The following is a 59,050-nucleotide window of genomic DNA, read 5'->3' as shown; positions in this document are numbered from 1 at the left end:
TTTCTCCAAAATATACGCGGACGAACATTTTGTTCTTGAATCGCGTAGAAATTAGTAGTTTGAACCTGATAAAATAACGATGTTTTTATAGTGCTATTCTTGCAATGTTTTTGGTTGCATTTACATATGTTGCTATTAGTGTCTTTCAAATTATCCGACGCATGATCTTCACACATCGGTAGTAAATCTACTCTGTGTGCCACATATTTGTACTTTTACTAAAGTAAATGCCTATGCGATAGTCCACTGTCACAGTGGTGGTTATGTAGACCTATGTTATGTAGCTCTCAGTGACAGGTGGTCGTCAAACGCAACAGACAAAACACAGATTCTTTGACAGTGTTTTGTTAATTTACATTGGTAATATTATCGGGCCAAATTTAGCTGAAAATGAAACAAATCACATAGGTGGATTTTTGCGAAAGAAAGATCAAACCTGTGCAAAATCTCCGCTCAGCCTATGGTGTAATGGTTTATTATTCTATAGCTGGCTAAATAAGCAGCAGGCATTTCGATCAGTTTGTTCTGACAAAACAACTCTCGACATTTCTGTCGTTATCCAAGTAATTAGGATCACCCAAGATTCGACGGAATCCTGCACGTGAAGGAAGTATAAGAAACGATGGCCTGCTGTTCGAACGAATGAACAGCAAACGATCAACTCTTGAACTGTTGAAATGTCGGATTGATTTGTTCAGTCCTTGCTTCAAATAACACCACGACACGTGCTAAGGAAGTGTCTATTATAGATGAGCGCAGCACCGTGCATAATATTACAGCGGCAACGGCTCTCAAATACAAGCGTGCAATTGGCGAGAGCAAAACAGAATTAGAGGCAGAACCGACCAACGAGAAAGCACCATTTGCGATAAAGGAGAGCACGCGGTTTGCTACATTTCAAGTGGCGACAGACTCGTCACAACCGGTTGAAACCGGTTTCGCTGCTAAGGAATCGAAGTTTTTGGAAGGAAATACCACGTATTGTACAGTTTTAGTGTGTTTCGTTTAGATATTGAGGGATTTGAAGGAACAGACTTACAAAAACCAACAAACAGACAGACAGACAGACAGGTTCACAAGCATTCGAAGCGCAAGCGTTACCTAGCAACGACCGGACAACGCAAAAGAAAAAACGGAAACAATGTTGAACTTAATAAATAGGGAGGGACGAGCGGTAAAGTAAACGCGTAAACTTTTGCGATGTATACACTTAACATTCGTTGGTATATGAAGGTGACAAAACGAAGAAAAAACGAATGTGAAAAGGGAAAAGAATGGCCCAGAACACACTGGTGATCCGAATGCTGGAATGCGATACTAGATGCCGATAGGCCAGAAAATTGCTTCGGGTTTTTTGTTTAATACTGAACGCCACATGTAAAGTCCCACATATGCTGCTTGGTGCGTTGTCTTTAGCGACCTCAATTAACATTAGGATGTAAAGTAATGTCCCATACACTGCTTTCGTTGAGGGTGTTGGCAACTCGATCCGATAGCTTATCTCAAGCGATTTCTATTGTCACAGCAGAGTTGGTTATATATCAGTGATTTTAGCGACCATTAACATTAGGATATAGAGCATGGTTTAACGACAGTTGAATGCTTTAGGTTCGTGCACGGTCGGACACGTTGGATTAAAAATGTAAACGTACAATTAAGGCGCGCTCAATTGTTTGTGTTTTGATAGTTTTTGTGAGTGTTATGTGAGCATCGTATTTCTGACAAGTTTGTAAAATTTTTGAAACAAAAAATAAACACTTTTGATATATTACGTTGAATTATTGAGCACATTTAGGCAAAACCGATCAACGAGGCGCAGCGGTTGATTCCAGCAAGGCAAGCAAACGTCAGCCGCATCAGGTGAGTGCTGTGTGTGGACGCCCATGGACGATTTCATGCAAGCCTATTACAAGTACGAGCTTAGAGAAAAAACGACAGAGAAATGAAAAAGTAGAAAATTGAAAACAAAATAACGTCAAAAAAGTTACAAGGGCCGTCAAATGCCAAATGTCTTGCGGATCGTCCTCAGTGGAACCCCATAATTCATTCTTGGTCTTGGCAAACCACAAAACGTGGGTTAGATTTTGCCATCATCGGCCGTTTCTGTTTAAACCACGTTGTTTCTGGAATGACCAACCAGATATCTCCACTCAGTCACGTGGATGGGAGGGCGAGATATCATTGGACGGATGTGGAAGAGAGTTTCCGAAAGGTTGAGGTGTTTCATATTTCGATTTTCGGATATCGCTTGCGTTTAATCGAGACGTTGTCTTTATAAAGCGTTGGATCCATTCGCGTTGAAGAGGATAGCAAAGGCATGTAACCAAAAAATTCCACAAAACTGTAAGTAAATGGGACGTTTTTTAGAGCACAAGGCTAGTTTACCACAAAGTTTTGTAGATATTTTTGAACGTTGAAAATTCGGATATGTTTTCCATTCCTTATCTCATAAAATTTACTAATTTTTTTGCTGCACTGGGGCCGAAAATCATGGGGGCAACAAGTATTCAGAATTCTTTTCGTGCCACAAGTATGTCGTCACGATACATTTATACAAAACCCAGACAATCAATCGGATTTTATCTACATAGTATTTCGCTTACTCTTCCATGCAGGTTTGTCTGTCGGCGAAGTGTTGGGGGTCAGACCACATCGATACGACCCCCCCGGCTGCTGGTTTTGCCTGACCCTGGTGACTCGTGTCCTTGTAGTGTTTCTTCTGGGTCACTGAAAAACACGGATAGAATTTATGTGGTTTTCAATCATATCCTCATGGGACAAAGCAAGGCCACCTCCAAGTAAGGCCTCTACTTGCCAAAAGATACACCGATCTGTTGATCTTTGTTTAAAGTTGAGAAACATATGGCAATCGAGGCTTGCAAGTCAGGAATTCGAAGAAACAAATTCATACATTGAAGTCAAAGCGTCCTCAACAATCTGTTCGCACCAAAGCGGTCGTTTCGCCACAAAAAATACGGTTTTCACTCCTTACACTTTCAAGGAAGCCAGATCGCACGAAATTGGGTGCAGCAAGCGGTTGGCGTCAACCTACCAAGTCATAACTCGTTTCGTTTCACATATCAACGCACGCAAGCATGTGAAATGGGGCGTTGGGCCGATGAAAATCATTGCGGGCAAAGCTTCGTGACAAGCCACCAAAATAAGGTAGACGAGTGACATGATCAATAACAGTCGGTTATTCGACCAACTGACAAAAACAGGCAAAGCATTTTACCTGATATGAAATTTCAACATACCAAGTTTTGGCTGAATTTTAATTGCAACTGGTGTTAAATTAGGTTTGTGCACTGCAAATTTTATATTCATATCAGTGATTGCTTTAAACACAGCTGTGCTGAGCAGCATATGCCTGAAATTAACATTCTTTCACCCAAACGTTTTCAAGTTACATTTACAAAAGCTTTGGCAAGTGTGCAGCAAAACTTTACAGTGAGCAGTTTAGCGGGATTGCCGAAGGTGGCAAACAACTTATGTACATAGGAGCATAGAAGTGTGTGCGTACATAGGAAATAGTAACGGTAACACGTTCGCTTATCAGGGGACATCTTGTCACAGCAAAAAATGACATCGATCGACTTAAAATGTTTGACGCCACTGTGTAAAATCCTCCGCAATAAACGCACGTAAACCATTTGTTGAACCGAGAACCCAACGACCAGCAAGATATCTCGGCACATAGTATTTACGTTCGTACTGTAGAGGAAATGCAGAAATGTTTTTAGAGTAAAAAATTATTTGCTTTTGGAGTTATAATTAGGAATTTACTAAATGGTCGATATAATAGAAATGTTTATATATAGAGCATAAATCTCTTACTGACAACTTCGATTGATCTTGGTCTTTGGATCATGGCATTAAAAGTTAACTGTCTGGGAATTGTACGTTTGCTTTTAGTCCTATTGTTTGCTCATGTTTGTTGATGCCGCATATAGGAATTATACAAATTTATAGCCGAAATATAAATGTTTAGGTCAGTCTTAGTGATCATTTTTTTGTTTCAGTTTAAACACTCCCACTATCTTGGCACATTTTTATAATTAATGCGTTATTCGACCAAAATCTATCGACCCAACGCGCGTACCTTCATGTTGTCAGACAACTAATACTTTCCGATACTCGTCATTGGCAAAGCAACGCCAACCAACGCGAAGGCCCGGTTTCAGGCAATCTTCGCTACCCTCCAGTTACCATCAAAAGCGATACAAATCAGTCGAAATCGCTTTAAAATAGCTTCGTTCGGACACATTTAAAACAGGAAGCCGTCTCAGGCAAACTCTTGATCAAAAATAAAATACCACCAAGGCGGCCCAAATAGTTCACCTGTCTCGCTGCAGACAGCATGGGCGAGGCCACCGCCGACCCTTTCACGCTGTGGGGGTTAAGTACATAAATACATCGATCGGCTGCATGTCAACATTATTCATGTATATGGGGTAAGCCTGGAGCAGGGAATGATAAATCACAACCACTTTGGTTGTTGTGCGTGCAGGCGCTGAAAGGTTTTTGGACGAGGTAATGCATTCCAATGACTTCGCCTCATGACTTTCCCGGAATTGGGATGTTTTACTACACTCATATATATCAATGTGTGACAAAAATCACACGTAATTCGAAAAACTATAGTTGGTGCAACCTCTGCGTTAACATGCGTTACTTCGCGCAATAAATTCCAAACATTACGATACAGCAAAAAATGAGTGTCCAATCACCGCATGGTAATACGTAGTTAGCGAAAACACAAGCTTTTTTTATGTTTTTCGTGTTATCCTTTCATGCGTGTTTCTCAACATGTTAGTTGTATGTGGCAGGTTTTCAGTTGTGTGAAGTGCGTGTTTAAGCTGGTACCTATTTTTAATCCCCTTTTGTAATGGTTTTATATAGACACTGAAAAGAACGCTGGCAGATTTTAACCAACTGGGAATAAACGTTTCCATGTTTGTGGAAACCGATGTTATTACTTAAATCCCAAACCGACGACCTATACAGTGTGAAGTGACTCAGTCTTCTGCGTACATGCGCTCTCTCGAGAGAATTTTTTTTACGTGAGCAAGACGACCACACACAGAACATAATTACGTTTCGCCAAAAGCGAAACCGCAGATTTTGTTTTGCGGACGAGAGTCTAAAATTGGAAACATTATTACCGGGCGAATATTTTTAGGCATTGGTGGTTTAGAAACGCTAAGGCTAGAGGCGGATTGTTTTTGAGAATTTAACGATAAAATCATATACTGTGCCTACAGCTTGCTTCGGTCGGACTTTTAAACTTGAACCTAGCTTGATTTTATAGCAGCCCAAAGGTTTTATTAAAAATGCTTGAGAAACCTTGCCTGGTACTAATTCACCAACCGCCAATATTGCGTTGGTGAAGAAATGCAGCAGCGTTATTTAATGAAGACGTGGACATAAATATTGAAACCCCGCACCTTTAACTGGAGGACGCCTGGTCACGTGGGACACGAGCATGTTCATGAGAATATCTTCACAATTGCTCAGTTTGTTGACCATCGCACGTGTGGATTGGGGAAGCCACTCCGTGTAGAGATTGAAATAGTATCTGTGGTGAAAGATGAACAGGATTTGAACACGTGGTTATTAACAACGGCCCCATTAGGTTATTTTATTGGCATGCTGGACAGTCTTCTGTTTCTTCTTCTGGCGCAAAGATGATGCTTTTAGCAAATTGAACAATATCCAATCTTAATGCTTTATTTGCAATAAAAAACAACTTCACATTTCGTAATTTGTTTAAAGGAGTTTGGTATCATTTATACAACAAAAGCACCAATCACCGATACCTCACACACGCAACAATACTAAAACTCAAAACCTTAAAATTTTCATGGACAAGCCGTGGCACATAGAACAAAAAGACAACACCAATATGGGTATAAATATATACCTGTGTATGAAGGCGGCGCCGGTAAGAACCATGCTGTACGAGTTGGACCACTTGGACGTGTAAACCCACTTTTTCTTCGCCTCATCCCAGAAATGACTTCGAGCCGGGAAACCGACGATTCGATCTGGAAATGTTCTCCACACTTCGAATGCGAAGTCGATCTGGAATGGAAAGCTCGGGGTCAAATTCACGATCAAAATGTGTGACATAAACTGCGATGCATTTTGACAAGGCATGTCACATAAAATGCCAAATCGTTGCACTTTTTATCAAGGAAAATTCCGCTTTTCACCTTATTTTAAGGTTTGTGGACTGCTTGTCATGACATGTCAAATGATGCAACGCGACGCCACTTATCGGTAACCTTTTATTTGTCAGTCGAAAACATCATGCAAAACCACTGCACCAGGCTGTACATCCTATATTTATTCATGCAAGATCTGGATTCGGCCCCCATACATGCATTTCCCCATGAGCGTAAATACATTTTTCAAGGGGTACGTAGATAACAGGTCACGATGACATATAGACATTGCTGAATACCCCGAGTTCTATAGAGCGAAAAAGGTCGCCGGATATGCAGTGAATGGTGATTGCAGATATGTCTCGCTGTTCTAGTTCCCCTCGTCGAACCGCGTCACACTTGTCGCGTCCCCGTTACTAAGAACCGCCAACGCCGAGACAACTGACTGTGGGTTGCACGTTTGCGTACAAGGATCAGTAAAACATTCAACACCACTACATAATGCACAATCTGGGCCAAGGCGCATTTTTAAACCCATTACAGATCGATTTATTTTTATCAAATTACCTGTGTGTTATATTATGAAAAGACGTGTTTTTCGAGTGCCTGTGTTTATTATCGAGGTCGGCTCCTCACTTTCAGTGCAATATGGCGACACAAACACAATTTGAAAGAATTAAAACGGGTGAGCAAGCCAAACACGGTACGGACAATCCCTGCAGTACAGGCAGTTTGGATAAAAACGAAAAATAGACAGGACATGACTGCAATAGACAACAGGTAAGTTTTGTCTAGACGAGAGGCCGCAACTTCATCAACAAAACGAAGCCTCTTTCCCTGAATAATTCATGTGCAGGGTTGCGTGATCACGCGGTCGAAGAAGTTCCAACCGTTTGGGAAAACTTGTGAGGATCTTGCATTATACAATAGCGAAAATATCATGAGTCACTTTTTTTCCGGGATATGCCTGATATCAAGCGTTGTTCAACAACGACAAACCTGTCTGGCGGTTTTCAATGACTGTGTGTTTGTACTTCAGCCCACGCGCTCTTCTCATTGGCCAATTGCCCTTGAGCATTATTTATAAAAAAAATACTTTCTGATACCGTCGTTTAGTGCCGATCGAACGGGACGACACAGTGGATACTATCCAGTTGCATGTCACATGTCACATGTGCTACGTGATATAAGCTGGTACACGATATTCTGCATTACTTTCGACATGTGTTTGTCTCAAACGATTTTTTATTCATATCGCAGCATTACACGCAGTTTCATAATAACGTCACGGGTTTCTAACGGATATTCGTGGCACGAGGTTGTGGAATAAAAAATCAGGTACAAGAGATATATCACCAAACCCGAAGGAAATCCCCGTGTGTCGCGTGCTGAAAACCACAGAATACAGACAGATGTTCGTGGAATCCAATTTGCATTTTATCTCATCTTCAATTTGTCACCGTATGATTGACGAAGGTCACGGCCAAGCGTCTCGTTGCTTCTGTTGCCAAATAAGCTCGCCGTATCTACTCTCGCATCGCGCACAGACAGAAAACGTCGTCTTCGTGGTCTTATCGGAGGGGCACGGGTAGTCAATCATATTGACAGGCACCGATAGATTATATTTTGAATAGCTTGACACTCTGCTTAAGGATTAGCTTCACAAGCCCGCTGTTTAAAAGTCGGGGACGGACTCTGCTCACTGTCAGTGTATTAAAGTGATTGTTATCCGATGGCGACGCAGTATTACCGCACGAAATAACTGATGGATAGTAAGGGAAACTTTGAAAGGAAGTCGAATTGGTTAATTTATTTTAAACCCTTTGGGAGGTATGCCCACAACTCAATCTCGACAGGAGTCCGGCCAAATGCAGTTCAAAATCAAACGATGTTAGTTTGGAGGAAAGCTGGGTGTCAAGTTTTCCATAATATCTGCACTATGACTTTGCAGTCACTATGATCGGAATTGCACAAATTTCGGAATATTGATGTAGTTTTTACACCAACAAACACCATAAAGCTAATTGCCTAAAAGTGTAGTTCGTGACTCGAAACAAGAACGATGTATTTCCGAAACAGACGACACCTTTTCAATACACTTGATACGTTTTAAGACATACGGTACTTTAAGTGTTTCAACACAGTGATTTTAGTGAATCAGCAAAACAGTTAACAGAGGCATTTATACAACCGACAACACTACACACCTCAAGCCCTAAATAAACCTTATATTAACATAACACACAAAAAAGCAAGAACTCACCTCTTGTACGTTGAGGGTCGTGTCGTCGTCAAGACTCAGCACTGCGTCGTAACGAATCTTGTCGAATGGATAGAATCTCCTTCCAATCACCTTCGGCGTGTCTTCGATCACGTCTATCGATATTTCCTCGCGTTGCATGGAAAGGACCTGCCATCGCGAGGCGGGAGGGGGAGGGCTGCCGCTGTGCCAAAGAATGACGATCTGGAGGAAATACATCACGATTATATGTTGTATTTCAGATGTGTCCTGTTGTTTCAATTGTGTGTACTTCAAATTAGCAGTCAAGTTTGTAAGCCTACTATTGAAGCAAACGGCGTCTATGAGCCAAAAAGAATGATTATAAAGCCCGATGCACACATACACCCTTGCGGGTGCCGTACGGTGTCTACGGCGCGGCTTGCGGCCGAACTTACGGCGGTTGATGCACACTGCGACGGTCGCGCGTCTGTGCGACGATGTGCGGCTGCGAGGACTTGGTCTTACGGCGTCTGCGGCAAAGTAGAAATTTTTCTACTTTGCCGCACAGCCGCACATCGCCGCGAACGGCTCGAAGTTGAAAAATTTGATATAAAATGACATTTTGGGTCACAGTTTCGTTTGATGTGACAGTTTTGACAAATTACTGGGTTTTGTGCGTGAGAAAATGGTGCCTTGAAAGCAACAAAGCTCCCATGTGGACGTTACAGCAGCGGGATACTGCTATGCTGACCAAATCAAAATGACCTTTTTTCTGCCTGGGCTAGCTATATATTACAGCTCATTTTCCATGCACCCAGTAGCAGGTATTAAATTATTGTAGCCCTATACTTAAAAAGATTGAAGTTTGTAACAAGTGTGCTGCAATGGATGACGTTTGCTTTGAAACCTTGCTTAATCTACATTCCACAATTGAAGCATATGTTCTGTATGAAAGTTTATTTGGGAGTGAAAGGTAGTGATTAAGTGAGAGTAACCTATATATATCTTATTTAAGTATTTATAAAGCTATCATTTTAATGTTCAGAAATATTTGGGTGCATGGAATGCTAAAAGAAAGTATTTACTTCTTTCCTTAATTCAAGCTGGCAGTTTTTGCTAAATTGCAGTGCCTTAACCATCAATTTATGATTTGACAGTTTCTATTTCTTTTCACATCAAGTTATTCTACGAAGTAGTGCAGTACAATGGATATTGAACAAAGTTTTAATATGAAGCTTATTGACCTTGTGTCTCAAGCTAACCTAATTTTCAACCCATGTCACCCAGACCACAAAATTAGAGGCAAAACAGATTCTGCATGGAGAAACATTGCCCAGGAATTAAACTCTACTGGTAAGTTTGCATCTTATTACAAAAATAATTACTAAATTGATTTTTACTTTCAGTTGACCAGTGTCAAAAGCGTTGGCGTACGCTGCGAACAGCATATGGTAAAAAACACACAAAAAAACACTGGAGCTCCAAGTGGGTCTGGTACCCTCCCGCCAGAGAGATGGCCATATTACAACCAACTATCATTTTTGGATAGTTATATCAAGCATAGAGGGTATGTGGATGGTATGTAGTAATAAAAAGGATTTATTGTTCTTCCTGTTTATGTAGATCTGTAGACAACTTTGCTGATGACAGTAGTTCTCCCCAGTCTTTTTTCGACAACCCTGGTCAGTATGTTAAATGTTTATGCTTATAATGTTCAAGTGTGTCTTTCATTATTGCAGCACTTTTGCTCATTACCATGAAAGAAGTTATATTTTTGGTTTATAATATTTAAAGAGGATTCCAGCATTGAAAGTACCAGAGAAGATAATTCATTTTCTTCTGATGCTGCTACTGCAGACATGCCTGCAAATGCAACTCAACCAGAAGAACCAAGTTGCAAAAGAAAAAAAACAGACAAACAGAAAGTACAGGTATGCTCAAGCCTATGCTTTAGTTCATGATATTATGAATAAAAACTAAAATCAGTAATGTTTCTGTTTTGCAGACAGAGATGCTAAATTATTTAAGGCAAAGCTCAAGTCATCTTGCAGAACTCCAGGAAAGGAAGTTAGATCGACTAGACCACTTCGGTAAATTTGTGGTGGCACAATTAAGAGAAAAACCTGCAGAACTTGTGGAGGTGTACATGAAGGAAATAAACAGTGTATTATTTGCGAATTGTGCCATGGAGTTTAATGTTGCACAACAGTCCAGTTAGACTAATTTCGTTACTTTCTTTCAATGTTCAGTATTTCTTTCAATGTTCTTTTCTGTTCTTTTTAATAAAATTTAAAAATGATAAAACAAAACTACATGAAGTTGGTTTTTTGTGAGGAATTGTTCGAGGTGATACAAAACAAAGAGTTAAGCCTTTATGTGCCTTGCAGGTGTGCGGCCCAGACGCTGTGTGCGCATACGCCCGTACAGCCGCACAAGAGCGCCGCAGACTGTCTGGGGATTCCCCGGCCGCAGCCGCAATTGTTTTACAGTGTGCATCCCGCTTAAGAGTGAATCAAAATAAGATAAAAGTGGATGTGAACGTTGAAATTATATTTCCACGTGTTTTAACCCAACCATTCTGCACTCAGACCAAAACTTTAGGAGAAACTTTGATTATATTGCGCGATGTCGATCACTCTGACCCTTCCATAAACGTCTCACAGGCTTGAACACTTTACAGACATTTTAGAATATTGAGACAATATCACCGGCCAAGTACAAGTAACGCGGTTCCTAGCACAGGTTTGTGTGCGAGCTCCAAGCTTGCTTTGCTAGGCTGGAAGATTTATAAGGGCGTCTTGTATGCGTGGTGATATTTACACATCTGGCACAGGTGGTGGGTATTAGCTCTTGCTAAAGGGCGCGATATTTTTGATGAATTATACAGGAGCCGGAAATAAAATGTCTACGGGACAGAGGGCAGTTTGGAACTGTGGTGCGTTTAGAATCATGTAAACCCACATCCGATATATTACTTGTTTTTACACCACATGTATTTTTCTGCTGTCGTAACTGCACCCTAACCCTATGTAACAGACCCAGCAGAAATTATTAGCACCCAACCAGCCTAGTTATATGTTTGTCTAGTCAGGTGTTCGTCATGACAAACGACGGTTTATGGCCATCAGAGCAATAAATATTCGACCGAACACTGAGAGGGGAACCAAATATTTGCCCAACTGCTGACGCGTGTTGGAGGGCGACCAACACATTGGCTGGCTTTTGTACCAGGGGCAACTTTAAGCAAAGTTCAAGTCGCCTCGTCCAAACCAAGTGGTTTGTGTACTTTGGCGAATTCCAACCAAACAGCCACTCGGCCTAGGTGCGGAAAAAGCTGCGTTATGCTCGCTATAACCGTATGTTGATACATGCATTGTGTTAAGCCAAACTGCGGACTTTTATTAGGAGTGTAATGGTTTAAAAGTGATTTTGGTTTAGTATTTATAATTAAACCTTTAATAAATTTTATTTGTTACACTTGTTAAGATATTTTATACACTAAAACCAAGGGTTTAAAACCTTGTCACAAAACTCTCACCTGCCCGCAAGCTACCGACTGCAGAAGGGACTTCACCAGTTTAACAATGGGAGCTGCAGAGCTGGTGACTGGGGAGGTAGCTTGGATGACGGCCGAAAATTTGCGAGGTGGCTCCGTGCCTGGAGAAATACAACAAGGCATTAGGGGAGGTAGAAAATGAGACGAAACAGTTTCGGTGGTTATTGTAAACCTGACATTTATATCTACTAAGTAGTATACAGGCCAACTACATTTTGCTCCTATTCTTTGCTAAACAGGATTAAAATTGAATATTCCAACACACGCACAAATCACAAAGGAATGAGATCACTTTCTTAATTTACAAATTCGGTCAATTTACAAAAGTTAGGCCCAAAATGAAGCCAGAAACCCAGCTTGAATTTTTGTTACATTTTACTGCCTCTTTCGAAGAAAATGGGGCTTCCAGGACACAACAAACCCACAGCGTGACGTCAGGGAACAATGCAGGCAACGCGAAAATGTTCTTTGATCAACTCCACTAAAGCGCAAATAAAACAAGAAAGCAACGGCGACCCCTTGCCCCGCCAACGGGCAACAGATTGCGAGGTGAAGAGTGATAAATGAGGTCCAAGCGGCATTAAGTCGAGCCGGAGACAGGGCGGCATAAGGGGAGAAAGCTAATAGGATTACTTCATGAGAGACTGTTGAAAGACCTGCCGCCTTCTGTGATTTTTGCGCGCCCTTGACGATGCCCAGATTCAAGTTCGAGTCGCTTTCCGTTTGTTGTTACGGTGCGACTGCTGTACGTGGCCGTCCGTCGAGCTCCGAAATACTTGTGTTGTATTCAGACGCGTGAAACTTAGATTTTGTGTTGTGTTTCGACAAAAACATGCTCATTTCTCCACCAATTTCGATCTTGTCTGCAGCATAACGCCAAACATTACCACTGTGTCTGCCAGACGTTAATTCTTACTGGGTTCCCCGAGAAAGCTTCGGCGTATGCGGCGTGTCGCAGGCAAAATATCGGGTGAAATAAAATCTTGGTTGTTGTATTTTTGGGAGAAAAGCCACAATTATGCATTAAACTGACATTTTCGTTACTCCACTGCATACCCAATTGTGTTTGATACAAATATGAAAGTATAAGCAAAAGGAAAATCTTGTTTTGTTAACAAAATAAACGCTGTGAACACCATTTACGGTTTAGAACGTTTTGACGGGAAATTACACACCGTAGTGAGTCCCGAAGAACATTTTATGTCATCATGGCACTTACATAAAAACAAACGTTTACATTACCAAATCAACACCGATTGAAAACTTGTAATTATCTACATACAATATACAAGCGTCAGCCGTTCATTCTGATGTATCAAAATCATAATCCTGGACAGTTTTGCGCGTGCACAGGCAGTCGCTTTTCGCAGCGCAAGTGACTTGGGTAACGATTAAATCCCGGAAGAAGTCGACAAACAAAGTGGGAAGGATTGGTTCGGTCACTGTAACCGACACGTACGGACCACCGACCCCACGTTGAGTAAATATTAAAAAAACGCTTGCGAAGGAAGAAATTGGATGTTTAAGTAATTAGGCGGGCCAACATGAAAGGTGGTCAAACGTTAAGGTGCATTCCAGCAAAATCGCCTTGAATAGCCCAATAACGGCTGGAATCATTAACTAAAGCAATATTTCATTTTGTTACACCAGTGGATTTTTTTCACGTTCCAATAAGAAAATATCATTTCGGTCACTGACATCAGGGCCATTGTGGGAATATCTAGATAGCATGTGGGAATACTAAGGGAGGAAATATGACTATTACACAATTTACCAACGCTCAGTGCCAAAAGGAAAACCGCACGACCCGCAGGGTATCCCGCTGCTATGCCGTCGCCTAGCAACCGATCCATTTTGCTGGTAGCGGACGGCATTCCAAAGATCCTATAACATGCTTCGAACGAAGATAAGGCAATTCGAAGTTGAATTTTAGCGAGAATCTCAACAGCTAAGAAGTACTTGTGAACTACCAACGTGGCGAGTACCACACTGTGGGATAGGCAAGTTCAACTGACGCATGGGGTATTTTTTTAGCAAAAAGTGTAAGTTTGTTAGCTTAGTTTTTAAAGCACCGATTTTGTTTTTCAGGTGAATTTAAAAATCGTACTGGAAAAATATCGTAAATGCAATTCATGAAAAGCAAGAACACAACACTACCTATTAACATCTGCGCAGTCCAAGCTTCTGTTGCAATGTTAAAGCACAAAGCTGAAAATGTTAAACTTTTTAAACGCAAACCTACAACAACCTTCGACCAGCGGGGTATTTATTACATTGTAATGCTTTGTATCCTTTCGAGCAGAATTCATGAGAAAACACCTATGAGTATCTCCCCATATTCTCTGACAAATCGAAGAAGGCGAATTGCAGAGTAAAGGCCATGTGCTTTCAAAATAATACTAATGCATTTTGCATGTACATTAAAGCCGTTTGCTTTGGGTTGCTACGTCTGCCTGCATGGGGTGTCTTTCAAAACTTAGCAAACTTACCCAATATATCATAATAGAAAGGGCTCTGGGCCACTCCTCCGTTGAACGACGGCATGTAAAAAAGAGCGCCTGGTTGTGTGTTCCACACGAATGAGGGTCTTGCCTGGTCAGGATAAACCCGATCGCGGATGATCTGCATCACAACGATTTAAATTAAGCATCGATTTGGGTAGGAACAGTTTAAAAAAACAATTAAAAAAAAGTATCGATAAAAAGATATTTGGACCACGAATCAAAACATTTTGAACCATTGTCCTGGGTTGAAAGGTATAAAATATAGTTTGAGAAAAACAACCATGCATCAGGGCCCTCTATAGGAACCGACAGTTGTTATGGACTAAATCCAGCTTCTAAAGTTGTGAAGTGCTTTGGTTCTTTGTATGCAACTCAAGGGCACGGATCTCCACTTGTTAATCTCTTGATGTACTTCATTCAACACTTCAATGTGTTTACATAGAGTGGATTTACAAAAACCTGCGGACCCCATACTATCGGAAGGGTTTAAACTAACAAAAGTTCATCGTCTATGAACTATGAATCATAAGGTTTGGACATAATGGAGATCAGAATTGGGAGCAAGTTGAGGTAATGAAAAATTTTCAATCTTTTTCTCATCAAACGCTACTGATGTATACAAGAGGCAAACAAATGGACCGATATACCCCTGGCACCTTCCCTCCACTGTACCAACATAAACACATCCTTTGCTGGGGTATGTTTGCCCGTCAAACCACAAAACCCATTAGCAGTCCTGTGGGGAAGGATGATAATCTTGGTAAAGCTACACGGATTTTTGGTAGCTGGTCGTGTTTGTACATTACAATCCATAACTGGTTTTAACCGGATATTTTCAGTAACACACGGTTTACAAAAAGTTCAACGATAACGCGTTTGGGGAGTAAAGGAGGTCATGTGTAGTCTACAGACGTTTAAAAAGCTTTTGAAACCTGCCGAACACATCATTATATACGTTATGTATAATAAATGGTGCATATATTTGCAGTTTCACTATTGCGTAGAGTACACAAAAAAAGGCACGCTCCTCTGCAATCATGCAGAAGATCAACACTTTCTGAGAAAAAATCCTAGGTTTAAAACTGCCACACAGTTTTACATATTAATAAGTGGCAAAAACCTGTATATACGCAGAATACAGAAAGCACCAAAAGGAAAACTAAGTGGCGAAAAAAGTGGTAAATTCTAAAATAAAATTTCTTTGTTCGAGTTGTCAACATGCCCAACGCAAACTATACCGACGTCACTGACCGGACAATTGGTTATTGCAACTTTCAAGTGGTCATTTTCCATGACGTATGGATTGTTCTCACCGCATGCCGTGAATACCGCACACGATTTTACAAGCGCATACTTTATCACGGCACATTTACACACAGACAAAGCAAACAGCCCACGTCAGCCATAAATGGTTATGATTTCGTCTTGGGCATTATATTAGAGAGAAGTAAAGTTTAACCACACGTGGTCATATCATTCCCAACAGCATCGTCAACTAACATTTTTTATGAGGGATTGAAAATTTGAACACAGATTTAAAGATTATAATGACTTGTATTGCGTCAGCTGTTTGTAGAAACGCCAATATCGGCTTTTACTGCCAAACAGGGTAAAAAAGTATCGCAATGTATCGCTTGGTACCTGGTTGTTCAAACGAGATTGAATGAAACTAAATCACGAAAAAATTTGTCAAGAATTTATATTTATCCAAATTTGTTTGTTATCCCCATGTATACGCTTGGTGCTAGCTCATAAACATGAATTCTACAGAACGCAAAACTGAAATTGAAAGTTGACGTGCGTTTGTATGCAGGCGTTTGTAAAGTTTAGAGCCTAAACCGGTAATTTGAGACAGTGGGTCGAGCCTAATTGCAAAGGAACGCGGCCAATGGGTTAAAAGCCAGACGGGAATGCATAAGTTTGGAAACGTCGACATCCAAAGATTTTTAATTTGCGTATTGTAAACGCCACACCTTAGGAGTGCACCGATCCGTTTCCGCTATTACTGGGATAATCATACACTATTTTTAAGAGCTTTCGGTGTTCCTCAAAACGTTCGTGGCTGCGTAGATGAAAGAATCGATCACGAAAACGCCACCATATAAGTTAGTTACATTAATATTTAATGAGTGTGGCGACGCATATAGTTTAAACAAGCGGTTTACTACAGGTATCACAAAGTTTCAAGCCACTGTATTAAATTGTTATGTTATAATGTATATTTTTGTTTCAACAAAGCTTATACGTTATATTAAAATGTTTCAGAATATTTAAAGTTGTTGTGTAATACGCACGTCTTTCCCGAAAAGGGTGAAATTTTTTAAAGTGTTCAAAATCGTTGCGACAAACTTGTGACCAACGCAAGAAAAATATGACGTCAACTCGAGTGGAAAAAGGCTATTGTGATCCATATTTCAGCAAACACATTATCCTGCAGAAAACATCACAGATACAACATGAAGATAGGTGCTGACAGGGGCGTACATGAAGAACGCAAAAACAAGACTCGTTTTAACGGTCCACTCATAACACATTTAGGTGGAATGCGACCTCGCAAGCTCAAGACAAAATACGTAAAGCCGTCAACCTGTTGAACAAAGCCACCAGCGCCGCCATCAGAAACAACCGCAGAGTGCCCCAGGGGCCGTTAAGCGCCAGGTATGAGCCTGGTTAACAGTACAACAATGAGCAGACGTTTAAAAAGCAAGTTATAACGAGTAGAAAGATGTGCAGCCAGGCGGTTGCGGCGCCCGCTTAAAGCAACACAGATTTTGGAAACAGTTTTGCGCCATCACTGCCGCAGACTTGCCACTTATTCGAAAACAAGATAATACAAAGCTTGCGTATTGTGCCTGTATTTCTTGGGTAATGATTTGGAAATCACGATTAATGAAGGCGATGGCGACCCGTTTTATATTGCACGAATAAAACCAAACTAACTGCATTGTTACCATGTCAAAGCTACAATAATGCTGATATATTTGTTGCATTTTCATTTTTCACATTGTCTGCTCCAGTTTGTCGGGCCCAGTATTATTTGATGTCGTACGCTATTTAATGAACGGGTCATTTTATGTCACATCATCAAAATAATGACATGTTGACTGATATTGACCCACAGTATAGCACATTTTTTTATTCCAATCGGACGAGGGATATGGGAGTTAGGAACCCCTCCTCTCCCTAAAACATTGGAACAGGAATTTAATTCACAAACTAATTGGACAAAAAAGCTATTTCAAAATCACGATTGGCAAAAATAATACAGGCAACGTAAGTCTCAGAAAAGCCGCATCACAACCTAAGGGTCTGACATCAAACAGAGCAATTCCAGGGCTAAAATCTCAGCTCGGTGTTGAAAGCAAACGTGTTTCCAGGACCCTAAGTAATTTCCGAACAGGCAGTTTTTAAAGGAACGGTGTGCTCACTTCATGTCAAAGCAGTGAATATGAATTCCTAGATAACGGGCTTGCAGTGGGGCGTGACGAGCCGTTTATTTAGCATCATAAAGGGTGGACGCGTCTGCTTTTGGCAAGAGAACGTTAACTGAAACCGCTGTCTGGGGATAGACACATTAACGCTGGCTCGTACCTTTCGTTGACCAACGCGACGAACAGAAGACATGATTGAAGACTCATAAAACCGGTTTTCCTACAGGGTTTACGATGATGGGGTATTAGGAATACGCGTAGACTACTTGGGGAGCTTTAACGACAAATACTCCTTTGTGACACAAGAGAACGTAAAGAGAGAGATATTTGATCATTATTTTAGAGTTAAACGATGGAGAGTAAGTGGGCCTCGATTTATGTAACCCAAGGGGTGTGTGTACATCTTATTGTAAATGACTATACGTAAAGTCAAACGGATGTGGTCATATAGGTCGCAAATTATCCAATACACTGAAACCCTGATGGAAATTAAACGATGGAAGATGTAGGCAGTAAGGGTCACAAAGGGGTCAATTTCTCCACTAAAGACTGCAATTTGTCATTTGGTACCACGTTATGATTATCAAGACTGTACGGAACAGAAACTGAAATACCTTTGTAGTGCACCAAATGCTGAACCATTCTAGCTTTGGTCGTTTGACACCACGCAAGGTTGGTGGAAGAGAGCATATATTTTGTCTTGCTGCTTGTCATTTGTGACAGAACTGTTTTGCAAACATGGCAACGTGTCATATAAACAGCTCTGATTGCCAGGCAACGGAAAACGGGTTGGCAGGACGCAAATGATTTTGCAATGTGCCCTGTACTGCGCAGTCACTTATTGCAATTTGATGCTTAAAGGTTTCCTGAAGGAAAGCCGCCTTCGTTTTGGGGATTCTTGCGAAAAAACGTTTCTCCCAAAAACGGATACGCCTTTTTCAATATGTGAAACCGGTCTACTGCTACATATATATCCAAAATTGTTGGCTTGATTTGAAAATATTACCACGGATTTTCGAGTTAAAATGTTTTCAGACCTGGAGGAGTAAAATATTTCAAATAGTAACACAAGTTTGCTGTCAACACATCATGTTCGGTAATAATATGAACATTAAATGCACTGGCATTTGAACCCTGCATATTATTGCCCGTTGGGTATACAGCATAGTATATACAAAATAACCCTTTTGCCACCCGGATATGATCAATCACGTTGATTATTAACAAAATAGCTCATCCGTCATCGCGCTGTAAACAACACCGCCCGAAGGTAATAAGATGGTACAAAAATTCCATCTTACACACGTGTGGGAGGAACGTGCAAAGGGCTGGACGAGGGATTATCCTGAAAACGCACCGTCAAGGATGAAAACCAAGGACTAGGTGGGGGACAAGTAACAATAGCGCTCTGTTTGCATGCGGTCAGGTAAGGTGGTTAACGGGGTAAGTGCGCGGGCCAGACCACAACTTCAGGAGACCAAACAGCGCAATTAGGGCCGAGAAATGCGTTGGTCGACAGAAGTGTGTCGAATGCGTGTGCAGGGTTGTCCAACAAGATAAGATGGATGTTACTTACCGGATTAGTTACAACCTGCATTGGGTCGATATATTATATGTTGTGGCGGTTTATAGGGCATGTTTTTGGATGTTAACCAGCATGCACATGTGTCGGTGTGTGATTAAAAGTGTGTTTTTCTGCTTCTGGAAGCTTGCTTGTGGCACATTTGCCTGAAGCAAACACTAATTCAAGGGATGCCAAACTGTCCTCATATCTAAGATTTGTCCTTACTCGAAGGTTCAATGTTATACTGATACACAGTTTGTTTTTATTATATTTCTTAATTGGTAAGTATTTAAAAGCTGTTTCAGTCGTGGCAGCCTTATTTTTAAAATATTTTAGCTCCAACAATGCCAAATGGAAATCCCTTTTTCCTGTTTTTTTTTACATGATTATTTTGACACTTTCATGCCACCCCCTGAAAAAGGTCATCACTTTCACATTTTTACATATATATTATTTTACTATTTAGTCGTCTTTATGTCTTAGTATTGTTCGTTGTAGTATTGTATGTTCCACAGCGAAAGCGACTTAATTACCAAAAGAAGAAATAAGAAACAAATAATATTAATTAAAGGTTTTTCGACGAGTCTAATAAAGGTAAGTCGACAAAACGTGTCGGACATTCCAAGCCCACTACATTAAAACACGGGAGGAAAATTTTAACTACCCGCAACGTAGAGAATAGCGAATACTTGAATCAGCAAACAAACACTAACTGAAGGAAGCTCGCTAAACGCTTTTCCGGTTGGCTGGAATTTGCTGTGTCGAAGAATACAAACACTCGGCCGTTGTTTTAAAATACTTTCTCCATACCTTTATCTGTAGGCCCGGAAAACATTTGGTGGTTGCCAAGGTTTAGGTCACCGTCAAAGTTTTCAACAAACCCATTGTTACACACGTCTTTGGCATTACGAAAACGTTAGACGGTGTACTAGAGTTTTAAAAAAATATGCAGACATACCTTAGTTTGTCAATATGCCAAGGCTCGGTATCACAAGCAAAAAAGTAGGCTTGGCTTTTCTTGTTACATGCAAGAATTATCACCAACCAAACTGCATTTTTGTCGCTGAAGCAGAAACGAGTTGGTGTACAAGTAACGTTCAGACTAAACGAAGCATAGAAACCCGAACCTACATCACTCCTTTGTACCCGAAACAAGAAATGAAACAAAAAGGAAAACGACCGGAAAGAAACCCACGCATTGATCTATGGGCAAGGTGATGTCATGACGACAGGCCGAAAAGGCCAAATTTCCTACATCTGCAACTGTTATAAATAACAACAGCTATACACGAAGTTTAAAACTCACCTCAATGGTGGTTCGGACCATGGTGTCCACCGAGGAGAAATAAGTGTTCCAGAGAAATTGCGATTGTTGTCGATACGCCATGATCGTTTCGTCGCTGACGTCACGCAATGTCGTGGGCACCTAAGTACAAATATTAGCTTTGTTTAAACGGCAGTCGTGCGTTAGAGCAAGGGAACAAAAATATCGCTGTTGTTTAAGAAAGCTAACAATGGGGTATTTTTATGGTAATGAAAAAGCAGAACTGAAGTCCGTGGGCTTGGAAATACCGTGTCCCAGCATGAAGGTTAAAAAAGGGGTAATAACGTTGTGGACCCCAAATCACTAAAACACGCGTTTTCAATGCAACAATCATTATACACTTTTATTCCCACATGTTGATTACGGACCATTGAGGAGCAACACAGCCTGACAAATGTTTATTTTTACATGGAAATGAGAATCACGGTTGATAAAGGTCTCGCCCACATACACAGTAACTTGATAGAAGGTTTGAGTGTTTTCCCGCCTTCACTATACCAAATACAATACCACCTCACCTGCAATAATAACCTCTCCTCCCAAGCAAGGCTAGCCTTGGGCCAGTCCAAAACCTCAGCAAAAGGCAACATCCAGCCGTTGGCGAGAACCACTGGAATGCAGGCGGTCTGTAGTGACTCCAAAAACCTGAAGGAGCCAAGTCGGCGACCGCGAGGCACCATACAGAAGGTGGAGTTGTGTAGGAGAGCCTGGTAGTCCCATCTGCGTGTCGAAAATAAACGTGGTTAAGATTTTATAATTCCAATGTTGTTGTAAAGTTGGCAAAAAAACTATCAGTTTAGCTATTCCAAGAACACCTACAAGTTACAACCGTTAAGAAAAACAGACAATTTGGCTGGTAAATGCTCGAAAAGCTGGAGGTTATGCGTGACAAACTATTCCAACCGAGTCCAAAAGTTGAAACATTAAAATTAGTAACCGTTCGCACTTGAAACAACAAGTATGTTGAAACAAAATCACTCAAGGGCTCTTGTTTTTCTTTGCAGGGAATTGGGCGCAGCTGTTGGCGATGCACAGCATACTTGAGAAGTGCTAAGCACTGACCTCTGAGTCACCGGCATTAATCAGGTTTCACAAAATGCTCAGAAGAAAATAGAAAGCATTGTTTTTAAGCCATGTTTTGGGACAGTGTCAAGGACAAGTTTAATAAATGCCGTGCCAAAACTTGTCCGTAAACCATATTTAATTTATATCACAGTTTGCATAAGGTCGCATGAACACTTCTTTGGCATTAAAACTTTCCTAGCTTCGAATTTATCGTTAGCATGTATTTTAAAAACATTTGGTCCCACACAGTCATCTTTCATACAGGAAGTTTTGGTACCGAGGCAACAATTATATCAAGACAACATGCGGGACCAAAAACCGCTCTGGGCCAAATTAGAGCCCTCCATGGCTTAAATTAAACCATAGCAATAAGAGAAGCCACACAGACAGACATAAAACAAGTTGTCAGTCAATCAAGCAATTGGCTCATTCCACTTGGCTAGGGTCGTACTTGAATGTCCAAGTGGTTGTCCACTCATACTGGCAAATTGCCACTAAGTCCCACAAGGGCAGTCCTCTCACGATCTGTTTTGAAATGGACCAAGGCGAAAACAAACAAACAATCCACAGTGGGAGCTCATGTGCCGCAACATATTTTGGAGGCGATGATCTCATCGTTCCGCAAGCGGCTTTTAACGTTTTTGTATTTTTAGTTTTCCAGTGTTTTTAATGAACTCGGCTTTGAAACTTGAGCTTTTCCCGCAAGTAACCTTCTCCCAGACGTGACGTATTCAGTGAAGGACGTAACACATGTGGGTGAAGGGTTGACATTTAGTGGTGCTTGGTGTGCCCCAAGGCATTGTCACCAGTCGGTGTTTTATGGAATTATAGAAATAAAAATACAATCACCTCGAAAATATGTTGCGGCACATTAAGCTACCACTGGGCATTGTTTGTTTGTTTTCGCGTGAAGCAAAAAGCGTAATTTTTGGGTATTTTTTCCTTGTTAAAAACATCTATCAGTAATTGAGAGTCTCGGTGAAAATGATTTGGCTACAAAACATGATATCGCCGAGTTCTGATACATGTTGGTTAAAAAACAAGGCATGCTGAAAAAATGGGGTAGCTAAACAACCCAAGTAGAAGCGACTTTAATGCAAGACGAACAGCGGCGTGCAATAACCCGAGATTCCAGAGAAAGGGATACAAGAAAAGCTTCATGAAAGCACACAAATGTGCCGCAGCGTCGGGAAACTACTTTATTCAGCATCAGCAGCGCAACCACTTCCAAACAGCAGATTAGTTTCTCCTGCTGACTAAACAAGGAACATCGCGCGATCCCCGCCACACAATTGTCGGTTCCAATGTTTGCCCGACGTCTCAGTGGCCAGAACACGGTGCTCGCCTTGTTCCTGAGGCATATTGTTACTAGTGCTAAGCTACAAGCGCGCGTTAAAGCCTTGAACTGTCGCCACGGGAATGACTAATACTCTAGTAGTGGGCCAACAATGAAGCGGGTTCTGCTTGTGATGTGATGACGTAATGGCGGAAGGGAGGGGGTTGTGGGGCTCGGGTTTCGTGGGTGTTGGAGTTAAATCAGCAGCGCGTCGCTATGAAAGGGTTCGACAACGATAAGGGGCTTTGTATTGAGCAAAACTCAATTCCATTGAATCCGCGCTGATTGACAAGCGATTTGTTCCACAAGCAAAACATTTCAGTGGTTTAATATATTCTTTACTTCAAAGCAGCGGTAGAAATTGTCGGTTAAAAATGCTGGTTTGTCTCTGGCCGAAACCGGTGGTGCAAGATCGAAACAGGCAAGCACGCCAGAAAAAAGAGCAATAAACTGTTAAACTGACTTCTCACCAAATGGGGACAGAGGTTAATAAGTTGTGTGTCAGTAATAAACATTGATATCTGCAAGAAAGGGATTTTCGCGGAGGCAAATGAGACATGAAAAGCCACATGACAAAACAGATGACGAGCGTGGCAAGGCATCAAAGCTTGTTTCGTGGCCACATTGAATGGTATGAACCATTCAGCTTACGCGAATCCCTGTGGAGTTTGGCCGCAACTCTATGCCAGCATGTATTGGTGTTGTATTCGGAGTGTGTCCCAATTTCCCCTATGTGTACTGTATCGTGCAAATGAACAAATATACAAAGGTATGAGAAATGGCTCGTTTTAGGCCTCGTCATACTCAGATAAATTGTCAAATGTTTTAACGTGTCAATGTTTTTTAAAGTGTCTAAAAAAAGGTAAACTTAAGGTTGCAGAACCAACATTAGGACCTACGAGTTATCTTTGAACGCTCATTTTTCGGTTAAACCATTGGGCCAAAACAAGGGCTTAAAAACACACGCCATCAAGCACTTATATACGGTTAAAGCGCTTTGCCACGGTAAATGCGACAGAAAACAGACAAACAACACACTTTGCCACCCACGCAAGCCCTTGCCCTCACATTGCCGCCTTTCGAGAATGTTAAGAAAGTGTGACGTCACTTCAACACAGGTTGAGTAAACAGTACTAGCCTGTGTGCACCACACAGGGTTATTATATGTTTCCAGGTCGCGATCGGGCTTAGCCCATTGGCAAGAAAACCTGTCGGACTACTTTCCGAATTCCGTAGCAAGTATGTTGGGGTAATGTAACTCGCTTGGTTTGTGATTAACGTACCTTTAAAATAGGTCGGCACTCGTTATATTAAACCCTGTGTCCATATAAGCCCTACTCAATCCATATTAACGGTGGAAATGTGGGGTTTTGTCGTAATGCAACCATCGCCTTATACGTGTTGTGTGTTACTGTATATGCAAAAACTCAAATTACAACGGCAACATTACATATATATACATAATGTATATCCCAAACTTAAAACTTGTAATGTACACATACTCTAAAAGCCCATCTCGTCGCAGATCGTCTCGAGCCAACCATAGGTAATGATTTGACTTGGTGCAGGCGTTTATCCTCCCTATTTCAGGGAAAACGGCAACGACACGCTTTTCAATTTTCGGCACCCAACTTTAGCCCGGCATCGACTTGGTATGAGTTCGGGCATCAGCGCGATAAAGCCGCACGACGGACCGCCCGCAGACGATTCGCATTACGATAAGCACGTTCCTCGCGACACACTAAGTGGAGGATCAAAAGCTGAGCTGTGTCGGCTGCTTGGGGAAGGACAGAAAACAAACAACACCCTTTGCGCCGGAGCCTGTTCCATTTCTCACATTTCCGTGCTGTTGGCGAGCTTTTATATTCATACGGTTTTATTAATAGGAATCAACATTCCAACATTATGCTGTTTTTGGTGCCGGACATATATATAAGTTTTGATAACTGGTCTTCTTGCACAAAAACGTGATTAATTAATTAGGTTAAGTTTCGCTGTATGGAAGATGAACGGTTGAATGAATACAATTAGCAACTAATAATTTTGTGCCAGAGTCAGCTGTGGAAAATTATAGTTTTAGCTTTCAGGCATTAACAGCAGCACATTGTTGGAAAGTTTGATTCCATCAATAAAACCAAGCTTAGATAAAGTATTACTAACTTTCTTTTCTTTAACAACAAAAATATAATACAGAGTTGTGGTTGGGTTTTTGGGTAGCAATGAAGTAAATAGTTATGTTCTTAGAAAATTCGCGCATGCATGAGTCGCACTTTTACATCAACATGTACAGATACCCAGGGTTAGGGATTTACGTCAATTAGGATTACCGGAGGATGGGAGAAACGAACCCGGTCAAGGAAACCACGCAATAAGGAAGCAACTTGCTTTCACGGGGACAGAAGTAAGACGAAATCGATCGATCTTACCTACGTTGGTAAGCGAAGGTTTACTTCCGTCGTTTCGACTTCATGGGTTATCGGCTGCCCCTATCTACGGAAAGTCAACACAGCGGGAAACACGGTGATGCTGATTTTACAGTTGGACTTTCTTTGATTGATTTTAAGAGATGAAAATATTTTTTTAATTCAACTATCCTGGCTGCCAAGGTCGTGATACCAGTTGCCGACTGATGATGCCAAGCTTGTTAAACTGAAACCATGTAACGCATGTCTTTTAAACAGAGAGGAAAGTTGGCCGCAGGGCAACAGAAACAACAACTGTTTACCATGAAATGTAGGTATAAACAATCCACATTATCTAAGTGTTGGAAAATGAAAGCATGTTAAATATAAGTCAACCATCAATCGTGCATGGTTTGATATCTTGAACAAGAAAACCAAAAAACGAATTCAAACAATAGCAAACACTGTGTTTCTTTCGGAAAGACACATACAATTTGTATTGTATACGTTTGAATGTATGCCATTTTTCAGCGCAGTATACGCAATAGTTACCATTACGTCACGAGCAAATATAAAACGAGCTTATGTAGACGCACCAAGATTACACGTTTGGCAGTATTGAAAAGGCGGAAGCGAGATGCAGACCTCATTCATGTCGATTCGTCTGTAACACGGGCTCATGAAAGCGAGCAGACCACCCGGCAATCAAATAGAAATGAAGTGGGATTAAGACTGGATCACAGACTCGCTTCTATATACAAAATACGCGGAAATGGAGTGCCCATACAACATACTCAGGTACGACCACGGCGTGAGATACCAACCCAGCGGAGGTCGCGAAACCTCTGCTGCCCTATTCGCCTATACACCTCATTCGGGTTGCTTTTGGTTGTGGATTTCGTGTCACAGCGCTGTTCTCTCACGCCGGTTCGTCGTTGAAACGCAAGACAACGATTGTCGTTAAAAGTATTGAAAACCATTGTTCGAACCCACGTTGTCAAATTTTAATTGGAAGGTTGGCAGTACAATCGATAGAGGGCAGCGGGAAGGCAACGTTGAGCGACGTGTTCTGTAGTTGAATGGTTTTCTCGTCTCCTGAGCATTTTAATGGCGATGTGCTGATACTAACATACCATTATGTTTGCTAGGAAATAAACCACATATTTTGTTTCACGGTTGAGGTTATATCCCAGCACAAGTTAGTAATGACCTTTCGTGTCAAGATGTGGCCTGATTTTGTGACGTAACTCACGCTGTTTATCACAGTGGGGTTCAAGCATGACCGAATTCCTCGTATTGACCGACTTGGTAAAGAACTTTGACAACCAATTGCCGGCAATAAACCAACTTTGAACCGACTGATCTGGCCGTTGGGTGATTATCTCGCTTAAAAACACTGCGAAACGACGCCGAGCAAACACAACGCAAGCCGTGAATAAAAAAAAACGTCGATATCAACCTTTGAAACAATGGCGTTCATCGCACAGCAGGTACGACCCAGATCATGTTTATCGACAGTCTAAAATTAACAACTTGACAGTTTAATGAGTAGACCAATGTTGTACCCTGTCGCCGTTCGTCGGTAAAGGAGCCATTGTGAGTGAGCACATACTCTCTGTAACACGACTAAAGTTCATGTTTTACAATCCACTCCCGGTTAATGGCATGATATATAGGGCAAGACACCTTTATTAATGTTCCATCAAATTTTATCACGCGATTTTCAATCAACTTGACAGGCCGGATTTAAACTGTCAAGAACGCTTTCCAACATGTTTGCGACGGGTGTTGCTGAACCTACCTCACCACATGAACGTTTGTCGACATGTTTCGGTATTTACGTTTAAGGAACAAAACAGTTTCTCGCATTGTTTGTCAAAGCTGTATTTGAAGAAAATTATGCTTGTTGAATAGTGAGGGGTTGAAACTGCACTACACAGAAAAACTACAAAATCTACGATCGATAAAGGGAATTTTTCGGCTAAATGACGCGCCGCGGCCTCAGAACCAGCTAATACAAATGTGTCGCCACTTATCACAACGTTTAAAAGCGGATACTGAACAATTATTAATAAACCGTTGCCGCCAGGTTTTTATTTCCAAATACTAACACTAATTTTAATGGCATGATTTTATTGGTATTTTAAACCATACTCCACTATACGATCTCAGAAACAAGCTGATGATACACAGGTACTTACTGTGAAGCGGAATCATTTGTCGTTTAACTAAAGCAAAATGACCGAATCTGAGTTTGTTTGGTAACCGCGGAACCCAGTTTTTCCTGTAAGTCTGCATGTTTGCGAGCAAAGGCGGATAAGCAAGGATAGTTGTATACGTCCAAACAGTGTCACGGAAAACGTACTTAAAGCTTGCGGACCGTTAACCACTTCCGTTCAGCCCAAGGCGAGACCGTCCGTGATCCGAGCTCAAAGCGCCACTTGTAAGTCTATAGTCCGCGTTTGAGTGCTAGGTGATGTGGTAACCAATGTTGAATATTATCCAACACGTTTTGGAAAAGAACAATGTGAGACGTTCGTTTAATGAAATCGGGCAATGGTTTTAGTTGCTGTATATGCGTCCAGGCACTTCCAACATATACCCGTTATATTAACATACATTATTTCCGTATATCTACACACACTATTGTCATTAGTTACACGCCGATGAAGCGAGGGTAACCAGGCCAAGTGTTAGTAAATAATATTAAAAAGAGCGGTATACTGACATAAGACTGATAAGACTCACTGCGTAATTATTTCCCTGGGAGTACTTATAATAAAAGAAATACATATCACGAAAACACGCAGGAAAAAACACGAGCAACATCTGGTTTACATCATTCTTCAAGCTAAGTACGTAACAGGCACTAGGCCAAAATAACCTTGAAACGTAATTGGATATCAGCAACCTGCGAGTGTATAGGTCATTTTCTGTTTTCAGTGCCAAGACCCCTGTACATCAGCCATGTAACCACGCGTGAAAAACGACAAACCAATGCACGTTTAAAGTTGGTGACGACATATTTATATTCAGTGAAGTGAGCATAAGTATAATATTAAAAGTAATACAACGTAATTTAAATTTTACTTTGTAATAAAACGGGGTTTGACAAACTAATTTCGAATCAGCAAATCCCTCAGAAATTTTGGGCGGGCATTTGGTTACGTTTATGAAAACTATTGAAAATATAATGTTTTCGTTTGAAAATAGTCTACCACTATCAGTATATGTTATTTACTTTTTTGTTTAATAAAGTTTGTTGTTGTGCTTAGTTTAAAAACCAATTACACAGATGAGGCAACCAAATAGTGAACAACACCAGTCACCAACCCTTGCTGCAATGTGGCATTCAATTTCCTCCTACGCACACCCACCCCAGCCAGACCCCTGGCAGAACTCTGAGGGTCTCGTGTGCCTATCTATTTGCGGCCAAATTAACGTGCCAGTTCGAGCATCCGACAATGGACAAGTTGTCAATGGGTCATCTTTTGTGTGAGCAAGATTGACAAAGACGCACGGTAACAGATACAGGAAGTTTGCCAGTTCGCGCGTCCTATTAAGGAATCGGCAGCGGGGTATCAACCGTAGCTTTGTGGTACCCTGCGGCAGATACGTATACGGATTTTCCCGGTTGCAAGAGCTACCGCTGTTTTTGCGGGATGATGGTTTGTAACAGAAGAGTGATGGTGCTCGCAAATTAGGCCACTGGGGAGTTCCCTTATGTTTCGCCACATCTACTGGGAAATGCCACAGCCATTGAATGGATGCCAATACCAATAATACATGAGTTTCGTTCGAATTTCGGTTAAACAATAGGCCTGGTTTACGACGGAAACCGAGTTTACGTCACTGGTAATATACAGTTACATGCTCTCTGTTTGTGGTCGGAAAGTTCTTTTGTCTTACTAATTGGTTGGTGTCTGCACTATGCTAAGGCCTCATGGATGAAAGTTTTAATGGGGCAAGGCAAGACAAAGTTGAATTCTCCTGGGGGAAACCAGTTTTCCAAAAACTTTCATGGCTAGTTACAGACAAATTTAAGTTATAATTTCTTGATCTAAGATATAAATAAATCAACCTTTTAACGTTTGACATGTAGTTCAGAAAACTAAACACAAATGATGCTTCCGCTAAAACTAAGGTTATAATGAAACTTCCACAACAGAAAAGGTAATTCAGCCAAGTGAAAACAAAATTGATCTTACTTGTCATACTCCTCATTGTCTTCAGAACATCTTGCATCTATGTGGTTCTGCCAAGATTTGCCATGCTTGCATGTGGTGAGCATAATAATGTCCTCACCATTATGAATGTGGTAAAGTGCATTTCGAGTACTTGAACCTATTCCATATGTGTAACTGAAAACCAATAAATGTTTATTTAAATATATGTAATTTAACTTTCTGTGGAATATGTAGAAAAATTTATGTTTCTGTCTAAAAAACTTGATACAGAAATATTATATATACGTTGAATTTATTTGTATAAATTTAATTCAAATGAAAAGAAAATATACCTGCCTAAGTTAAAAACTAAAATGTGACAACTAACATTAGAAACTTTCTACTTGTATTATACTTGGTAAAACATGATTAAGTGACATTTACATCAAATTGTACTAATACAAGCATCACAACAAATTACAAAAAACATGCTTACCGCTTTCCCTTGAACGTCAGCAAATATTTCCTACGGGGTGGAAAGTAATTAGACTTCAACGTACCACTTGGCCCATGCATAGAAAAATGAGTCTTTCCAAACAAAGGCAGTGAAACATCAAAGCCTGGGCGGTAATAATTGTCACTAAAGCTGGCTTTGGCAAGGATAGCTTCACCTGTGTCAAAGCCAACATCTTCCAAATAGTCAGGCCAAGTGCCCGAAAATAAAGTAAAAATAACATGATTTCTGCCATTGTTCCAGTACTTTAGACTGGCAATTTTGGCACCAATGTTGTGGACATAGTTAGGAGATATTTTATCTCTGTCCAAAGTGTCATAAGGCACTATGAATAAGCATGCCTGATCTGGATTATAGGTGAGATACGTGGATGATCGTAGGGAGGCCAAAATGCTTTTATAGTTCTGTGAGATTTTGTCACCAGAGTCCGGGTAGACGTATATTTTGAATCCTTTTTTATGGCAGCGGTCGAAATCAAAGCAGGTCTCCATTCTGCATTTTCGATGCTTATATACATGTGTTCTTGTAAGTCGTTTTTCATCCGGCCCTTTGCTTGAATCATCTTCAACTGCATCATAATATTCCTCCACAAATGACGACAAACTTTGCAGCGCTCGTTTGGATATAATATTGTTTTTACGACTGGAACCTTGCTGTTTGCCGTCAAAAACCCTTGTGTCTTTTTCCACCAGTTCATTAGACAAATCGTGGAATGTCCATTTAAAGCCATTATACAGGATAGTCAGGAGAACTAACGAAGCTAGTAGAAGCCCATATCTTTTCTTTGCATTCATCTATGATGATATGCAGGAGAAAAGCATGCATGTGCTCTTTAAGTTCTTACGCCTGTCACTTGACAAAGTGTTGTGCTCCCAATATTATAGCACCTAATATAGAACCTATCTGCATTAGATTTGTTCTTCTAAACAGTAAAGATTAATTTTAACAAATAAATAAGATTTCCACATATCTGTTTTTTTTCGCCCAAAACAACTTAATACATTGGGCGTTTGACCTCATACAACTTATCAAAAAAATTGGGGAAAAACTATCCACTACGTTTTTACAACTACAGGTATCTGATCTTTGTATACAAAGATGCCGTATACGGCACGCGTAATCCTGTTATCCAATGCACACAGTTACAAACCAAGCTCTAACACTGCGACCCTATTTAAAAGACGCCACTTAGACCAATCCTTACTTACAACGCCGCAAACTGAGCTCCAGCTCCTTGCCACAACAAATGTGTAAATACCAACGTTGAACGTCTAACGCATTCCCTGTGTGCCAAAGCAAAGAAAGTGTTCTGTAGCCAAAGCCGCTGCTGTGCTGGCAGCGATTGTAGGGCGACACCAGTGGCTCTTTATAGATAGTACACAGAAAAAAGATCTTATTGATCAACCAAGGAATCAACGTAATCGACGTAGAGAGAAATAACATGGCTATATCAAAGACTGGTCGACAAGTAAAATATTGGCGGGACTAGATTTTTTATTTCAAGCCATAGCCTACATCACACAGCTCTATACACTTCCAATCAGTGGGTCGCGACCTATTTGTGGGTCGCGAAGCTATTTCAGGTGGGTCGCGAAGCATTTCTAAATGATACAATTTTTTATTAGATCACGAAATTATTGCATTGTCATTACGTAACATATCTAATTGTGTGTCGCGAACTGAAAAACGTGTGTCGCGAACTGAAAAAAGGTTGGGAAGCACTGCTCTAGACTGCCAGGGGAAATATTAAGAAGGTCTGGAAAAAATAACTCTTTTAACCGTTTTCATACATTCTGTGCCTTAACACACAAAAAGTCTATGGGCCAATGTTCCACGTAACATTTGTAATGTATTGCTCTGAGTCCAGGTTCTTGGTGTGGGCCAAATTTCACTGTCGTGAAGAACAGGAATAAAGCAAACTGGCTTAATGTCATATGTATTTTGCGTTTCTGTTTGAGGGTGTTAAAGCGTCTTTATGTAGCCTACTACAGGGTTTCTCAAACTGTGTGCCGTGAAGCGGGTTCAGGTGTAGCCTACAGCGATAAGTTTTATTTAAAATGCCATAGACTACCAATGCATTTGTCGGTTTCTTGATGAAACAAATTAAAAATAACGTTCAGAAACTAAAAGCATCCCCAAATTGATGCAATTCCTTATTGTTTCCTTTTAAATCTTGAACTGACTTAAAGGTGTGGTAGGACGCAAACGAATTAATAGGATCCTAATGTGCCGCGAGCCTGAAAGGTTTGAGAACCCCAGGACTACTACACACTGCTAGATGCTGAACGAAAGGCGACATCAAATTTTCGGTAGCAACAAAAACCCTAAGGAAAGAACAAAATCATTGTCAGATGATAGGCCTACACAAAACTGGGACAATTTATTTCCAAATCAAATTAAACCGGAGGTCTGTGGTCACTATCAGCACTTCATTTGGCTGCGGACTGGATGAAAAGAAATTTGTAGATGAAAACGTTTTTGTGATCAAGAAGTGGAAATGATCACATGTTTTTAGTGCGTAATAATGTTGAGACAATGATGTAGTAAGTGCATCATGTATGGCCCGATGCGAAAAAAACAGACACAACTAAGCTTACTTTTACTTGTTTTTGTTGTGTCAAATAAATGTAAATGCTTGTGCGTTAAAGTCCTTGTTGGACTTTTCAATTTTATTGGGTTTAAATCGCCAACAATCGGCGAAATCGCTGGTAAGATCAATCGGTAGATAAAGCTACCGGAGAACGTTTTAGATTTAACAACTTCAACACAGATTCCTTGTAATTGTCGATGCAAGCTTGTCGCGTAGGGGTTGATTTGGCGAACATTTGATAGCCTTTGGTTTGCCGAAACAACGGCTTCTTCTTCATGGTCTCGTTCTTCAAGCGTCTTGCGTCCGTCAAATCCTGTTTAATATCTTCCACCGCTGTTTGGTAATCACGAACTTGTGGTATATCGCTCAGTACAGTGTCCTCGCCGATTTCACCACGTCGTTGAAGCAACTGGCGTAGATTTTTGTAGGAGCTGCTGTTTTCCCAAACATAGAAATCGTAGTCCGTGGCACAATCCACTGATTCCCATTCCTCTTGTTTCTGTGATACAAATTTGGGAGATGAACTACCTGTCCTTGAAGTTACATCTAAACTAGGCTTGGTATATACAATTGAACATGTTCGGGACGTTGAAGATGTGCAACGTCTTGACACCGAACAAAGTATACATTTTTTTTCTACATGTCAACTCTATAGGCGATAATTACTGCAATACATTACTGATCTGTTCATTCTGCTGATGAAAAACAACCAATTTACACCTTTGTTTAAAAAGAGTGTTTTCAAGTTAGCGTAATATTTCATTTGACACTAAAAATCATTCAATGAATATACTTTTCACAGAAATGGTAATCCTAATTTAGACTTTTAGTGATTCAAATCTCACATGTACTTACCCATGACTCAAAGTAGAGAGCAGTTAAAACATATTTTAAGAAATCCTTGTTTTGTTTGCGTACAGGACACCTGCCAGTGAGAATTGATGCAAGGTCGGTAGTGTGGTTGTAACGTTTACCTAGGAGCCTGATCAATTTTATGCGTGATCTGGCATCCAGGCCAAGACTGCAAAGTCGAAACTGAAAATATATAAAATTCTTAACTTCATATAAATTACCAACACCCTTTTCAATTAACATGTTGTAACTTAAAACATACTTACAACAGCAATAAACATATGTAAAATAATTCAAAGGTAAATTTCCCCAGAATACATTTAATTCAAGTACATGGTATTATTCTTACATGACATTTTAGCAAAGACCAAATTAATAGTCCCTACCTGTAATGTGACAAATCGTGCTTTAGGCACCCTTGGTGAATTTGCTGCACCAAGATAATCTGTGGTCCGTACACTAATTGGAAATTCCCTTTCACATGCTGCATCACTATCAAGCTCTTTAGGAAACTTTGTGCAAAACTCTGTAGGTGGAAGTACATTATACTGTTACAAGTTACTCCACACCTAGACACCATCATATGGAATAAATAACTCAGTCAGTGCAAACATTATCAAGATCTGTGTAAGCTGCATACAGATGGCCACTCTTTCTGCACTGATGGGACCTTATAGGTCGAAACAGTGGCCGTCTGTATGCAGCTTACACAAAATATATTATTGGCTCTGCTTTGCTTATTATCAAGATCTTTTGGATATGGATCAAAACAGATAGATATTAGTAATAAGTTGTTTAAAATCATTCTTTACATTTTAAATACAATGTTGCAATGAGCTGAATTTTTTTATCAAGGGCAGCATAATGTAACAGTTTGATTTGAAAAAGACATACGAGAAACAAATTCATAAACAGCTTACAAAAGACGAAAACTAAACACACAAACCTTTTAAGGCTTTGCAATGCTTTTCTATAGCCGGTGGTGTAAGATGAAGGAAGTTTTGGACTTTTAATAATTCCAAAGAGGAAAACTTATCTGGTTTAATGCCGAGTTTAGCTGTGAATCCCATTCTAAAATATGATATATATATTGATAACCAGTCCTTTTAATTAGTAGCATTAGCCATTTCAATCAACAAAAAGACGTTACCGCACGGGTAATGGAACAATATAGGGATCGAATGGTGCAAGAGCAGGCCATGTATTTGACCAGTCTTCATTGGCAGCCAAATTCATCCAGAATGAGTGGTGCTGGTAGAAAATATCCCGAAGCTCAACTTTTTGTTTTTTTTCCCTTTCGGCATCATGATTTAAAAATAATCTTGGTGGTCTGGATGGGAAAGGAACCACACTCGATTCTGGTGCATCTGCAAAGCAAACAAACATTTTCACATATGCCCAATTTGGATTGGAATCATTTGTAAAGTGATTAAAAGAAGGTCAATTTTTTGAGGGCAAACTGATTGACAATTTTATTTTTCCTGTCCTGATAGCAGTCTAATTACACCGTAAACATGTGCAGTGAGCTTACGAGAACCGAACAGCTTTGAACCGTAGGCGGCAAAGCTTCCTTCTATGCAATAATCTTATATACTCCGGACTTTTGAGTGTTTTTATTTACATCAGCATGAACGTACATTCCGTTACATGCGAGCACTGTGGTGTAATAACTATTTAAGAATATAGGAAGTGAATTCGCGGCAAATCTACCACTACAAAGTACAATAAACAAAACTATTAGGATCGCATATTTTTCTACTTTCGAGTTGTAATTTTGTTACTCTGACTAACCTGTAGTGTACAGCACACCAAGCGCATCATGGTGTCTTACCACTGTTGTCCGTTTGAATAAATGTTTGACAGCGAACATTACTTCATACAATTCGTAACCACGAACACACGTTCCGATTTGGAATTGTTTTCAGGTTTCAGACACTTTCTGGCATTTTTCAGCATTTACCAAATCATGCGGAACGTCATGGACCAATGGTTTTTGAGTACTTTTTAAATCATTGCATGGACTGTTTGCCCTTAAAACATGTTAACATATCCTTTGGACTTTTAACGTTAATTTATCGTTAATTTTTAAAACTTTAACGTTATTTAAATTTTATTAACAATACATTAACAACCCAAAAAACTCTGTTTTCTGATTTGAATGTTTTGTGATGTTTTTTATCAGGGATTTCCCCGAATTATTAGTGTGGGTGGAAGAAGGAAAGAAACAGGGATATATATACTTTTGCACAAAGTACAGCAGTTTTATTTCACTAAAGCAATGGATGAGTTTAATAAACCATCAAGCTCTTCAAGTTTTATGGAATCCATAAGAAAGCTAACAAATCCCGATGAAAGTGCAGGTAAGATGGATTAACATTAAGTGTTGTATCTTATATTACATTACTCTTTGTATTGTAGGCTAAAATAACTCCAAAATAAACTAAACAAACATAATTTTCATAATCTTATTGTTGTTGTAATAGCAAAGCATGAAAAAATTGTAATTTATTTCCATGTATGTTTTGTTTTTGTTTAAATAGGTTCAGACACACCCAAGTCCACAAACAGCATGACATGGTCGGAATTACATCCAGCATCTCCAATGTACGAGTCCCCAAGCTTTGTGGGTGTGTTAGCAGGATCTCCAACAATACCTGCTGTGTCGTCACATGCAGTATCACCAGGAGAACATGCAAAGGACAACCAAATCAGTTTTCGGTATGAATCAGCATAAATTTTCAGCTTGGGAAGTTTTTTTTCTTGCCAACACTTTCAGATATGGTTTTTATTTGTTGCATGGTAATTGGTATTGTCACGGTTGATTGGAAAGCAACATAGGTTTCAAAAAATCTTCTGTCAGTTTTGACGTTTATGTTATTTAGATCGCCTCCAGTTCATGAATCTTCGTCACTCATGGAACTGCAAACTGTCACTCCTTCAAGAGTTGGAATTTCACCAAAAACAATACTAAGTATAATGACAATGCTTTCTCTTTGTTGTAAACAGTGAAGTCCTTTTTGTCACATCTTTGTTACTTACGTTGGTTCAACCATTCATTTTTTCTGTTTTTGAAGAATATTTTGAAATGTTAAGTGAATTGTTGTCGAATGCATAACTCAAAATAAAATAGCTTTTTTGAACAGCCACAAATACAGACACTTGGTAAGTATTATTTCAAAACTTTTACTTCGAATAAGGAAAGTTGCCTGTTGGTGTTTTCCCAGATATTTTCAAATATGACCAAGCCTCCAACACTTTAAATTTTATTGTTTAGAAAAAGTTGATGACGCCACAAAAGACACAGATGTGAGTGATGTGCCTCCACTTAGTTCCATTTTCCTCCCACAAGATCTTTTGCCTCCTGAACCTCAAAGACATCCCTCACCTCTTGCAAAAATCAGAATTCACAATTCAAGCTCAGTAGCGAGTGGATCCTCACAGAAAGTTGGAATGGAGCAATTTCGAATAGTGATTGGCGGTAGTAGTCCAGAAGCATCTATGCCTGAGGTACCCCTGCAGCAACTGTAGTAAAATTTGTTGAGATAAATCTAGACAAAATGTTCTAATACACATTCACAACTGCTGTTCATGTCCTCAATGTGAAGTTATGAACATGTGTCCTATTTAGTTGCTTGAAGAAAGCATATTTGTAATATCATATACCCAATGGATTTCCTTTTGATTCATTCCACAGGAAGATGCTGACATAGAGATTCCCGATACTAACGTTCGGCCAAGCACAAGCAAATCCAAAAACATCACTTTCAGCCATGGTAAGTTTTGTGTTCTGTTAAAATGGGAACGTTTTCATGAACACAACACCCAATAGGAAACATAACAGGAAAAATTCTAATTACCATTGACAGATAGTGATGAAGAAGTAGATAGGAGAAACGTGAAGGACATTCAGGAGGATTTGAACATTGACCAGGACCTGTTGACTGAGGGTAGAAAAGTTGCCAGAAAGGTATCTCGAGTTCGCCTGTGTGCAAAAAGAACCGTTTTCATGCTGTGTCGTTTATTTTGTAATGCGTGTCTCAGGGTACCTCCACCAAGCTGCCTCGTGAACTACGTGGATTAATGGGTGAAGCTAATTTACGATACGCAAGAGGGGAACATGATGTCACCATCAAGATGTGTCTGGAAGTTATAAGACTTGGTGAGACCTTTTCTTACTGTTTGATTGTTAGTATTTAAAAAGTATTCGACTTGTGTTTTTTAAAGTAGTAAAGTATAACATAACTTATGAGCGCTGGTATTTAACCACTGTAATTGGCATTTTAAAAACAAACAACGTTCTGTGGATGAGATGCTCATCCAACAGTTGGCCTCGAATCAAAACAATTTGATGCCATAACCCGACTCGCTGTACATTAAATGCTTTTAAAAAGTTAGCTATTTTTTAAATAAATTGGTGTGCCACAAACCGATCCACACGACGCAAGTGTGTTGCGAGCCCCCAAGGTTTGAGAACCACTGGAGTAATGACATAAAACACAAACATGCATTTGGCAATCTTGAAATAAAAAATCCTAAAAACGTTATGTTGAACACTGAACGCATTTGAATGCACTAAAAATGAAATGCAAGTCGCCAGATTTTAATATTTTACCCATAACCATAATACCAACAGCACCTTACGCTGCCGAACCGTTTGAAACTCTGGCGATGATATACGAAGAGAGAGGAGAGACGAAAAAGGCTCTTCAGTACAGTCTGCTTGCTGCTCACGTATCACCCACCGATGCCGAACAGTGGGTTCATCTGGCCCAGATGTGTCTCCAGCAAAACGATCAGTTCAAAGCTCTCAACTGCTTCTGCAAAGGTGCGTTTCGATCGCAGTCCAAATATTTTTTGTATGTTGTTCAAATCACATTTTCTCGATAGAAGTCTGATGTTTTTGTTAACATTTTGGCTCGGTAATTTGCACTCAACAAATCACCTGATAGTTACGCATTGTTGAAACGTAGACATCCATTCCCCACCCTATAAGATATGGTAAAATATGCATAACTTGGACGGAACACTCCACATAGAAGACGTGACAATAGATGCAGATAGGCATTAGACAATAAATACATATTAAAATTTTTGTCATACAGTCATTATCTTTTTGACTTTCGCTTTACCAAGGTCGTGTATTTTCTGCTCGTCTTAGCCCAACATTTTGTCCGTCTTAGCTTTCTACGCCGATCGAACGAATGTCGAAGTAGCACTGCAGTGTGCAGAAATGTACAAGGATTTCGGGAGTTGTTCCAACGCCTTACCCAAGTACAAAGCGGCAATGGCAGCCATGAAAAATCCCGACAAAGCAGTTCAGCTCGCAAGGGACGCGGCAAAGTAAATGCAATACAACATATCGAGATTGGTCTTGTTGCAAAAAAAAAAAATTTATACGACTGTAAAATAGCTGGTACTGGAAATGTAGCTAAATTTTTTTGGTAAATACCTGTTTCAATTCTGCATGCATCAAAGATTGTTTGGGGACTATTTGCTTTTTACGTATTTTTCTATGCCTTCTTACAATAAGTTGTTTATTATATTACAGGTCCTTTCACGCCAAAAGAGAAAACTGGTTTGGGGCGGAGATGCTCGAGGATGCGATGACCCGCCACCCGTTGTTCTTCAAGGATGAGGACATCAACATGTTGTGTGAGCTACTACTTCTCTGCGGGAAATTCAGCCACGTTTTGAGGGTGGGTTGTTCGCATTCCCTGGTAGTAAACGAAAGACAAAACTATAATTAAAATCAGCAAATTGTAAAGTCTCCGCAAAACAAGAATGATGACTAATGATGAAGTAGCTTTGTACGATGTAATTCAGTGAGTGGTATTGCTTATCTCAACTCAACGCATGGATGTTTTTCCCTTAGGCTTTGATGAAACACTCCGGAATCGTACTCCGATTCGAAGATGAGATACAGGATCGCAGTAATGACGAAGGTATCAAAGAATATCGGTAACATCAGTGTATGTAGAACCCACATTCTTCATAAAAAAAACGCCAAAGACATTAATGACTATACCAATTACAGGGTGTTTTTGCATTTTCCCTAGATTTGATTTTACGTCGTAACACTTGAGGTAATGGATTTACTTCTACAGAATGCACCAATTTTATGTATGACCATGATATTAAAAAATGGAAAAATTATGCTTTTTTTATTCGACATTTAAGTGGCAACTTTCAGTATACTTGTATAACTGGATGTATCATATAGCTGTGGTTTTTACATAGGCCTTGTATAATGCTTTCTGTTTCAGATTACAGCGGTTTAGTTGGGATTTCGATTCCGAACTCGTTGGCGGTCGATCTTCGATGCAAGCTTGCAGTTGCCATGATTCGTCTCAACAAATCACAGTTGGTCGATGACATGGTGCAGAATATATGTGAACAAGATCCGGCCGATATTGGTAAGTACGCTATTAGAAAAACAAAAAATAGGCATGTTTTCTCAAAAATACTCTAAAAACGTCAGTTGCCAAGACATTAAAAAATATATAGTCACTAAGGAAATGTATTAAATGAATATTTAAGACCCTGATCCCTGTAACTTTTCACGCAATAACGAAAATATGAATTTGGCAAATGGAAAAACTGCCATTGTCAGTACCTTCTTGTTCAAACAGCTCTTGGCAAAATAAATTATGTACGTTTAAATCCAAAACCAATTAAACCGATCATCGTCAATGCGAGGAACCTTCAGCCCCGTTTTGTTAAACTTACATCTTAAATACAAGTCCTAAATCTAGCAATCTTCTTGTCAACATGCTACCGATGCAACAGTTTTAAATACTACACTGTGTTCATCTTTAGTGTGGTTACCTGTAACTGACTGTGACACCATAGCTGAGACCTCTAACATATCTCAATAATATTGAACACAGGCGATCTCCAATTTGACCTTGCCGAAACCTTTATGGACGTGAAGGATTATTCCAAAGCCCTCACTATCCTGGACATCCTCGTATCCTCACCAAGATACGGTTTAGCAGCTGTTTGGCTTCGACATGCAGATTGCAGTGAACTGTGCGGACATACGGAAAAAGCGTTGTTTAGCTACAGGCAATGCATTAACCTTGCTCCAGGATACGTGCACACTTACCTCGTGTATTCCTCAGTACTGAGGAAACTGGGAAGATACGATATTGCAATCCAGGTCAAGCCTGATTTTAATTTTTTTAATTTTTACATAAATTTTTTCAAGTTTGTATTAAATTAATTAATTAAATACGATTTAAGTTCTAGTTTTTCACAGCTAGGCTTTCAAGTGAACTGCAAACAGTGCACACTCCATCTGTTTTGACCTGCCAGGTCTCATCAGGGCAACTAGGTGACTAATAACGATCTTGCCGGGGAAATCGCCACAGACAAAGATTAGTCCACTCTGTGATAACTTTGCAATCGACCCCGATCCGTCGGGTATCATCCATTGGCTAAACTGTCGTAAGCCACAAGCTGCATTGATGAATCCTTACCAATCAAATCAGTATGAATGTGCACTGTCTGCAGAATACTGATTATTATTGGCTCATCTACTTTTAAGTGTGAAATGTTTGTTTATAAAAATATGCTCATTTACAGGCGCTGGACGAAGCCACAGGCTACGAATGTAATCCCAAACTTCGAATGAAACTCCACATTGAAAGATATAACGTGTTAAAGTCCTGGGGAGAGTCTGGGAGGTAATAACAATGTCCAACATACACGTGTTGTATGATGTACTAAGTCACAAGAAAAAGTTTTTTACTGTACATTAGTACTTGGAATGATAAAGTTTTGCCTTACGTAAAGATTCTTTTAAATGGTAAACCCAGTCGATCAAATCTGTACACTTTTATGACCAAACCCTTCAACTAGAAATTTTTTTTAGGAAGGATAAGTTGACTGTTGCAGCCGATGAAGCCCTTCTTTTATTCGGAAATAGACTGAAGACTTCGTTAATTGATAGAAATGTGAGTTCCATTGTAGTATTACTGTTTCTAAGCATGTAGATGAACGACACTTGTGTACACCGCATTGTCGTATTTAACGTGAAACATAGAGGGAAAGGTCAATATTGTCCTGTTTCGGTATACTAAGATATTGAATCTTAATTTAAAGTACAATTTGGATATATTTTATCAATAATTGTAATCCTGGTAATAGCCGCGATTGCTTACATGAACAATATATCTACATTTGGTTGGTTTCGACTGTTTCGAACTTGGCATAAACAAATAGTTGAACCATGCCTACATCGCAGTGCGTTTACCGATGCACAGGTTTTTTTTAAGTATCATTGAAATTAAGTCCCATATTGCAGACATGTATATGAAGCCAGATTTCGTATAAAGACAGACATACGTTGTTGTTGATGCCAGGCATATTGTATTTTAATATTCTGTCCTTCTGGCACAAATAAACGTATTTTTTATTGACCGACGTTTCCCCTGCTATGCAGCAAGGCTTTTCGAGGTAAACCAAGCTGCATAGCAGGTGAAACGTCGGCCAATAAAAGTGACGTTTAATTGTGCCGGAAGGACAGATATGTTACGCAACCACTCCATATTCAACAACACAATTAGGGTTCTCGTTTAAAACCACTTTCAATTGTATGTTTTCAGCTGGTGCTGGTGCGGCGTCGTCGTTCTTCAACAAATCCGTTATCAGGTACGGCAACGTACAGTAGCATACAGCTTGATAATGTTCCAAATCTGGATTGTTTACGTCATAGGTGACGTCATGTTGGTACGTGAGAAGACAACTGGTGGAAAGCCCTCCCAACCTTCACCACATACAGGCTTGGCGTCAGATGGTAACACGGCAGTTTTAAACAAAGATGAATGGATGGAAATGTTTGAGGTAATATATGTGGAAGATGGTGATTTGCGTATTTTGGTTGGAAAGGGTTTTGGAGTAAAGTGTAGAATGGGCGTCCTGTATGCAAGTGATCTGAATGATCTAAAAAGAAACGTCTGACCGTAACATCAACAACGTTTATCCAAATAAATCTAAGTTGGTTAATTTTGCTTTCTGTTGTAAAAACATGTTCACTATCTAAGAAACTGACAGCCTGAAACTAAAGTTTCTGAGATAGTGGACATATTGAAAATAAGGTGGAAATCGTCAGGGTCACTTGTAACATAATGGGAAATGATTCCCAGAATCAATTCACAAGTTTTAAAAACAAGTGATTAGTTTCTGATATTTGGGTTCAGGTGATATTATTTTAAATTACACAAAAATCGTGGTTGCATGCAATAAACCATGTGCTCACATTCTTTTTACAAATCAAAATTTAAAAGCTTTACAAAAGTTTTATTGTTCCTCAAACTGTAACTATGGACCATATTTCATATTTCTTTATATCAACCATACGTGATTTAGGTCACCATGGAGATGTTGGTCACGTGCAAACGTTACCGTGACGCAGCGAATCTCGGTGAAGCGGCACAATTCTTAAGTGTGTGGGGCGATAACCCCACCTACCGGTTACCCATCGATTACATCACTTTCTCCGCTTGTATGCTTGGAGGACTTTACCAATCCGCATACACGTACATAAAGTAAGTAAATAGTATGATTCAATTCCGTCAACTGCTGGCAAAAGTGTTGCTTTAAGTTTGCTTGTTCAGCCTCTAAGCGTTATACAGTTTATTATGGAAGGTTGTTTATTGTTGAGGTAACGTTAAGTTGTGTTAAATACGAGAACATGGGCGTCTATGCTTGTCATACTTGCAGTATGGGCGCTTGTATTTTAACGTCACAATTTAATTTGTCATTGTGCCCCCTAAATAGCCGAAAAGAATCTTTTGCACGTTTGGTTTGGACTTCAATTAAACAAACACAATTTATCAAACAAAATCAACAACAATTCCGAAGAATGTTTGAAAAAAATAGTTTAATTGTGTATAACTACGGTTGTGGGTCATATCCCAGTTGTGTGCTATACCATAATAGTCGACAAAAGTCTCAAATATAATATTACCAGACCAGTAGTTGAATATTTCTCTGTCATTTAGATCTTGGGTGAAGCAACACCCAGAGAAAAACCAGCTGTGGAATTTGTTTTGTCAAGTCACAGCAAGAACCGAAGACCAACGTCATCACAGATTTTGTTTGCGGTTTTTGTCAAGGGTATGTGTGTTATTATCATTTGATTTACGCGACCGAATAAAGCCACTACTTCGGCAATGAACTAGTGATTCTATGGAATCGAGTGCTGGAATTAAATCTATTTCACGTTGAAACTGATCGATTCGATTCGGAGTTGCTTTATTCGATTCACCCGCACAGATCCAACACAATTGTTACGGACAATAGACTGGAACTATCCGAAAAGTCAAAAGAACAAGTGTTAAATTTGTTGACAATGTAGATAATTTTTATCCATTATCCATGTATTGCCAAATGTTTTACGCTGATTACAGAAAGCTGGTCTGCACCAATTTGAATAGTTCTGTCAAAGATCCCATCATGGTTTTCTGAAATTCGAAATCGAATCCACAAGAATTCACAATTACGTATATTTATGCAGTTACCCGATCACCATGTGCTTGGGATTATGAGTGGCCATATATTGCTTGCTTCCGGATCCTACCGAAATGCGTTGGCGGAGTACGTGAAAGCTCATAAAAAGGTACTCGTTTTTTTCCTGTGTTTAGTTCCAGGAAGTACATCACGGTTATATATCAATACTCGACAAACAATTTGAGACCTTCTCCGATGTCAAAGTGTAACAGTTATCATTCTCAAGGATCATAGGACCTGCTACAAACCAGTAGGGAATATATGCCTTCGTTAAAACTTTTAAAGTTATAAAAGTAGGTCTTTCACACAGCAAGTCCTTTTACTTCCACGCATAAATACTCTCATTTGACCACACCCAAAAGACGCCATAGAAATCCCATCAAACTACTACAGGCTAAGAGATATGACGATAAAAATATGTGACAAAAGTATCAACTTTGCTTGGGTCTCTTGTAGGTTTAGCGTTGCCTTTAATTTCTCACTATTTTTCGGGCTTTTTTTCGAGTATACTTACACCTCCGAGCTTGAACCGGGCATGTTGTTGTAGGCACCAGACGACCCCCTTCTACTAATGTTAATAGGAACCATGTTCATCCACATCGCCTCCCAGAAGTTCAGCGAACAAAAAAACTCCCTCATTGTGCAAGGTCTTGCCTTCATGCAGAAGTACCTGAAGGTTTGTGGGCATTTTACATTTGAGAGAAACTCAATATTGCCTTGATTTGGTATATTTTCCATTTTATCAGCCTTTATGACTAATTGTTTTTTGAATAGAATCTCTAAAACTTCAAACAATAGTTTGAATTTAATTCGAGCAAAGCAGGACGTACGACTATATTACAAATATCGACGACCAATCTTAAAATTGTATTAGCCAACTTTATTCGCAAAAATTGGTGAGCTCCCCATTACCTTTATTACTGCCCCATGATATAAGTAACATATAATAATTTAAATCCCAAACACAAACTTAAGATTGTATTCACAAGTTTATGTCGGTTTTGCGATAGACAACAAGTAGATAAAATAGTTTCGCCTTTAATCAAACTACTGTACATTTAGTCGAAAAAATAGACAAATTTTTCATCCTTTCTTTTTTTTCCAAACCTTTTTTGCTTCTCTTAAAGCAGTGTTTCCCAACCTGTGGTACGCGTACCACTGGTGGTACGCGACGGCATTCCAGGCGGTACGCGAGCACCTTTCTGTAATTTGCGGATATAGTTCGAACTTAAAAAATCGTAAGTAATTTCCAAATGTTTATTACTTCATCACCTAGGTTACTCTGTAACACTCAACTAGGTGGTACGCGTCGCAATTGTTTTACCTCCAAGTGGTACGCAACCACAAAAAGGTTGGGAAACACTGTCTTAAAGCAACACACTCATCTCTCCGCAGGTGCGGGGTATTACTCAGGAGTGCTACTACAACATCGGACGAACCCTGCATCAACTCGGCTTGGAGCATTTCGCCGTGCACTACTACGAGCGCGCTCTCGAGTGCCCTCCGCCGACGGTGATCGATACTGCAGTCGACAGCAAGGTGGCGCCCGCGCACGTTGCCGACAATTCGATGTTCGACCTGAAATGCGAGATCGCATACAATTTGTCTCTTATTCATCGCCGATCGGGAAATCACGCGGTTGCGAATGACATTTTGGCAAAACATTGCATTATTTGAAGGTCCAAATTGCAAATGTTTTTTTACGAAAAGTCCCGAAACGGTAAAGTGCATGTTGATGGCCAGATCGCTTGTGGGTTGGAAATGCAAGTTGGGAGTTTGCACAGTCAAAATCTACGTTGGTCGTTAATTTTGTGAGTTTTGAACAGAAACGACGACTCTTCAAAGATGCAAGTAGTCTTCGGTTAACAAGTCAAATTGTTGCAACAAATATTTCCCAACAAACTGAACTTCAATTATGTCACCTTCACCTTGTGTCATTCCATTTTACGCCTTCTGTTTGACTTGACAAATATATATAAACAAATCGATTCTTTCGTGTTTACTTACCAAAACCATATTTACGCGCTACACTTTTATTCGTTCTTCATAAAAGGCGGAAAACAAGAGGTTGGCACTCCAGAGGCGTAAGAAAAGCAATGGCAGCAAAGCTATGCGCAGATAATATTTGTAGAACTTGGAAGTATCTAAACGGTGACAACTGGTGTATTTTCAGGGAAGGGGTATGTGCCGGAGTAGGTAGTCTAAAAATATATTCTTCTGTGGGTAAGCTAACGAAAACACACACAATAAAGTTGCATGACAGTGTGAAGTGAGTTAATAAATAAAATCTCTTCATATACACGAAACTGAGTTTTGGAACCGTCTTGATCGCCGGAAAATTTATCGGCCTGTGATATTAAGCATGTGTTTTATTGACGCCCAGCATCAGCACCCACCGCTTTAAGCCTATGCTTCTCTGCGGTTTTGAAGTAGGCCATTGCCGAACTCTAGTGTTTGTATTCAAACATGCACCTATTCTATCAAACGGCCTGAAGCGTCCTAAGCTGTCTGTGAGCTACCGCATTCTTTGCCAAACGGGTCTACGTTTGCGTATTGGCATTTGTGGTTGTGGAAGGTCCATTAAAATGCTCGGGGCTTCCATGAGTGGTTTTTGCTGCGGACGCGAACCCCAGTCCTTGTGAATGCTCCCAATTCGTCGCATGGAAGCTCGTGTTGTCACGGGAGCGAACGGTTGTGCAGTGGATTGGTCGTGGGGCGGCCTTTCCTGGGGTGCAACTCGTCGCCAGCTCTCCGACGCCTCTCGTGGTTGCAGTTCTTTTGAGCTTGGTCGCTCTGGACGGGTCTGCGTGGATGTATGTTGTCAATTACGAATCTAAGGTTTTAGTTAATATAGGCAAAATGTAAACATGTGTGATTATACGTGAATATCGAACCTGTTTGGTAGGAAAACTGTCTGTCATCTTGCGTCGTAGGGCCAACTCGCCAAGCGTCGGTGAAGTTGTGCGTCTGTACATAGCGGGATTGGAACAGTGGCGTGCCTTTGAGCGCCACCTAACGACTTGATCAAATATCGAATCGTCCTCCTTTTTCCACAGCTGGTGGCGTTTTTTGATTAAGCCCCCTAATTCCCAGTCATACCGTTCCTTGTTTTGTTGTTTCAAATGCAATCCGTTTAAATGTTTGCGCCCATCTTTAATTTCGCCCAGTTTCGAGTCGTTACGTTGGGGGCTCGGGTTTGTAACTTTTGTGGCATCCTCCGGTGAATTTTCAGGCCTTGCAGGACCATTTTCGTTGCGCTTTGACCAGATTGACTTCCGCAGTCGGTTGAGGACTTTTCTATTTCGGCCGCGCAGTGGCGGAAGTATTGGCTTAACCACTATGGACGTTACCATGTTGGGCAGAGGATCCGCTCCCAGTTCGAGGTAATTAGCCATGAAAATAGCCGACTGTCGAGAAAGGGCTCCGTTCGACGCATGATAATCAACGCCATACTCCAACCTACCATCCCTGCAAAGCAGCATTTTCGAGATATGTAACGTTTAATTGAATGTACATATGGCTTCGACTTTGTGGCGGTTGCATAATTTTGTTGATAACAAGTTGATTAAAAAAATTTTAGTCAATCGTTGTGGATTCCTTCATTGTTAAGTTTTAAACGCAACCACAGTTTACCCTTACGAAAGCTGCAAGATGTAAAACATGCATAATTCGTTTTCTTTGAAGCTACAGATTTTGTTTGGCAATTTTCACACCTGATGGAGAAGCCACCAATTTGTGACGGCGAGTTGTTTAACAGAAATCCCCGTGTTTCAGCTGTATGACGTAAGTCCATGGATGAAAACACTTTGGGTTGAAACCCAAGTTCTGACCTCGAAACTTCGGGGGGAGCTCTGTAGTATCTGTAAGATTTTAAATATTCTACCACTGAAATCATAGACGAAATATGCTTGTATTTAAGTAATTTGCATAAAAGCCAAAACTAATATGGTGGTCATTGAGCAGACGTTTCAAACACCTCTGTGTTCATCATCAGTGCTAAGTAAGAATGAGTTAGGCAGGCAGGCAACTGTAGAGACAAAAGCAACAGAACACAGTGGTGTTTGCAACGTCTGATCAATGACTAGCATTGCATAGCATAGACAAAAAAGTTGGTATATTTTGCAATGATGTTGTAATATCTGTCGAAAAGAGCATAACTGAAAAAGTGCTATTTCATTTTCAAGACACTTTCAACGTTTCGTTGTTTTTTGGGGTATTTAGTGTGTGTTGCACCATAGGATTAGTAAGTAACATGGTACTGTACCTTTGTTCTTTCAGGTTGGCGCTCTGTCGAACAATCGGGGTACTTTCCATTTCATTTTGTTGTGCTGGCTTCGCCTTATGCTCAGGTAAGTGCGAATTTACTGAAACCATGCCCTTGCTGGGGATAACAGGCTCGGTGTTATCTGTTTGTTCCTTTTTCGTTTCCACGTCACCTTTGTCTCCTTGATTTGTTCCTGCCTCTGGCTCACCGCTCTCAGTCACCAGTTCACCCATTTTCTCTTCTGTGATGTCGGGGACTTTCTGAAAGTTGCTGTTGATTGGGAAGTGGATCACCGGCTTGCTGAGCTTTATTCGAGTCCTGCGATGCCGGGAAACTTGACTCTGTGCTGCGGGAACTGTCACTCCATTTACCAGCGGTTTGTCTGTTTTGGGCGCAGGCCGTGGACTCGGTGTAGTGGCCCCGTTTTTTACAGGGGATGATTCGGATTGTCGTCGTTTGGCTTTTGCGGTTGAACGGGCGTATTGGTCGTAATCGCCCTGCGTGTATAATAGTCCTTCAGCACAAAGCACTCGTAATCACACATTATAGTGTCCTACGTTAACAATATGCGTGAATTCAATCAACACTTATATCATTTTTTGTGCTTCGTGTGTTTATCTTTAATTTTGTAATGTAAACGCTTTTTTTGTACCACATTCACAGAAACGTTAATTTCAGGCCTCAGGGCCAGTTGCAACAGAATGGGGGAATGATTTCCAGCATCAACAAACAAGCACTTTCTTTGTATGCGTAGAGAAGAAAGGTAATTCTACTACGCGTAGAAAAATATTTTAATGTTGTACTACAAACAAAGTTTTCCTTATATGAAACCAATTATAGGTACAGCATGCATGAACATTGCATTATTTAATATAATTACCTGAATGTGCACTTCCGACCACAAAGACTTGTACTCAGGCGCCAGCGAATCGCTGACAAGTTTTTCAGGGCCTTCGACGTCTTTTCGCTGCACGTTATTCAAATTTGACTTTCTGTACTTATCCAAATTGAGCAATGCCACCTGGCTGGTTCGTCCTGGCTTTGCCAAGGCACCAGTTGATTCAGCCAGCACTACCTCGCCCATTGTAAAAAGCTAAGTTTGTTACTACTCACTCCAGAACATGATACCCTGACAAGAAATGAAAACATGTGTTTTTGATTTTAGTGACGCCAAGCACTTGGTTTCATGGAGCTTGTTACGGCGGCGTGCGCCAACAGAAACCAAACAGGGTACGATTTTGGTGAAGTGCGGCTGATTTTTTTCTGCCTGCCTTCTGCCACTAACTTGTTGCGTGTTAAAATCCCTTGGATTGGAACAAGTTGCTGTATTTGTTGTGATTAGCCTACGTCCATTTTCGAAAAAAATTTACCATGGCTAAGCTTATACATTCTACATGAAATTGTGTAAGGATGCAGGCTATCTTAAAGCTAGCCAAGCCCGGAACTATTTGACACAAAAATATTAGCCTGTGGATTGACATAAGTCTGCCTAAACTTACTTTTTCAGTCCCATGTCTTGAATACCTCAGTAAATATTTGCAGCAATCGCTGAAGGGTCTCATTGGGCTTACGTCCTGCAGGAGATTGTTTGGATACAATTTTGCTTGTACATAAACACGAAAAGGCGGGTAAGCGGGCGGTTGCCGGCGACCAGCTCACATTGTGATCGAACAATTGAACAATAAGCGTCGAAATTTGAACCGCTGCTGTTCCAGCGATACGGGAGAGCTACTAAACCTCATGGTGGATGTTAAAGGAAAGTTAGTAAGTTTAAGTTAAATAAACAAGATTAGGGTCATTTAAATTATAGCAGTGTAAATTTTTTAGTCGATATGTAGTAATTGATTTGTTTTTATTTTTAGTGTTTAAGCAGATCAAAAAATGGGGATAGTAATAATAAGAGTAGTTTCCCTTTAACGCGACGAACAATAACATTTTCATGACCTCACGAAAACTGGTTACATTTTTCGGAGGATTAACCCAGCATTCAACAAAGTTGGGCCTCCCCGAAATTGGTTTTACCACCAGGAGATTGCGTTCTTGACGAAAAAAAATTTTTCGAATCAGTCAACGATTCGGATTTTCACTGAGGAAATGCAGTGCTAATGATAGTTTACCGAGATTTAGCCATTTTTTATCTTAACCATTTTCCATTAAATAATTTAATATTTTCAACGTATAGGTTTCTTCAAAATTTTATTTTCATAATGCATCGGTGCGTACATTTACCACCAAATGAAAACACTATCTGGAACTTTTGTGACAAAGATACTTAAATTCACCAGAGTAACAGCGAAAACACGTTTATATCAATCCGTGGAGCGAGATGTGCTTATTAATTGAAACATAAAGCATATTTAACGAAAACCACCCAATGACTGTCAATGGCTGCTGATCCAAACAATAACCGCAAAAGTCGTTACTGTTCCAATACCCTTCCTGCTGCTCATCAACCCTATATGAATACTAAAGTAATACATTCGTCTACTACATCAAACTCGACACAAGTATGTCCTGTTACTAAAAAACTGTCGCCTGCGCAACATATTGTTTTCCCGACACACAAAAGCTGCCTATGTTGATTTTGCTGCGGACGCTTCTCTTAATCATATTATAGGATCTGTTATCATAAGCGCCTGGTCCCAGAATAAGCGACAGTGCGTGTTGGCACCTTGTATTGATATCGACGGATGTGGCACTCCGCATGGCAAGTCACGTGTCACGGACGATCAAAGCGACCAATAGGCGGTGATTTGAGGGTGAAAGGGTTTGCGCCGAAATGTGTATCAGGTTGCACGTGCCCTGTGAACTGTAATTCAATTTATACGAAAGTTAACAATACGGTATAGGACAGCTGGATCATATCGCGAATCCACAAACTGAGTTTTTGTTTGTGATAGTTTGGGAATTTTTAAGAGGGCGGACTGCAAAAAAACAATGTTTGCCATTTAATGTAAAGTCAGGAAACAGGGTTTGCCACCTCGTTTGGCTCCGTGGTCCACCTGGCCCATTTAGTCGCCTTTATGATAAATTCCTAACATACAACATTGTATTAATAGATATTGTATAAGTGGTAAAGTGTACTTTGCGGTGATTCGAATGTAATCAATTGATCGTGCGCTGTCTGCACAATCGTCTGGCATAATGTGATAGCCCGTAAAACAGCAAACTGTCAGAATACAGAATCATATAAAAAAACCGTCCAACGAAACTAGTTTCGAATCCAGGGTTGTTAATCCCACTACCTACAACACGAGTAAAATTTGTAGATAACACCAGAAAAGAATTTGATGCTTTTCTAAACAGACTGACAATTATAAGTAATAAAATTAGCATTGTATCATGCTATCCTGGAAATGTTTCTTCATAGCGACATATTAACTGAAATTTGACCAGAAAACAGTTTTAATACAAATCTTCAATAAACGATTTCTGCCTTTTCCCACTTATATCACATCTCTGCCATATGAAAACTTCTGTTCAAGCCGATTTTACGACGAAACTCTGTACATTAACGCCGAAGCGGCATACGCTAAATTTGTCATGTTGCCAGTATCGATACTCTGTGTTTTTGCTTACTGGTTGATAAGCTCTCTTTCAAAACGTAATCCTCCTCCGCAAAGAGCTCTTTGCGCTCAACCTTGACAACCAGCACTCAAGTAGTGTCGATGCCGGGTCTTTTTGTAAAAAAAAAATTGCGCGTAAGTTCGTAATTTCACCGCGGTGTGCTTCGAAAAGTGGAAACCGTCACGTAATGAAACCGCAGAGCAGATCGTACAAAGCCAAGGATATACTCCCTATTGTTCGGGCATGACTACCGTCGGCAGCTGCTTTTTTATCGACATAGTGTTTTTGTTGTTGAATCTCTCGGGAGCTGGTCGTGACAGGAGCAGTGAGTGTCGACTTTGTGGCGACCAACGGTGGTACAGGATGTACCTGGGAACTCACGCCTCTGTTGTGATGGTTTCGTCTGATGTCTTGACAGATGGAGATGTTGTAGCGTTAGGCTGCGACTCAAGCGACTTGTGTTGTTATACTCTAGTTCTACGCAAAAAAAAATATAAGTTCGTGTCCTTGAACAGAGTGGCAGTTGCTTTAAACCAGTGCTTCCCAACTTTTTTTAGTTCGCGACCCACTTGTAATGCAAGTTGTATTGTGCGACCCACAATGAGATATGACCAAACGAATGTTACGTATTGATAATGCAATAATTTCGTGATCTAATAGAAAACTGTAATATTTTGAAGTGCTTCGCGACCCACCTGAAATAGATTCGACCCACCGGTTGGGAACCACTGCTTTAAACCATTACAAATTTTAAGAGGCGTGTCCGATCTTATGAAGCAAACATTAATGTCCTGCATGGTGTCATCTTGATCAACTTGGAAACAGGGTTGTCTGTCAGAGTCGTGTGAGTCATTTTCATTTTACAGAAATGCGGGCGGAATAGAAGCTCTTGACTGATATTTAGACAGTGTTTAAGTATTGCATAACGGAAACCTCAAGATGTCGCTAGCAAGCTACTGATACAGCATTCCTCACGCAGGTGGTGATTGGCAGCATCGGTCAAGCACCCGACCCATATATATGGAAGAAAACCTGATCAGGATTTGTGCCCGGGATATCAAGGGTTCAAATCCCGGTGTGGTCCAAAAAATAAAACAATTGGCACTTTTAATGGCATTCTTCTCAAACGAGACGAAGGGTTTGCAAAAATTAGCCATAAAACTACAACCAAAGCTATAAAAGGATTAGGGTGCTCACATTCGTACAGAAACAGCTGTGGATGCATTTAAAAACATTTCGAGGCAGTGGTCCAATTTTTCATTTTATTATGAACAGCTTCCACTTATATACAGTCTTACTTTTAGGAGACAGAACTTTTGCGTTCGACGTTAAGGTTTTAAGATTGTGAAAATAAATTTATCGAATGTGATGTAGTGTTGAATTTTCCGTTTAAAATGTAGTTTACGGCAGTAAATTCATTGACCAAACAAAGGTTTCCAAAACCTAAAATCCCTTTTCCAAAAACCTAAAACTCATATATCTGCTTTTACGTCAATTTTCTATTTTGGGCTGCAGCTATTTAGGATTTAGGACGCGCCGAAAACAAAATTTCAATCGAAGGCAGATGCACCGGAAATGGTTTATTTAAAAATAAACAAATCAATCACAGCAAGATAATGGAAAAACGCAGTGTGATAAGATGGAACATACTATATGGTCAACATAAATATGACGACTACAAGCGCGAGGAGAAAGTAATGGTGCTGGAATGAAAGATAAGAAAAAATTCTAAAGATGAAGTATATTTGTACAATTGGTTCAAAACCCGCGTTGACCAAAAGTTTGGGCGGCAAAATTTTATGTACCGTTTTTTTCTTCAATTATGAAGTACACGAGGCACCTATTTACACAAATTTTTTTGAACCATTTTGGTAAGTTTTGCTGCTTCCGTCGCAGTGTTTATTCGCTATTTCTCTTCAAAAGTAACTTTTATGGAAGCAAATTCTAGGTGAATCTAATTTTAGTTTTAAATGCTGACTCTGGGGACAATTTGTATCAATGCTGGAACCATTGCACTGTAACAAAAGGAACTCAATAAAGTATTACAACTGTATATTTTCGAGTTATAACAAAAAAAGTATGTTTCTAGCAAATATTTTAGATGAATGCTAAAATGTAACCGTGATTTTAACCGTTTGAGACAAGTTGCCAACTAAATCACGCATTATTTCAGCAACTGACATCAACGATTTGTCAAAAAAACTAAAACCCTTCAAGAAAAAAAACTAACACGCGGTGGCGCTGCGCACCGATGACGCCGATGATCGATACGATGCGCGGTCATCCGTGACCGGAGACATGGCGGAAAAGTAAGAATCGAGACGAGTGGGGTGGGGTTGATGAAGGGAAAATCCCCGCCGTAACTCGGCGTGTTTTTTCCTCCGTATAAACTGCGCTCCATCGGATGAGGAGAAGTTGGGTACACGAGAGGTGTTGTACCTCGGCCCTACATATGAGGAAATTGATTATTTTGATTCGGGTTAGATACACGATGGCAATTTTTTGATCCAAATTTTGTTCAGCACTGCAATATTGTAGTCATTCAACCTGTTTTAGTGAAACCCGCATAATGTCATAATCCGATACGTACCCAACCCTTAACAATATGTACCTTGTATGTTTTGCTAATGTTTCATTGTAACAGAAATGAAACGCATTTACTGCACACACATTTTTTATGAGGAAAACAAAAACAACAAACAGAAAAAAGTCTCGGTATTTTACTATACTTTGCTACTTACACAACATTAATGTTGGGTCAGGGATGTCGTCGTAGGAACATTCAGAATCATTGTCCGCACAATTTAACTCCATCCGTAGCTCCTTGATAGAGGTATGAAGTTTGATGAGTTGCATGAAGAGTGATTTATCTTGCTCTCGCATCTCGTGCTGATAAAGCAGAATTTTAGTTTATCAGTTTCTCACTTAAATTCTCTCTTATAAAAACGAGGATCCAATGACCAGAAGATGCTCATCCACATAAAACGCAGATAGCAAGCAAAATATATGACTTCCTACTTCAGCTCTATTTTATTCTTTTGTTTATTTTACCAATTCCCGTACAGATTTTGTATTTACTACCAATTTTGTATTTACAGAAACTGAGGATGCCGGGGAAATCGATTTTTCAATGATTAAAATAAAACCAGCTGATTTCAATCTAAAACCTCTATAAGTTAAAAAAAAAGCCATTTCGAAATAGCACAAGAAGTGTGAGAGAATGCCCCGTGCCCCCCAGGAGAGCGTCCCGTGGCCCAAGTGGGCATAGGCCACCGTTATTGGGAAACCATGATCTATACTATGGTTGCATTGGGATTCACCGTAACCTTACCAGTTCAAGACGTATCCACTGTAGTCCTGTTGCAACGTCCACTTTTCCAGGGTCCACTTTTCTCAGCTCTGCCAACCTGCTCCGTGCCATGCTTGTCATAAACGTTGGACTTTCATCCTCGTGCGATATCGCCTTCGTGTCGCCTTTACATAATATCAGTTGTTGCTGTTATTGGAACACTTGGTAACGTTGCGCTGTGTTTTGCTTTAACAAAAGTTAGTTTTTGGGTATAATGGGAAAAGAAAGCATTAATCACTTTCTTACTTACGTTACATAATTTGGAAAATAGATTTTTCCAGGGTGCCGAACCATTTGGAATAAAGTTTGTTTTGAAAATCCAAAATAGGCAAAAATTATCTCAATGTGTCCGATATACTTGATGACCTAATGCCAATTAGAAGACATCTTCGACTTACTGGAATCATTGGACGGATCGGGAGAGCCCTCGTCGCTTGCAAGACTGTCGCCATTACCACTATCGGCGCTTGTGTCGGTGAAGCCCAAACCTTCAAGGAGTGGATACTGGCGCTTAATAGTGCGAAAAAAACCGGACCGAAGTTGTTGTGTAGAGTTTAACGAAGGCTGCGTGGGTTCTACGCAGCTTTGGTCGTCTTCTTGAATAGAGGACAGTACGGAGTTGTCTGATGGTCGACGTTGCCTGTTGTCCTGGTAACCAGGAGGTATGTAAAACGGTGTGGTCGACTCTTCAGGGGATAAAAATACGGCATCAGATCGAGGACTAATTTTTGTATCCAACTCGGAGTGTCCGCTGTTGCTTCTCTGAATTTTCTGATGGTGCGCAATGCTGCTTTCAATATCGATCAAAAGTCCGGAGGTCTTTTTCTGATCTGCCCCTTCTCTCTCCTGTTGCTCTTCGTGGTTGCTATAGCGACCTGAGAGTTTGAACGGGGCTTCCGTTGTTTCGAGTTGGAGCGCTTTTGACATGAGGCCCCTGTTTCTCGGGAATCTCCCAATCTTGGGTTGGTAGCTTGTCATTCCCAATTATTCAAAGGTTTTCAATTAAACTCTTCAATAAAACACTACGCTGTAAGACAAAAAGTCATTGCACTTTCTGTTGGCAAACCAAGTGCAAATGTGTTGAATAAAACGTGCTCTGGGGTAGATTAAATTTATTCTCGCAGCAATCTCTCGTTTGAAAAACAATCCAAGCTGTGTTGGATAAGCGCGTTGCAGATCTAATCGCCTACAAGCAATCCACCCTATAGAATGCACGCCTACCTCAAAATTACTGGGAAACGTGAGTGTAGAATAACACGAACGTGTCATGCGCAATACCTTACAATTACACAGCGCCTTATTGTATTCATCACGTGAATACCGATGCAAGTGACCTCAACTGCATGCCCTACTGTAGGGACTTGCATATATTGGCGGCGTTTGGCACACAAACATGCAGAGCGACCAACGTCACAATTATGTCCCTGATTTCAACTGCATGTCTTTGTGTAAGACGAAAAACCGCGGTCTTTTAATTATATTTACATTGACCGAAGGAAGACAGAGCTCGGTACAACATGGATTTTGAACTTTTCCACTGCTTCGTCACGAAAACAAAATGTTTCCTTGCTATATATACGGTAGTGGCAAGGGTTCGCAGGGCATTGCGCGAACACGTTTGAGGCCAAGTGGATTGTTAAACATGGCAACTCCGCTCACATTGGTTCCATATTATTCTGATAAAACCTCTCTAACGCTTAAAGCCACCACTGTGCATAACATTGTATTTTGACGTCGGTATGTATGCACGTGTAACTCGTGTCATACCATAATAGTAGTGTTCGCGCATTTCATGATGTACCTGCCCCATAGAACGCAATAAACACAACACTCTTTGTGAGTATACTGACGCGATATCTCCACTCCAAACAAACGTCCTATTGTAGTTGCTCCAATCGCAACATTTCATCTGCACATAAGAATAGCGGACATGCTTCCTTTACCAGACCTGGCTCTCCCAAAACAGGTCTAAACCAGCTAGTGGTAAGACTGCTGACACGACAATATGATTAACTGCTACTGCTGCTCAGTCAGCATAAACCTCAATAGACTAGCGCGAAACATCATGGGCCAGAGAACAGTCAAGTTGAAACAGAAGGACCCTTGTGCCTGCCAATCCACACACGCCGGTACCAAGCAGAAACCTTAATGTTATTCGCGCGACCCGTGTTGATACAAAAAACACTTAGGCCTTGACTCCTTAACGAGTCGTCTTATCTGATGCTAAGCCACAACCAATACGCTGCATGTTGAATGTTTGTGTTGTTCGCCTAAAGGGGCCTCCTCGATGGTGATAGCGTTTTAACTGCGTTGGTCGGTTTTGATAACCGGTTGGAGGCCGCACTGAGCCTAATTGCTGTAAAGATTTTGAAACGTCCTTATCGCAAACAGATCTATGTAGAAAATGCCCTTCGGTATGATTCACCTGATTACCCGTTACCGCCCTTTGAGTACATGTGACATGCTTTAGAAACTGCAGGAAAGTTTGCAAGTTTTACTTTTTGTTACTTCAAAAGTAGTAAATTTCACGCAAGACTAACGTGTTGTTTGCTGTTAAGTGATTTGGTTTTCACATACATAAAACTTCATGAAAACTTAGGCTTCCAAAAATATTTCTGCTGACAGATTTTGTTACTTAGAAACTTATTTTAGAAGAATGGATTGTTGCTGCCTATCCACTGACAATTGCAGTACAGCGAAAGTAAATCTGCACAGTCATAGACAGATCCAATACAGCAACCAAATTTTGTCGTCTAATTACTGAATCCGCGTCGGGAAGCATATAATCAACATTTCTTCCTCGCCTCTTAACATTCCCACGTCTAATTAAGGCTCCGAGTTACCACAAGGCTCTGGGAAGTTACTTCTCCCCGATGTCGCGTTTTATTCGACTCCCGATGACCCTTCGACTCTAGACCAAGTCTGCGAAAACCTTTTAGCGCGCAGTCGAATGACTCTCTAAGTGCAATGCTCCAAGGTTAAACGCTGTCATGTGCCACAAAACGGCGGCGACATTTGTGGCTACCAATCCTTAATCTGTTTACGTACCATCGCTTTGATCTTTAAATACTCGTGACTTGCGGGAAGCCAAACTTCACCAATGGCCTTCTAGCTGCAGCCTCCTTTTGTAATCTGCGAATTCCTGTGTAAAATCTTCGCACCCCTCAGGCCCATAGTTGTCATGGGCCGATGCGCACCGTCGCCTTGTCAATCAAACAGGCACCCACAGCAATAATTTCACGATTAGGCTTAACGCACTCACATTTTTTTCTGACTTAAATTATGAATAATCGTTAATAACTGTGAAACATTGGTCGCCATAACTGCCAAAAATTTCAACTATATAGACATACCACGTACTTCCTAACCCATATATTTCTTGCAAATAGAGCTGTTTGGTGAATTTTGCATAATTCTGTCCAAAGCAAAAAAAACTCGGTGCCTAAATTGAAAAAGTGGGACACAAACGAACCCAACCCAGCATTACGCAATTTCTGGCCAAGGCCAACCTAAACCGTTGCCACAAACGAAGCCAGACTCCATTGTCATGCAGTCATTCAAACCTATGCTCGTTATTGAACTAAAATAACTCATTCTCGTCAAACGTTGCCGCTTTTTGAACTACTTCTCGGTTCACTTAGCACAAACACGATATTGGCGTGTGTA

General features: G+C 40.4%; 5 protein-coding genes and 1 pseudogene across 8 annotated transcripts; 2 read left to right on the top strand and 4 right to left on the bottom strand.

Moving 5' to 3' along the window:
* Positions 1 to 724: 724 nt before the first annotated feature.
* Positions 725 to 31,168, bottom strand: LOC145910381 (exostosin-1-like). The gene is made up of 11 exons (XM_082997483.1): positions 30,233 to 31,168; positions 29,779 to 29,931; positions 21,286 to 21,487; positions 20,750 to 20,869; positions 14,434 to 14,566; positions 11,927 to 12,045; positions 8,431 to 8,631; positions 5,924 to 6,084; positions 5,448 to 5,578; positions 2,604 to 2,727; positions 725 to 2,341 (listed from the first exon to the last, which is right to left on the bottom strand). Exons 1-11 carry the CDS (start codon positions 31,042 to 31,044, stop codon positions 2,224 to 2,226), a joined length of 2,274 nt encoding a protein of 757 aa, XP_082853609.1. The 5' UTR covers positions 31,045 to 31,168; the 3' UTR covers positions 725 to 2,223.
* On the top strand, positions 9,594 to 10,606 carry LOC145910383 (uncharacterized; annotated as a pseudogene).
* A 1,625-nt stretch (positions 31,169 to 32,793) lies between the features above and the next one.
* On the bottom strand, positions 32,794 to 35,639 carry LOC145911539 (small ribosomal subunit protein mS35-like). The gene is made up of 6 exons (XM_082998924.1): positions 35,484 to 35,639; positions 34,843 to 35,059; positions 34,639 to 34,763; positions 34,079 to 34,218; positions 33,696 to 33,875; positions 32,794 to 33,339 (listed from the first exon to the last, which is right to left on the bottom strand). The coding sequence occupies exons 1-6, from the start codon at positions 35,560 to 35,562 to the stop codon at positions 32,965 to 32,967; spliced, it is 1,116 nt and encodes a 371-aa protein (XP_082855050.1). The 5' UTR covers positions 35,563 to 35,639; the 3' UTR covers positions 32,794 to 32,964.
* Positions 35,640 to 35,906: 267 nt separating this feature from the next.
* Positions 35,907 to 46,150, top strand: LOC145910904 (general transcription factor 3C polypeptide 3-like). Of its 4 annotated transcripts, XR_014403220.1 has the most exons (23): positions 35,907 to 36,052; positions 36,233 to 36,410; positions 36,575 to 36,663; positions 36,967 to 37,199; positions 37,387 to 37,465; positions 37,559 to 37,659; positions 37,734 to 37,851; positions 38,326 to 38,517; positions 38,873 to 39,032; positions 39,241 to 39,388; positions 39,565 to 39,634; positions 39,956 to 40,105; positions 40,580 to 40,851; positions 41,277 to 41,377; positions 41,566 to 41,647; positions 42,299 to 42,344; positions 42,409 to 42,536; positions 43,062 to 43,240; positions 43,697 to 43,811; positions 44,212 to 44,313; positions 44,752 to 44,880; positions 45,600 to 45,954; positions 46,031 to 46,149. XR_014403220.1 is itself a non-coding variant. In XM_082998120.1 (22 exons), exons 1-22 carry the CDS (start codon positions 35,971 to 35,973, stop codon positions 45,879 to 45,881), a joined length of 3,030 nt encoding a protein of 1,009 aa, XP_082854246.1. In that variant the 5' UTR covers positions 35,907 to 35,970; the 3' UTR covers positions 45,882 to 46,150. The 4 variants fall into 4 exon arrangements, 2 of the variants coding, with proteins under 2 accessions (XP_082854246.1, XP_082854245.1); XR_014403221.1 differs by lacking the exon at positions 46,031 to 46,149 and having other exon boundaries at positions 44,752 to 45,442; positions 45,600 to 45,732; XM_082998120.1 differs by having other exon boundaries at positions 35,907 to 36,046; positions 45,600 to 46,150.
* A 79-nt stretch (positions 46,151 to 46,229) lies between these two features.
* On the bottom strand, positions 46,230 to 49,593 carry LOC145911346 (uncharacterized). Its single transcript, XM_082998662.1, has 5 exons — positions 49,349 to 49,593; positions 48,469 to 48,965; positions 47,918 to 48,064; positions 47,099 to 47,672; positions 46,230 to 47,007 (listed from the first exon to the last, which is right to left on the bottom strand). Exons 1-5 carry the CDS (start codon positions 49,550 to 49,552, stop codon positions 46,720 to 46,722), a joined length of 1,710 nt encoding a protein of 569 aa, XP_082854788.1. The 5' UTR covers positions 49,553 to 49,593; the 3' UTR covers positions 46,230 to 46,719.
* Positions 49,594 to 53,600: 4,007 nt separating this feature from the next.
* Positions 53,601 to 56,407, bottom strand: LOC145911465 (uncharacterized). Its single transcript, XM_082998803.1, has 4 exons — positions 55,783 to 56,407; positions 55,367 to 55,509; positions 54,777 to 54,924; positions 53,601 to 54,481 (listed from the first exon to the last, which is right to left on the bottom strand). Exons 1-4 carry the CDS (start codon positions 56,360 to 56,362, stop codon positions 54,261 to 54,263), a joined length of 1,092 nt encoding a protein of 363 aa, XP_082854929.1. The 5' UTR covers positions 56,363 to 56,407; the 3' UTR covers positions 53,601 to 54,260.
* Between the last annotated feature and the right edge of the window lie 2,643 nt (positions 56,408 to 59,050).

The sequence above is a fragment of the Ascidia mentula genome, chromosome 8 (genome assembly GCF_947561715.1).
Source record: "Ascidia mentula chromosome 8, kaAscMent1.1, whole genome shotgun sequence".
NCBI lineage: Eukaryota > Metazoa > Chordata > Ascidiacea > Phlebobranchia > Ascidiidae > Ascidia > Ascidia mentula.
This window is presented reverse-complemented; position numbering and strand designations above follow the sequence as displayed.

Coding starts and splice junctions, on each gene's coding strand:
- LOC145910381 (XM_082997483.1), bottom strand. CDS start 31,044: ATGAATGCAAAGAAAAGATATGGGCTTCTACTAGCTTCGTTAGTTCTC. Junction 29,932..30,232: donor CTGACGTTCAAGGGAAAGCG/GTAAGCATGTTT, acceptor ATTGGTTTTCAG/TTACACATATGGAATAGGTT. Junction 5,579..5,923: donor GGCGCCGCCTTCATACACAG/GTATATATTTAT, acceptor CTTTCACCACAG/ATACTATTTCAATCTCTACA.
- LOC145911539 (XM_082998924.1), bottom strand. CDS start 35,562: ATGTTCGCTGTCAAACATTTATTCAAACGGACAACAGTGGTAAGACAC. Junction 34,764..34,842: donor ATTGTTCCATTACCCGTGCG/GTAACGTCTTTT, acceptor ATCATATTTTAG/AATGGGATTCACAGCTAAAC. Junction 33,876..34,078: donor CACGATTTGTCACATTACAG/GTAGGGACTATT, acceptor ATATATTTTCAG/TTTCGACTTTGCAGTCTTGG.
- LOC145910904 (XM_082998119.1), top strand. CDS start 35,971: ATGGATGAGTTTAATAAACCATCAAGCTCTTCAAGTTTTATGGAATCC. Junction 36,053..36,232: donor AAATCCCGATGAAAGTGCAG/GTAAGATGGATT, acceptor TTGTTTAAATAG/GTTCAGACACACCCAAGTCC. Junction 37,660..37,733: donor GTAGAAAAGTTGCCAGAAAG/GTATCTCGAGTT, acceptor TGCGTGTCTCAG/GGTACCTCCACCAAGCTGCC.
- LOC145911346 (XM_082998662.1), bottom strand. CDS start 49,552: ATGGGCGAGGTAGTGCTGGCTGAATCAACTGGTGCCTTGGCAAAGCCA. Junction 48,065..48,468: donor GCCAACCTGAAAGAACAAAG/GTACAGTACCAT, acceptor AAAATCTTACAG/ATACTACAGAGCTCCCCCCG. Junction 47,008..47,098: donor ACAGTTTTCCTACCAAACAG/GTTCGATATTCA, acceptor ACATCCACGCAG/ACCCGTCCAGAGCGACCAAG.
- LOC145911465 (XM_082998803.1), bottom strand. CDS start 56,362: ATGACAAGCTACCAACCCAAGATTGGGAGATTCCCGAGAAACAGGGGC. Junction 55,510..55,782: donor CGATCCGTCCAATGATTCCA/GTAAGTCGAAGA, acceptor TATTATGTAAAG/GCGACACGAAGGCGATATCG. Junction 54,482..54,776: donor TGACCCAACATTAATGTTGT/GTAAGTAGCAAA, acceptor CCTCATATGTAG/GGCCGAGGTACAACACCTCT.